Raw genomic sequence first — 72,089 nt, 5'->3', positions numbered from 1 at the left:
GATAATACCTCTAAGACTGATTCCAATGAATATGTATGGGGCAACTGTTCTAATGCTACTGAATATATTGGTGCAAATGACACTCATACACTCATCTCTCAAGAAGAATACGACACTAAATCTAGACCACTTGAATTTGGTCCACAAAATATCTATGATGCCAAGGAAAATGAGCAATGACATTACAAGAAAGTCTATACAGAAGATGATACCATCGAAGACCTCGACGAAATCCTTAACTTCTTTAACACCCAAGCCAACCACGATGATACCTCCATCCTGACACTTATAGTAGCTGAACTTGATCCACCTAATGACTCCTTACCACTTGTCTTTCTTGACCTCATAGACTGGGATGAACCTGAAACTCCTGATATACCAATTTTCCTGAATGACGAATCAATTATACATTACTTGTGTACTGTTAACTTGGAAACAAACTTTACCAGTAAACAAAGTAACAACATTTGCAATCAAGGGAGTGCCAAGTCTCTCAGTCGCAAAAATAAACAACAAAAAAGATCTATTGCTGAAAACTAGTCAATGGCAGCAATAGATCACAAAAAAGTAAAAATAAAGGACACATCTAAAGGTGAAAACCTTTTTAAGGCATCTAAAGATAGGAGACTTGACACTCTTCCTGAGCATTATCATGAGTGATCACCCATATTGATTGAGCCCACTCAATCAATCAACATTGGTACTACAGAAGCAGCCAAAAATATACACCTTGCAGAATCTTTGCCAGAGGAAGAAAGATCAGAGTTTATCAAATTTTTTAAACAAAATCAAAACAAATTTTCTTGGTTATATGTAGATATGCCCGGGATTGATCCACAATTAATCATGCATTATTTGTCCATTCCTCTTGGAGCTAAGCTAGTCAAGCAAAAATTGTGAAAGATGAATCCACATGTAGCACTCATGGTTAAAACTAAGCTGAAGAAACTAATAGACGTCGGATTTATTTGACTTGTCAACTATGCTGAATGGATTTCCAATATCATACCTGTATCAAAACTAGATGGCAGTATCAGAATATGCACTAATTTTAGGGATGTCAACAAAGCCTGTCCAAAGGATGACTTTCCTTTGCGTAGTATTGACATAATTTTAGACCTCACAGTAGGCCATGCGATGCTATTACTAATGGATGATTTTTCAGGCTATAATCAAATCAAGATAGCCCCGAAGGATCAAGATAGAACAACATTTACCTTTCCTTGGGGAATGTATTGTTGGAATGTCATGCCATTTGGCTTAAAGAATGCATGAGCAACTTATCAAAGAGCAATGACAACAATCTTTCATGACATGATGCATAACTTCATGGAGGACTATGTGGATGATTTACTAGCTAAATCATTCACCAGGGCAGAACATTTAAGCATCTTAGAAATTTTTTTTGATAGATTGGGAAACTTCCAAGTCAAGTTAAACCCTAAGAAGTGTGTCTTCGGGGTTACATCAGGCAAGTTACTAGGCTACATAGTTTCAGCTAAGGGTATTGAAGTGGATCCAACAAAGGTACAAGCCATTATGAAGATGCCACCACCAAAGAACATCAGCCAACTCAGATCTCTACAAGGACGACTCCAGTCAATCAGGCGATTCATCGCTCAACTAGCAGATAAAAGTCTACCATTCAATCATTTGCTACATAAAAATGTACCATTCAGATGGGAAGCTAAATGTGCAGAATCATTCTATCAAATCAAGCAATATCTAATGAACCCACCACTTCTAGTACCACCAATAGTAGGGAAGCTAGTCATTCTCTATATTTCAACAACATATATATCACTGGGGGCATTATTAGCACAAGAGGTTCAACAAGGCAAGGCGCGAGCTATATATTAAATCAACAGGACATTAAACAGATATGAACTCAACTATACATTCATTGAGAAGGCTTGTCTAATAGTGGTATTTGCCTCTCAAAAGTTCCGATACTACATGCTAGCTCACACAATTAAGCTAGTTGCAAAAATTGATCCTCTCAAATATTTACTCAGCAAAGTAGCTCTTACAGGCAGATTGGCTAAATGGGTCATGATTCTTAGTGAATTTGATAAACACTACACAGAGCGATGAGCTATCAAAGGACAAGCAATTGCAGATCAACTAGCTAAAGCACCACTACCTAGAAAACAACCTATGGAGATTGAATTTCTGGACAGGGATGTTCTTACTATTTCCACCAAACAATGGACCCTATATTTGATGGATCCTATACTCAACATGGCTCAGGTGCTAGCATTCTGTTCATCACTCTTGAAGGGCACACTATACCAAGATCATATTGGCTCATGTTTCCATGTACAAATAACATTGCTGAATATGAGGCATTGGTTATAGGCATCAAAATGGCCATGGAATGGAGAATCACAAAATTAAAAGTCTACGGAGATTCACAACTAGTCATCAATCAAATCAGCAATGACTACCAGACGAAGGATGACAAGCTACTACCATATAAGCAAATGGTGGATGATTTCAAACAATATTTTGTACACATCACCTTTGAGAAAATACAAAGGTTGGACAATAGAGAAACCGATGCAATGGCTACTATCGCTTCACTACTACAAATTCCAGAGCAACAGAATCGTTACGAGTTTTTGGTAGAGCAATTGTTCTCCTGAGCCTATAACCATTCTGATTCCCACGTTATCTATACCTTGACTGGTTTTGACTCTCCATTATATGGACCAATATACTACTATCTTAAGAGAAATATCCTACCCATTGACCTATCTCGAAACCAAAAATGCAACTTTATCCAGCAAGCCACCTGTTATACTCTCATTGCTGATACTTTGTACCGCCGAGGTCTAGATGGTACTCTTCTTCGTTGCCTTGATTATAATGAATCCGACTCCGCTTTACAAGAGTTTCATGAAGGTATCTGTGGCACACATTCAAGTTGTCCTACTCTTGCTAAAAAGCTTCTAAGAATGGGATATTACTGGCTGACAATGGAAAAAAATTCTTATCACTTTGCAAAGAAGTGTCCTAAATGCCAAATTCATGACAATCTTATACATGCACTAGCATAAGAACTGCAACCATTCACAACATCCTGGCCCTTTTGCCAGTGGGGACTAGACTTAGTCGACAAAATTCATCCTTGATCTTCAAATGGACACAAGTTCATTATAACTGCAATAGAATACTTTACCAAGTGGATTGAAGCGGTCCCCATGAACACAGTGACTGGGAAACAAATCACCTCTTTTATCCTCAATTATCTGATTTGTAGATATGGCATTCCAAGTTCCATCATCACAGATAATGGACGACATTTCAAAAACTAAGATGTGTGAGAACTATGTGAAAAATTAAAAATCCATCATCATTTCTCTACACCTTACTACCCATAGGGGAATGGTCAGGAAGAAGCATCCAACAAGACAATATTGAAAATCCTAAAGAAAACAGTGAATGATGTAGGCAGAGATCAGCATGTACAACTTAATCCAACACTTTGGGCATACAGAACTAGCATCCGCACACCTACAGGAGCTACACCATATTTATTGGTATACGGATCAAAAGCAATTTTACTCTTGGAGGTAGAAATTTCATCTCTCAGAGTCTCTTTGAAAGGCCTAATTCCAGATGAAGAGTATTGAGTCAACCGATTGCAAGAGCTAAAAATTCTAGATGAAAGACACCAACGTGCCTACACTCACCTCAAAGCATATCAGCAACACGTGCAAAAACTACAACCACAAGGTCATTCCCATAATTTTTAAAATTGATGACCTGGTACCCAAGGAAAATCCTAGAAATCAACAAGATCGGGAAAAGAAAGGGAAATTTGAACCTAACTGGTTAGGTCCCTATGTCATCATATCGGCTTATGGATCAGGCGCTTATCAACTAACAACTTCAGAAGGAGATGTGCTTGACGAACCAACTAACAACATCCATATTAAGAAATACTACACCTAAGTAGTCTAATGCATGGAAAAGTTGAAAATATCAAAAAGTCAAAAAAAAAAAATCAAAAATCAAGAAAAAGCAAATAAAAAGGTACAATAAAAGCAACTAGTGGAAACCTAGCAATAGGCGCTATTGTGAGAGGATAGATCCTCTATCTATCTTTTACTACCATGTCGTTATATCCACTGTTAAAGCACTATCGGCCATCGCCCGACATTTTTATCACAATATCCATCCAGGACATACTTAGTGTAGTCACAATCCTGGTAAATCCACATATTCTTTCACCGCATCTCACCATGGCTTGGTAATCACTGTACATATCCACATTAAGAGGAAAATTCAGCTAGGGGAAACATTGATTAGAACTTGCAACAAATTCAAGACATCAAAACTTGTAGCAAACTCAAAACATCATATCCAGCAAACAACTCAACAATCACAAAACCACACATTGATCACTTAACGGGATTCACAAAATATGATGGATGATTTTCTAAGGTATCAAATATTTGCATCTTGCATGAAGTTTTGACTATTTTTCACTTAAACTTTTTGACCTATTGGATCCTTTACATTTTCTCAACAATGCATCAAGTTAGAGAAAGTTGTGGAGACTCCAATATTTTTAAGTTTTCTTTCTATGAGGCGATCACTTGTATTGTGTAGATACTTGTCTCGAGACTTGATTCATAACATATCACTAAAGACATGATTCCACTTTGCGCATACAAATGGTTTAATCTTGTCTATTAATACACAATTCGCACTCAGGTCATCCTGGTTCAATTATACCTTGCTGATTGTGCTATCTTGCAAAATCAAAAATCATGTAAATTTTTCTCAAGTCATTATGGTTCAATTATACCATTATGCTTGTATAAATTTTCAACATAGCCCAAACAAATCAATGCTCAATGATGATACCTACAAAGAAAGAAAACACATGTGACTATACAGGGATGACCAATGTAGAATGAGGATGCTCAAATCAATTAGTTACATATCATTTTACATTTAGTTGCATATCATTTTACAATTAGTTGCATATCATTTTACAATTAGTTGCATATCATTTTAATCTTGTATCAATATCATTTCCTTTTCCATATCATATCATACATCTCATTTTCAAGATACATCTCATAGCATATCGTATCATACAGCTCATTTTCAAGATACATCTCACAACATATCATATCATACATCTCATTTTCAAGATACATCTCAAAAACATCATGCATTAGCACATTATATTCGTTACATATCAAATCACATGCATCTAAGAATTGCATCATCATCATAGAAAAATCAAAATCATATAGAAAGTATCATCCATAGCACATCACATGAGGATCAAGGAAAATAGTGTCATATATATATATCTCAAAAATGATCAATGTACAAAATATGTCATGTCTATGCCAAATACAACAAAATGATCAAAATACAATGGAGACAACGTCTCTCAAGTATGACTATCTCCTGAAGGGGACGGTCTCGCTGTAGATGTCCCAACACCTAGATCTCTAGGTGGATCCTGTCTAGGAGGCCTTGTCATGCCTCTGCTCTTTGTCCTCGACCCAGTCTCTCAAAATCGAATCGATCTCGACACTATGAAACTCGACACTCGACACTCCCTGGCCATTGCATCCTCATAATGCCTCCTATAGTACTTCACCTCCTTGGCTCTCAAAGCCACCTCTCTTAGGCTATCTCTCATCGAGCCACCCATCACCGCTCTCTCCAAAGCCTCTACTCGAGCCTTGGATTGACCCAACTGCTCCAGAACTGTATCTCACTTAGTGGTCAGTTGTGTAATCTATCGTTGATGCACCAATAGCTCTGTCCACAGGTGCTGCATTGATAACTATAGCAACCTAATCTGTGCATCTTCCGGATGCGTTAGAATTCACATCTGGATGCGTACCTATGAAGTGTTACCCCCTATGCCTCTCCCTATCCTCGGTGCTGGTGGGGGTAACACATCAGGTCTCCTCCTCTGCACCGGTCATCTAAACTCATCAGTCCCTCCCACTACTGCTATCACCTCTCCTACTCTCTCCTCACCCCCATCTCCAATAGCCAAACCTCCTCTCCCTCTATCCACCACAACTCGCTGCACAACCCTCTCCACTTGAATCCCTCTGGCACCACCATCTCCACCCTTATCTCCTCTCCTCCCCTGATCTCCTCTCTTAGCCTGATCTCCTCTCCTCCCTCTATCCCCTTGCCAACCTTGGCCACCTCCTCTACCATCACCACCATCATCCCCTCTGCCATCCCCACCTCCCACATCTAGCTCCTCTCCATCCTCTCTCTTTCTCCCTAGCCTCTCGAGCTGCTCATCATCCTCATCATCGTCAAAAGTGAGAATCATCTCCGCTGGATCTGATATCCTGGTAACAACATGTGCCGCAAATAATGTGGCGAACTCCTTTGTCATCCCTACATCCACTACCCCATAGGCGTAGTCCCATATTTGGCTGGCTAACTGAAAGAATTACTCAACTGCCACCATGCTATCAATAGTGGGTCCCCACTCTAGTATATCTTGTCTCCATCGAGCATACAAGCATGCTCCCTGTGGAACTCCTTGCTAATGACCATACTGTCACAACACCCGGCTATGCAAGAATCTCTCGATAACAAAAGGCGTCCGCCCTATCAAAAATCAAGTCATATAGAATAGGGCATCTCCATCCCATCCTCTGCCCATACCTCACACTCCATATACGATCTCTAGACAACTGTATTGATATCATCTAACACTCTCCTCCAGTGCTTTAGTTTGCCCATCTTACGTCGGACAACTATCCCTTGATATCCATATGCATACACACACCTAGCAAGCCTATCTTTGTCCGCTAGTGGGCTGGTTGTGAGAATATGCTCCCACACCCATACCTGTAGTAGTGTAACTTCAGTTGATAGACTGCTATAATCCAAGTACACCATCTGATGTAGATCCTAGTATAAGTTGGCCAGCATAGCCGACCCCCATGCAAAGTGGCGACCTTGTGTCACCATGTCCTCTAGAACCAATCCCCATCTTATCGCCAATCCCTTTGACCTATGATCAAGACATAAGAAACCACCTATGAACCCTGCCAACACTGATGGTAGGGGAGCATAATCCAAATCTGTGAACTCCTATTAGGGGATCTCATATCCACAAACTATATCATCCTAAAGAATCTAGCGAAGTGCCTTTGTCTTGCCCTCCTCTGTCTGCTCATAAGGTAACAATGCACCTACCACAGGAATCCACAGAATCTAGTAGCAATCCTTCAGTGTCACTGTGATCTCACCTGTCGCTAAATGGAAGGTATTGGTGTCGCTATGCCACCTCTCAGCCAACGCTGTCAACAAACCCCAGTTAATGATAAACCGAGGCATCTCTGACAAAGAGGATAGGCCACACCTCTCAATGATATCCCTGTCAGCTTGTGTCAACCGTGGTATCAATGACCACAGTCTCAAAAATTGCTCTTGTGACAGAACCACTCCAATGTGCTCCTGTCAAAAAGAAAAACGAGTCCAATATCAGTTTCCTCATCAAATTCATATCAAACTTGACACTTTGAAAATCTAATCAAGTTCCACATCATATCAATCCATTTTCATATCAAATCATATCAACTTGTAACACACCTCAAGTTCCACAATCCAATCAGCTTGTAACATAACTCAAGTTTCACATTCATATAAGCTTGTAAAACAACTCAAGTTTTACATTCATATCAGCTTGTAAAAAAACTCAAGTTCTGCAACCGTATCAGCTTGTAAAACAACTCAAGCTCCACATATATATTAACTTGAAACAATGCAAATCAAATCAAGTTCATATCAAAACATCCATATCATAATCCACATCATATCAAATCAACATCAAATCAATGTCAACTTGAAACATTGCAAATCAAATCAAGTTATCTCAGAACTCATATTGGACAGCTTATCAAAACAATGACAACAGGCACGTAGACTAACACTTCACACCCATCCCAGCAAAACTGACAAAAACTTACCTATCTTTCTGCATCCAAAATCCTACTTTACCCAAATTTTTCCCCTCATGCACTAAACAATCTTATGTACGTGCTAAACTGTTGGTTATGCACTACCCTATCCTCTCAATGTGCTAGAAACCTAACCCTATGTGCTAGGGTATACCCACGCACTACCCTCCACTACCCCTGCGAACCCCAGCTAACCCTATGTGCTAGGTCTCTCCTACGCACTACTCGTTTCCCCTTATGCGCTACCCTGTGCTCCCGATGCGCTAACCTAACCCTAAGAGCTACCCTAACCTACCGTTGCGCTATCCTAATCCACTTAGACACTACCCCATTTTATTAAACCCTATGTGCTACGAAACCTATCATATGCGCTACGGTTTGACCTTGACACGCTAAACCGTTCAATTCACGTTACAAAATTCAAAAACATGATTAAAAAAGAAAAAACAAAAGTAAAAAAGGGGTAAAAAAGGATGACTTACTAGTGGTCCATACGTGGCAGGCCTCCGATACCTCCGAATGCACTCAAATCAATGAGAAGCAAAGGGAACTGGCATTTTGTCTTTTTCTCCAAGTGTCACTTTCTCCAAAGTCAACAAGCACAAATGAAACAAAATAAATCACTTTTACCTTTTTATAGGGTAAAATGAAAATTAGGGTTGTGTGGACGAGCACGTAAATTTCTTGTGGGCTCATTCGTAGCCCTCGCAAACATCATTATCGGGAGATGAATCAATTTATCACATTCAACATAGACAAAAATTTACACTACAATCAAAATTATCAAAGCAAATCAAATTTTTAAATTTTTGATTCATCTCCCGAGGGGGCATTATCAACATCATTTATCAAATCTGGGGCATTGTTTATCAAACCTGGGGCATGACATGAACATCTCCACATGACATCACACTAATCATAACTAAATCATGATGACACATCATTTTCTTTGAATCGACATATGCACACACGTCACTTCAAAGAGGAGCAAAATATAGACGTATAAAAATGACCATATTCCTAAATGAATATTCAATGTTCATTTTATTCTCATTCCTCTATTTAGTTAAATCTAATTTAATGAAATCACCCACATTCTTCTATTTAATTAAATAAATTATTCAATTTATTTAGTTAAATTCACTTAAGCCCTCTATGTCATTTAATTGAATAAATCATTTTATTTAATTAAATGCCTTCTCCCTACTTTTTAATTGAATTTATATTTAATTAATATTTTACCTCAATTAAATAAATCTAATTTATTTAATTTCCCAACTTGCAACCAAATTGAAATAAAGCAATTTATTTTAATTAATCCTATTATTCCTCATCCACTTTCATTTTCCTACATCTCCCACTTGCATCCTAATCCCCTTCCTAAATTCTTCTAGAATCTATCTAATCCTAAGCAATTAACCCAAACCCATTCATTATCCCTTTTCCCTAAATTTGAGGAGGTCACTTCTCAAATTTGGAGTAAAGTCTTCAAAAGGCATTAAAGCCTTTGTGCCTTCAACAAGCTAACTTGTTGAATACCCCCAAATTTGGAAGGACTCTTACAAATTTGTCCCCAAAGTCTTCAAACCATTAATGGTTAACTAACCCTTAGTGGCATGGTTAGAGAATTTTTGAATAACTTAACCCTCATCTAACCCAGGGGTCTCATCAAGCATTCATTACTTTGACCATGGTTATCCCTTTAACATTTGCACAAGAGTTTACCCCTTGGGTAAAAGATTTATCCATTGGATAACCCTAACCTAACCTTAACCCCTACCTTCTAAGGTAACCATGAGGTCTTCTCAAGCATTTAATGCTTCTTACATCTCCTCTCAAGAAGTCTTATGTTGACAATTGTCACCATTTCATTGGTGAAAATTGTAAATATGGGTTGATAACTTTCAATCCTGACCCTTGATTAACTCCTCCAATCTTGACCATCCATTTCCCTATTTTCACTATAAATAGAGCTATCATTCCTCCATTTTAAAAATCCATCCAAGCTTTTAGTATCTCATTTATGTTCAAATTTATCAATACATCTAGCTTCTCTTTGTAATAGGAATCAATCTAATAAGCATTTTAGAGTATTTCCTTTATCATTAGCTTAAATCATTAACTAGTATATCATGTTAGGATAGTATTGCTACTAACCTTGTCATCTTATAATCTAGTTTACTTCATTTGTAAAATCATGCATAGATAGGATGCATTTCATGCTAAAATCAATCTAAAGCATCCCTCATTCTTGCATTTGTCATCCCTAAGTCACTTTGCTTAGTGATCTGAGAGCAAAGACATTGGCTTGAGGGACCTTGTGAGATAGAGAACCATGGAACCTACCTTGGGAAGTTGAGTCATTCCTCATGACTCTATAACTTGCACGAAGAAGTCCCGTGAGTGTATGAATAAGCTCTTTGAGACCGCATTTTCACATTTTAAGTTTCATAGGCCCGCTTTTCCCGCACACAAGTACTATTTGTGATTTTTAATAACCTATACAGGTTATGTAAAACTAAATACATTTTTTTTTGTTTCACAAAACCCGTACGGGTTATGAAGAACTAAAAACATTTTTTTTTGTTTCACAAAACCCGTACGGGTTATGAAGACATAATAATGTATGCTTGTAAACTTAGCATTTACTACACATGTTTTAGACATACCTAGATAATATGTGTTTATGTATGTATATATGCATATATATAGTTATATATACATATATTTATATAGATATATGTTTCTATACATGCATGTATCTCTTCTTTTGCTCTTTCTCTCATCTTCCTTCCCCCACGATTGTCTTTGTCGATTCTGGGCCCTAATTATATTCCTTGAGTTCTATCTCATCTCTCTCCCCCTCACACTTCTCTCTTTTTCAATTCTCTCACCCTTTTCTCCTTCTTGTTCTCTCTCTACCTCATGTCTCTCACCCTCTCCTCCTACTCTCTCTTCCTCTCTCTCTCTCTCTCTCTCACATTATCCTATCCTATTCTCACCCTCTCCTCATTCTCTCTCTTTCTCTCCCCCTCTCTCTCCCTCTCCCCCCTCTCCCTCCCCCCCCTCTCCCTCCCCCTCTCGTTATCTTATCCCTCTTTCTCTCCCTCTCTCTCTCTCTTATACTCTCTCTCCCCCTCTTCCTCTCTCCCAATTTCTCCTCTATCTCTCCCCCTCTCTCTCCCTCCTCCGCTCCTTACCCTATTATCTCTCTCTCTCTCTTCATATTCCCTATTCTCTCTCTTCCCCCCTCTCTCCCTCTCCCTCTCCCTCTCCCTCTCCTTTTCCCAATCTCCCTCTCCCTCTCCCTCTCCTTTTCCCAATCTCCCTCTCCCTCTCTCCCTCTCCTTTTCCCAATCTCCCTCTCTCCCTCTCACTCTCCTTCTCTCCCTCTCTCCCTCTCCTTTTCCCAACCACCTATCTTCCTATCCCCTTCTCTCTCTCTCTCTCTCTCTCTCTCTCTCTCTCTCTCTCTCTCTCTCTCTCTCTCTCTCTCTCTCTCTCTCTCTCTCCCCCTCTCCCTCTCCTTTTCCCAATATCCCTCTTCATATCCCCTATTCTCTCTCTTACCCCCCTCTCTCACTCCCTCTCCTTTCCCGAATCTCCCTCTCTCTCCCTCTCTCCCTCTCTGTCTCTCCCACTCCTTTTCCCAAATTTCCTCTCTTCCTATCCCATATTCTCTCTCTCTCTCTCCCCCCCCTCCCCCTCTCCTTCTCCCCCTCTCCTTTTCCCAAACTCCCTCTCTTCCTATCCCCTACTCTCTCTCTCTCTCTCTCTCTCTCTCTCTCTCTCTCTCTCCTTTTCCTAGTCTTCCTCTCTTCATATCCCATATTCTCTCTCTTACCACCCCCCTCTCCTTTTCCCAATGTCCCTCTCTCTCCCTCTCTCCAACTCCTTTTCAAAACTCCCTCTCTTCCTATCCCCTATTCTCTCTCTCTATCTCTCTCTCTTTCTCTGTCTCTCTGTCTTTGTCTCTATCTCTCTTTCCTTTTCCCAATCTCCCTCTCCCTCCCTCTCTCCATCTAATTTTCCCAATCTCCCTCCCTCTCTCCCTCCCTCTCTCTCCCTCTCTCTCTCCCTCTACTTTTCCCAACCTCCCTCCCTCTCTCCATCCCTCCCTCTCTCTCTCTCTCTCCCTCTCTCCCTCTCCCCCTCTCACTTTCACAATATCCCTCTCTCTCTCTCTCCCCCTCCCTCTACATTTCCCAATCTCCCTCCCTCTCTCCATCCCTCTCTCTGTATTTGTCTCTCTCCCTCTCCTTTTCCCAATCTCCCTCCATCTCTCTCTCTCCCTCTCTCACTCTCCCTCTCTCCCTCTTCCCCTCTCATTTTCACAATCTCCCTCTCTCTCTCTCTCTCTCTCTCTCTCTCTCTCTCTCTCTCCCTCTCTCCCTCTCATTTTCACAATATCCATCCCTCTCTCTCTCTCTCTCTCTCTCTCTCTCTCCCCCTCCCTCTACATTTCCCAATCTCCCTCCCTCTCTCCATCCCTCTCTCTGTATTTGTCTCTCTCCCTCTCCTTTTCCTAATCTCCCTCCATCTCCCTCCCTCTCTCCCTCTCCCCCTCTCCTTTTCCCAATCTCTCTCTCTCTCTCTCTCCCTCTCTCCTTTTTCCAATCTCCCTCTCCCTCCCTTTCTCCCTCTACTTTTCCCAATATCTCTCCCTCTCTCCATCCCTCTCTCTTTGTCTCTGTCTCTCTCCCTCTCCTTTTCCCAATCTCCCTCCCTCTCCCTCTCTCTCCCTCTCCCCCTCTGCTTTTCTGAATCTCTCTCTCCCTCTCTCTCTCTCTCTCTCCCTCTCCTTTTCCCAATCTCTATCTCTTCATATTCCATATTCTCTCTCTTACCACCCCCCTCTATCTCCATCTCTCTCTCTCTCCCTCTCTCTCTCCCTCCTTTTTCCCAATCTCCCTCTCTCTCCCTCTCCCCCTCTCCTTTTCCCAATCTCGCTCTCTCTCCCTCTCTCCCACTCCTTTTCCAATCTCCCTCTCTGCCTATCCCCTACTCTCTCTCTCTCTCTCTCTCTCTCTCTCTCCTTTTCCCAATCTACCTCCCTCTCCCTCCCTCTCCTTTTTCCAATCTCTCTCTCTCTCTCTCTCTCTCTCTCTCGCACGCGCGCACGTGCCCCCTCTCCTTTTCCTAATCTCCCTCTCTCCCCCTCTCCTCATCCTACTCTCTCTCTCTCTCTCTCTCTGTCCTTTTCCCAATCTCCCTCTCTATCCCTCTCTCCCTCTACTTTTCCCAATCTCCCTCCCTCTCTCCATCCCTCTCTCTCTCTGTCTATCTCACTCCATATCCTTTTCCCAATCTCCCTCCCTCTCTCCCTCTCAACATCCCCCACTCTCTCTCTCTCTCTCTCTCTCTCTCTCTCTCTCTCTCTCTCTCTCTCTCCTTTTCCCAATCTCGCTCTTCCTCCCTCTCTCCCTCTACTTTTCCCAATCTCCCTCCCTCTCTCCATCCCTCTCTCTCTCTCTCTTTGTCTCTCTCCCTATCCTTTTCCCAATCTTCCTCCCTCTCACTCCCTCTCTCCCTCTCCCCCTCTCCTTTTCCTAATCTCTCTCTCTCTCTCTCTCTCTCTCTCTCTCTCTCTCTCTCTTTCCTTTTCCCATTCTCCCTCCATCCCTCTCTCTCTCTCTCTCTCTCTCTCTCTCTCTCTCTCTCTCTCTCTCTCTCTCTCTCTCTCTCCTTTCCAAATCTCCCTCTTTCTCCCTCTCTCCATCCCCCCTCTCTCCTTCTCTCGCTCCCCCTCTCCTTTTCCTAATCTGCCTCTCTCTCCCTTTACATCCATATCTCTCTCTCTCTCTCTCTCTCTCTCCTTTTCTCAATCTCTATCCCTTTCTCCCTCTCCCCCTCTCCTTTTCCCAATCTCTCTCCCTCTATCCATTCACCCCCCCCCTCTCTCTCTCTCTCTCTCTCTCGTGTTGGCATTTTGATTATGTTTTGATTGTCATTGATGGACACACACTTTCTTGATGTATGAGTTATGCTCAACCGGTAATTGCTCCAACCGGTATTATGTATTATTGAATGTATAGTCTTTAGACTATCAGTATTTTGTAGAAGATGTTGACTGGTCACTTTTTGATTGAAGAGCTCAAGCGGTATGGAGATCCCAAGCGGTTCGAGGATAGCAAGCGGTAGTTAACTTTTGATCGGAGCACTACATTCTACCAGTCTTCATTTTTGACAACCGGTATTACTTTGTGATGAGTTACCAACTAGTATTTCTATAATGTGTGATGAGTTATCATCCACTGACACTTTGGTAGTGATTTTGTGTTGTGTTACCAAATGTGTCTAGATGCACTGAACCTAGGAACTTGTAGTCTAATTGGTGCAGGAGCACCCATGGTGTAAGGCAAATATATGGTCAAAGTCATCATTTGAAATATAATTGATATTTGAAGGTCATTTATAATTTATTTGAATCCATTTGGAATGATTTGTAAGGCTTGGAAGCCTAAAAATGTAAGCAAGTCCTGATTATGTCCTAGTTGTCCATATAGGTCCTTATAGGTCAAGATGGTCAAAATTGTATAAAAGGCCATGAGAAGGCTATAAAGTATGTAAAAGGTATTAAATAGATTATTTGGAAATATTTAGGGGGTTTTTTCAATTTGGATAGTCATTAGGAAAAAGTGTCAAAGTTGCAAAAAAATTGCAAAAGTGCAACATTTGCAAAAATGTAAAAGTGCAAAAATTGCACATAAAGTTGTAAAAGGGAAGATGAAGGGTCACAAAGGTAGTTGGATGGTTTATAACTACCAAAGAGTCTATAAATATGTTTTATTGGTCTAACCAAATCATTATTGGAAGAATAGAGAAGAAAGGAGAACATTTTGGATACATTTTGGTGCATTCTACTATTGTTATTTTGGTTGGCTTTCCAGTTTTTGTGTTGGTTCCAGGCCTTGTATGACCATGTATTGCCTAGAAACCTTTGTATATGTATAGTTGATAGTTATATATGTTAATTATCTTTCTTTTACTTTTTGTTTTGAGTTATTATGTTTAGAAATGAAGAAGATATGAAAGTTTTGGTGAAAGTTGTTAATTGCAGATTTGATACTTCCTAAGAACAGTCACATTGCAGCGTATGGTATGAACTCATATGATATTATTAATACCTATAAATAGAATTATTGGAAAGATATGTGAATCATCTTTATTTTCCCTTTGGTTTGAGGTGTTTTTGTTTATATTTGTGGAAGTTATGAAGATTTTGGTGAAAACTGGTTTTAAACTGTCTTAAATGGAGTTGTTGAAAAGGGTTTGTACTTATCTTGTGATTTCAACATTGGAAAAATTAATGACTTGCATATTAGGAAATCAGACTCAGAGGGATTTCATTTGAGTATGGTATTGTTTTATTTTGGTTAAGTATTTGTTGTGACATATGATGCCCTTGTAGGCAGCAAGCATACATTTTCCAGATTTATGACAGTCAAAATTGGTCTTGGTGCAGAGATGATAACTTTTTATTGCACCATTGGATATTTATGAATTTTGGATATGTTGTTTATAATATAGTTATTCAAGGTCTGACCAAAGGGATCGATATTTTTAGTTCTTGTTAAAAATTTATATACCTCTGTGTATAGGTCTATCCAAAGGGGCAGCAAGTTGGCAAGTTTGATACCTAGATTAAGTTTTCTTGATTGATTGATTGTTGAAGAATGATGAAATATGCCTCTAATGAATTGTTATCATGATTAAAATATGGATGGATCAACATGATCCTAGAGTTGTGAGTGGTTTTTCATGATGCTTTGCATCACTAATCCTATTGGACCGACGTGAAATCAGTTTCCTTTATAAGGACATCATGTCTAGGGTTTACATGTATGGTATGATATGAGAGAGATGTGTGATAGAAAAGGTTATGTGCGATCATTGTAGAGAAGATTAGGTTTGTATAGAGTGTGGAGATATTGAAGACTAAAGTAATGCTGAAATACATTAACAATGAGCTGTCAAGGATTTAACCAAACATACTGTGCTAGTATCTAGATCACTCACTTGTTGATTACTAATATCTTTGACAAGTCTAAAACCCTTAATCAGGTAGGCCCAACAAAGCCTTTGTAAATCCTCTAACAAGGTATTTCACAACTATGGATTTGAAATCCTTTAACAAGGTAGTCTTTAACGAGACTTATCTCCTAGCAGAATCTGTTCTGGTGACGAACATTGTATGACCTTAATCGGTCTAACCTTAACCGGTTTGGTTTCTATTATGCAGATAGTTACTTGTGAGTTTTTGCTCATCGTGGTTTTTTCCCATTTGGGTTTCCACGTCAAATATCTTGTGTTATGGTGATTGTGTTGTTGTGGGTGAATCCTTTGTTTTCTATTTGGTTTGCATTCATCTTAACCAGTTTATTAGTGAATCTTCTATACTGGTTATCTACTAAACTGTTTAGAAGTTTGTTTATAGTATTTTTTGGTATACTAATTCACCTCCCCTCTTAGTATTCATCAATTGGTATCAGAACCAACCTTTCTATAAGTCTAACCACTTGGAAGGAGATATAGGGGAATACAATGTGAGGGAACTTACTCATCATCTCACTTAGACTGAGAGAGCCTATGATGAACTCAAAGTCAAATATAAAGCCTCTTTGGCCAAAAGAAGAGAGCATGCTAAGAAACTGATGGAACTTACTGAAAATAGCTCTTCTGATGAAGCAGATATGGATGCCTTAGTTGAAGAAGTTGAAAACCTGAATGGATCTATAGCCAATCTGAGAAGAGAGTTGGAAGGACTGACTATCAGAATGAGTCAAGAGCTTGAGAATAGGAGGAAAGCTGAAGATCTGGTAAAACACAAAGATCATGAGATCTCCAAGCTGAAGCAAGAAATCAGTACCCTTACCACTCATCTCCAAGAGAGTAAAATGGAAAAAGAAGAAATGCAAGGTGAACTAAACATGGCTATTTCTGAGAATGCAACCATGATGGAATCCAATACTGCTATTTCCAAGGAACTTACTGAGTGAAAGCATATACTTGCCAAATTCAATTAGAGTATTGCTAAGCTAGAGAAAAAGATGGAATCAGAAAAACTAGTAAAGAATACCACTGGACTTGGTTTCTCTGTGTATGAGGAAGGTGAGACCTCTAGAACAAAAGCTGAAGCATCAAAGAAGCAACCGACATCCAAGGATAAAGCTAAGAAAAAGTTTAAACCTATTTGCTTTAAGTGTCTCAAAGAAGGACATACTGCCAATGTGTGTAGAAGCAAGGCCTACATCAATTTTTCTTATTTTATAAACAATAAGCCTAGATCCAATAGATTCAATGGAAATTGTTATGCATGCAACAAGTTTGGGCATAGAGCATTTGAATGCAGGTCTATTTTGCACAACACTATGAGATACCCTCCAAGGACTCAAAGAGTTATCTCGGAACCTTCTATGAACCGGAATCCCAACCAGTATAATACCTATGACCATCGGTCAGGTGGTTATCAAGTGATAACTTGTTTGATCTGTGGTGGTAGAGGTCACACTGCTGCAGCATGCAGAAGGAATAATGGAAGTATGAATAATGGACCATGGAGAACACCTGGAATGGTATGCTATAATTGCAACAAACTAGGACACACTACTAGAACTTGCAGACTAAGGAAGAACCTATCGTATGATATACTGATCACTCCAGAAGGGAAGATTGATGTTGAAACCATTCAAATGGAAATGAATAAAAATTGGAAAAAGAAATCTAATGAACCGGTTTCTGCATCTAGTGTAGAAGTCTTTGAACCGGAAAACTGAGCTTCAGAAAAGCTTAGGGGGAACATATCGGTGAAATATTTTGAACCCCCAGTTTATATCGGTAAAGACCTTAACCAGTATATGTTACTTGTCAATCAACAGAAGACTTGAAGCAGTAAAATGAAAAATTAGGGTTTGTGCCCTAGCGGTGATGCATTTATTATGGTAGGTGAGAATTTGATTAAAAGTGTTTTCATCACCATTTTTCACTTATCTATTTTTGAGAGAAAAATTTTTAAGAGCAGAGCGACAAAGAGCGATTCGTCTAGCGATTCAAAGTGAATTCAAAAATCTTGCAAATGAATCCAAAGATCTTTTTCAATCTATCAAGTGAAGAACACTAAGCGGTAATCTAGCAACCAAAGTGGTGTATTGTGGGCGACATTGGCAAACCCTAAATTTTAGATTGTGAAAGTATTTCTTGAATTTATTTCTTATCATGGCTTCTGCAGCACACTCTAGTTCTAGTGCACTTGTAGATTTAGCTGAATTCTTCAAAAGAAATGAAATACAATGCCCTATCCCAAATACCCACCAGAGTTATTGTTGAGGAAGATATTTCAGGGTATATTGATTGTAAATTGGAAGACCTAGGATCTCTGGTGAATCATTCCCATCTAAGCCTATTCTGTGGGGATGACAAGAAGATCAAACCAGAGTACAATTTCCTTGAGAAGATGAAACTACATAATGTGGTATATTTTCTGGAAGAGTTCACAAAAGAACATATCCACATCATCCTCAACAGAGTACATGGTGATAGGATGTATCTCGAGCGGATGCATGACATCACACCGGAAGTAATTCATGTCGTCACCGATTTCTGCAATATTGGAGAGGTACCAGCTCTAAGGAAGGTCACCAAAATGGAAATGACAAAGCTCACCAGTTCTATGAGTGACCAATGGGCGATGACTATCAATACCATCAAAGATGATCTGGTGAAATATGCTTGCATGGTGATTGGTTACCGGATATTCTATGCTAGCAGAATGAACTCTGTCCCTACTCTGCAGTGAATGCTACTTACAGAATGATCAAGGAAGACACTACATTTGACCTATGTACTTGTCTATAGAAGCAATTGTTGTTAAATTTGAAGTCCATCAAACAGGACAATTCTCTAAGGTTTAGGTTTGGAAAACTTCTGGTCGGTTTATTCTTCTACTTTCAAGGTTATTTCCCTGGAGTAGGTAATGTGCAATGGTCTGTTGACTTACCGGTCTCCAGACAAATCAAGGAAAGTCTACAAATAGTGGGAACTAGATATCTTGAGGTTCTAAACAAGTATTTTGATGAATTCAAGCGGAAAGTGAGCAGAGAATGAGGATATTTGATGATATTGTGAAGAAGTATGAAGATGACGTTTTCTTCAAAATAAGAATAGATGACTGCATAATGGAAGCGGTGGAACTGAGAAAGGAAGTAGTTGAACCAATGGGGTATGAAGTAATGAATGACATGTTGATCGGGTATGCCTCTACCCTACTTGCCTCACCATTGGATGCCAAGAAAAAGAGAACCGGTACCTATGTGGAAAGGGTCACATCGGTTGAAGAACCAAAATAGAAAAAGGACAAAGAAGTGTCATCGGTATCTGCACCGGTTACCTCTACCAGTCTGAAAGTGACCAAGCGGTCACCAACTAAGAAGAAACCTAAGGTTATTCCAGCAAAAGTCTTTGAGAGGAAGTAGAAAACCAAAACCAGCTCACGAAAATTAGAGGACACTAAACCAGAAATACAACCAAAGAAGACAAGGCAATCAAGAAAGAAGACAAAGTCTACCGGTAATGTTCCTGCAACTTCAGCACCAATAAATATAGACATTTCCTCTTATAAACCAATGACACATTGTCAGAGGACTATTAAGTATATTAGGAGAAAAGTGCTTGATGATCTAAAGGAGTATTTTGATGAATTTAATGTAATAAAAAAGAAGAAGTAGAATAGGAAGTCATTAAATACTTGTGTGTTACTGATTGGTCACCATCAGAGATTAGATTGGTTACAACAGATTCTTTGTATAATTATCTAGATAACAAATGGTGCATTGCCATTGCGAGAGAATAGGAGATCAGAGAGAAAATTCTTGCACAATACTTTCCTGATGCTTCTAATTCAGAACTATTTGAGATAATGGATAAGAAGAAAGGCATCTTCTTCATGAGAAGGAGAAAGCTTAGGATACTAGAAGGAAAAGCTTGTAAAGTGGAAAAGGATACTCACATACATGTGAAAGCTATTGTCAAAATACACTGAGTATTGAAAGCAAATAAGAAGGTTGAACAAGAACCTGACCTATCCTCGGGCAAACCAGATGAGGCATTTGACAGTGAAGGTGAAAGAGTGATAGAGCAAATTGACACTATTGATGTTGATGCCTTAGATAGTGAGGATGTCACTCTAGACAAAGAGAAAGAAAAACAGGATAAAGAAAAAGCAGAGAAAGAGAAATAGGACAAGGAAAAAGATGAAGAAGAGAAGAAGAAAGAAGAAGAGAAGAAGAAAGAGGAAGAGAAGAGGAAAGAAGAGGAGAAGAGAAAAGAAGAGGAAAGAAGAGAAAAGAAGAGGAGAAGAGGAAATAAGAGGAGAAGAGAAAAGAAGAGGAGAAGAGGAAAGAAGAGGAAAGAAGAGGAGAAGAAGAAAGAAGAAGACAAGAGGAAAGAAGAAGAAAGGAAGAAGGAGGAAGATAAGAAAAAAGAAGAAGAGGAGAAGGAAGTAGAGAAGAACAAATAAACTGAGACTCCTAAGGCAACTGGTGATCAAACCAAACCGGTTGATACCTCTAGTCCTATTGATCTTCAATTAGCAAATGAGTCTGAGCTGCTTCAAAGCATCAAACTTGCATAGGAGAGATTGGAAGCGTTGCAGAGGAAGAAGGAACAAGATGTCATACAAACTATAGTTGACACCCTTACTAGTCTGATTCCTGGTACCAACCTCCCTAGTACTGATTCCTCTCTATCCAAGCTTAAACTTCTTTGTACCGTAGTGGAGGACCAGGTACAATGCTTGGAAGATGTTGTTGAAGCGACTACAAAGAAGAATCATGAAAAGGCACTCAAAACTGCCTTAGTCAAGAAAATGAATGAGCTCTGGACATAATTGCTGAAACAATAGAAGGATATTAGTGTTGCTATGGATGAGAGAAAATTACTTTTGAGTAAAATCTGCTAACCCCATCTATTTTGTGATGATGTACTTAAATAGAAAGATAAACTCCAATCGGAGTTCCAGGCATATATCAGCACCTTCAAGATGCCCTATGATCTCTTCACTACATATGGACAAACAGTTCATCACTATTAGTGTCAAACAGCCAAGATGGAATTTGAAATCAACAAATGGACTAAAGATTTGTAGGAGCTTAAATTTCTCTTATTGCCAAGATTGCAGATTCTTTAGAAATTTTTTCTCAATCTAGAAGCTATCATGGTAACTCAAGAGATGAGTACCATTGATGCAATGAAAGAACATGTATTCCAGATGCAGACTAAAAGTGAGGTTTCTACCTCATTACTTGAGTCATGGACATTGGCCATGAAAACTTTTATGGAGGACTTTAAATCTATTTTTTATAAATTTCATTCCTTATTGTCATGAACATTTACATTTTTTTTATATAAGGAAACAAGGGTTATTCTGCATTAGTTTGTCATTGTTGGCAAAGGGGGAGTAGTATACATTAAAATTTTGGTGAATGTTACCATTTCCCGTACTTTCATATTACCACATATTACCACTTTGGGAAGTAGTGTCCATTGTAATTTTTGCAAAAGGGATAGTGTATATGCTTAGGGGGAGTAATTTTGATTATGGCATTTTTGTTGTAAAAACACTTAGATGTCAAAATTTTCTTAAGTGTTGCCATCAATGCCAAAGGGGGAGATTGTTGGCATTTTGATGATGTTTTGATTTTCATTGATGGACACACACTTTCTTGATGATGGTCACACACTTTCTTGATGTATGAGTTATGCTCAACCGGTAATTGCTCCAACCAGTATTGTGTATTATTGAATGTATAGTCTTTAGACTATCGGTATTTTGTAGAAGATGTTTACCGGTCACAAATTGACTAAAGAGCTCAAGCAGTATGGAGATCCCAAGTGGTTAGAGGATAGCAAGCGGTACGAAGGACCCAAGCGGTAGTTAACTTTTGATCAGAACACTATGCTCTACCAATCTTCATTTTTGACAACTGATAATCAATATATTGTATTAACCGGTATTACTCTGTGATGAGTTACCAACTGGTATTTCTGTAATGTGTGATGAGTTATCATCCACCGACACTTTGGCAGTGATTTTGTGTTGTGTTACCAAATGTGTCCAGATGCACTGAACCTAGGAACTTGTAGTCTAATCATATTGGAATGACATTAAATCAGTTTCCTTTATAAGAACATCATGTCTAGGGTTTACATGTATGGTATGATATGAGAGAGATGTGTGATAGAAAAGGTTATGTGCGATCATTGTAGAGTAGATTAGGTCTATCTAGAGTGTGGAGATATTGAATACTGAAGTAATGCTGAAATGCAATAACAATGAGTTGTCAAGGATCTAACCAAGCATATTGTGCTAGTATCTAGATCACTCACTTGTTGATTACTAATATCTTCAACAAGTCTGAAACCCTTAACTAGGTATGCCAAGCAAAGCCTTTGTAAATATTGTAACAAGGTGGTTCACAATTGTGGATCTCAAATCCTTTAACAAGGTAGTCTTTAATAGGACTTATCTCCTAATAGAGATCTAGATTCCTAACAGGATCTATTCTGGTGAAGAACATTGTATGACCTTAACCGGTCTGGTTTCTATTCTATAGATAGTTACTTGTGATCACCGTGATTTTTTCCCATTTGGGTTTCCACATCAAATATCTTGTGTTATGGTGATTGTGCTCTTGTGGGTGAATATTTTGTTTGCTATTTGGTTTGTATTTATCTTAATTGGTTTATTAGTGAATCTTTTGTACCGGTTATCTGCTAAATTGTTTAGAAGTTTGTTTACAGTATTTTTTGGTATACTAATTCATCCCCCCTCTTATTCATCTCTCTCTCTCTCTCTCTCTCTCTCTCTCTCTCTCTCTCTCTCTCTTCCCCCCTTTCCCAATCTCCCTCCCTCTCTCCATATCCCCCTCTCTCCTTCTCCCTCTCCCCCTCTCATTTTCCTAATCTCCCTCTCTATCCCTATCCATCCTTTCCCCAATCTCCCTCCCTCTCTCCCTCTCCCCCTCTCCTTTTCCTATTTCTACATAACCCATATGGGTTATGTAGAACTAAGGCCAAAACTTCTAGTTCTACATAACCCGTATGGGTTATAAGAAATTATGAACGTTGACATAAAAGGTTTCCATAACTCATATGGGTTATCAGAAAATATGAATATATTTTAGTCCCAACAGCCTAAAAACCAGCATTGCAAGTTGTTTGAAGGCCCCACTGCTTTTGCACACGATTTTCTGGGACAATAATAGTCAGGTTTTCATATTGTTTTGTCAATTTTTCTTTGGAATGATTGATTTGTCTTGTATATTGGATTGTTTTTGAAGTTATTTTATCATTTTTACTTTAGATTATAACAAAATCATGATCATTTATTTTTTTTTTGCTTTGATCATGATTGATTTGTCTTGTATTTTGGTTTTTTTAAAAGTTATTTTATTATTGTTACTTTATATTATAACAAAATGATGATCATTTGTTGTTTTTTTTCTATTTGATTGTGGATTGTCATCACAATGTTATGTGTAGGACAATGGGAAAGAACAAGAGAGGAACACATGAATAAAGAGAGACAACAAAGGAAAGACACGGGGAGTGTATGAAGAGATTACATGAAGGTTCGTCATCTAATGCACCTAATTAAAGTGATGAACATTCAACAATTGAAATTGATATGATGAATGCACCAAATCAAAATGATAAACATACACCAATTCAAATAGATATGATGAATGCACCTAATGATTGCAATGAACATACACCATTTGAAAATGATTCGGTGAATGCACATGTTAATGAAATTGAAGAAGATATACCATTTAAATTTGATGTGATCAATGCACATAATGCACCTAATGAAAACAAAGAGCATGGACTGATCTTAACACCTCTTAGAATAATTTGTAGAAAACCAAAGTTCCTAATAGATATTGATGAAAATATTGTGAAGCTAATGCATGATAGAATATCTGAAAGAACTTGTAGAAGAATGGTTAGAAGAATTTGGAATAACCATTTTGAAAACTTAAATTAAAGTGGAAGATGCCAATTAGTTTTTGAAATGATTAAAAATCTGAAATTTAGAGAGAATGAAAATTTTGGGGTTAAGAACATCCGAAAATAATAGTGAAAGAACCATTGTGAAAAAATCTTTTTGATGCATACCAAGCCATTGGTTCGAAATCACACACTAAAGATGCTAATGTTACTCATTGTTTTCTCACATCAACCATAATGGGAAAGGAAATGAAAAAATATTGTTTAATAAGCAAAACAAGCAAGTCATTAAGGATAAGTAGAACCACATTACACGATACCTTGGAGAGGTGAGAGAAAATCAAGGATCCTAACAATAATTCTCTTTGGGCATTCTCAGGTAGACTCCCACACAAGGACAAGGTTGTTGTTGATGCACTAAGAACGTTAATTGAGAAATATTGGCATGACCACCCAAGGGTTTCACCCAACCAAAGAGATGTTGTTAGAAGGTGAATTGGAATTAGTAATCGTGAGCCACATCCAAAACACTATTGAGATACCACTCAAACACAATTTTATGAAAGGTTTCTTCAAAGATTTCCTCAGATTAAAATTAGTCAAAGATTTTTTGAGATGAAAAAACCATTTTATGTTAAGATTAATCATGCACATACTACATGTTGTTGTAGGGTCCATGTTGAATTTTCCATGCATTATGATATTTATCGCTATATATGTTGTACTTTACACAGTAAGGATGTTTTGCAGGAATGTGGTCTACAAGCACATCCTAAGTCACCGAGAGAATTTATTTCAAGTGTACTATGTAGATGAGATGATGGGTGCATTTACTATAAGATAATGTGTTTGAGAGGTTTTTGTCTTACATGTGGTGGTTTGCAATAGTTGCATAGATGCCTACATCTGGATAGCACACATGAAATTGGTAAGGAACTAGTTTCTATTGGAAAATATAAATCAGTCACATATGGTGTTAAAGATGGAAAAGAATTAAAGAGGTGTGAGTTAGTGAAAAGTGATATATGCGTAGCTGATTTTATGAATGTTTCAAGAGAAACTAGTGTATGAGTATATAGGTCACACAAATAGAGCTAGGTGGTTAGATGAGCAATTCAAGTTGTGTAAGGACACTTTCCCCCTCAGCACTATTGTCTCTATTGTTGATTTTTTTGATAATTATGCACTAAAGCTGCAAAATGAAGTACAATCTATGCATTACTACTCTACACAAGTTACAATTTTTGTAGACATAGCATTCATGCATGCACATGATAGCACCGAGGAGGACAAAAAGGTTATAAGAGAATATCACTTCTATATCAATGATGATCATACTCATTCCTTAGAGTTTGTACAAGGATGCTTTATAGTCTTCTATGATAGTTTAAGGGAAAGAGGTATAAGATACAACCAACACTTAATATGGTCAGACAATTGCACCGCACAATTCAAGAATGCAAGGATGTTCTACTGGTTGACTAGGATGCATGTGACAAGTGGTGTGCAACATTTTTGGAATTTCATTGAGCTAGGGTATGGAAAGGGAGATCATGATGGTGTAGGAGCATGTGTGAAAAGAGCCCTTACCAGAGAGGAATTGAAGTATGAAGTGGTACAATGTTAATAGATGCAAAAACAATTGTGCAATGGTGTAACTCTACGATGGGACTAGGTAATGCAGGTAAGTCTATGGTTTCTAGATATTTCTGGTTAATAAGTGAATCTAACATTAAAAACTATCTAGATTATTGTACACTTATTGGATCAAGTCACATGCATTCATTTAGAAGTTCAAATGTAACATCACTAGTTATATATACTAGACATATTACATGCTTTTGCTCTTTGTGTATGCATTTTTTGTGGGATGAATGTGAATCAAAATAGTGGGTTGACCAATGGTCTTGTAGACCTTTGCAAACCCTAGATACATATCAACTTCCTAGAGCACTACAAATGAACCACATTGAAGCATCAGTGGATTTTGACCATGTATCCAACATAGTTGAACCAAGTAAAGAGTTGCAATTTGCTACAATTTTAAGCTTAATTTATTAGTATTAACTCATGCTAATTTTGGTATTAATTTATATCCTTCTATTAAATGCAAGTCATGTATAAATGTAGTTATTGCAGATGAGAACAATGAAGAAGGAACATATTACTTTTTGTGTCATTTTAATAAGGCCAAAAAAGAAAATGACTTCTACAGTGGTTGATAGAGAAGGTATTGAGTACCCAATAGGATCTATTGTCGTGACAGGGACATGGCTTAGAAGGTACCATTGTTGTGTTGAGTTGTATTGAGACCTCTTAAACTCATTTCTTTAGTAGTCATTGTATTGATTTTGGCATTAATTTATCCTTCTATAAAATGCAGGTACCCTATCAAAAATTCTAATGCTTGGTTGTTTGAGGACTTTGAGACAAAAACATATTCTTCATTACTCAAACCTTCTTGTTGCAACAAATATTTATTTGATTAAATATCATGGTAGACCTCTTAACAAGGATTTGTGAAAAGTTTGTGAATCACACCACGAGACAATACTTGAGACACTAAGGGTTAGAGTTGATCCAGAAGGTTCACTTGATTGGTTTTGGGCCATCTAAAAGAATAACTCTACAATATGGTAGAATAATTTTGACAATTTTGTATATATCTTTTGTGAAACGTTGTAACTTCACTTTTTTGGATGTGCTCTACATGCATATGAGCTGTAATATGCATGAGTTGTAATGTGCATATGTAGGTGCCAAATTTTTGTATATAAAAACATCAATGAGTTGTAATTTGCATATCTAGATGCTAAATTTTGTATAAAAAAACAACAATGAGTTGTAATGTGCATATCTAGATGCTAATTTTTGTATAAAAAATAACAATGAGTTGTAATTTGCATATTTCGATTAAAAATTTTGTAAATATAAATAGTAATGAGCTTGATCATTATATAAGATGTCAAATTTTATATATGAAAGTGTCCATGGGGCTGATTTGCAAATTTTGAGAGCCCAAATTTGTACAATTTGATTATAAATACATTTGTAATAAACTTGTACTATTTGATTATAAATTTTTATTATTTAATTATAAATAACTGAGTTTGATTCTGACATATGTTAAATAACTTGCAAATGGGTATCTGAATATGCAATTGTTTTTCCAAGTGTTTTGGGAAAGTTTTGAGTTATTGTTGAATTACCCAATTTGAAGGGCTAGTAGGAATAGTCCGAAAATGAGAGAGGCCTTTTTAGGAAGTGACAACATGATTCCATAGGTTCAAACAGATTGTTCATAAGTGCCACAGTCTCCAAGTTACGCTACGTCAAAGTTTGACCATTTTTTCCACTTTGAGGGCTCAAGGGAAAACGTCGCTAAGAGGTGGCTCGTAATGATCTGACATCTTGAGGAGTGAGATAAGGAAACACCTAGCACAAAAATGGCCACCCAGATGCGCTCACGCTGATGGTTCATTCCCATGACAAGCAGAATGAAAGATGCACTATTTTTCCACCTCTCACTGATGATTTTTGATGCGACAAAAAAAATCTCACCACAAGAAAATGGAATCATGTTGGCTAAAACTAAGAGAGGATGTTTTAGGAAGCGACAACATGACCCCATAGGTTCAAACAGATCATCCATAATTTCTATGGTCTCCAAGTTACTCTACGTCAAAGTTTTAGCATTTTTTCCACTTTGAGCGCTCAAGGAAAAACGTTGCTACAAGGTGGCTCATAATGATTAGACATCTTGGAGAGTAAGACAAGGGCACACCTAGTGTAAAAATCACCACCTAGACATGCTCGTGTTGACGGTTCATTCCCATGACAAGTAGAATGAAAGATGCACTATTTTGCCACCTCTCACTGACATTTTTTGACGGTTTTTGATGTGACAGAAAAAATCTCACCACAAGAAAATGGAATCGAGTTGGCTGAAATCTAGAGAGGATGTTTTAGGAAGTGACAATAGGACCCCATAGGTTCAAACAGATCATCCATAAGTGCCACGGTCTCCGAGTGACGTTATGTCAAAGTTTGACTATTTTTTCCACTTTGAGCGCTCAAGGGAAAACATCGCTACGAGGTGGCTTGTAATGATCAGATGTCTTGGGGAGAAAGACAAGGGAACACCTATCATAAAACCTGCCACTCAGACATGCTCACGCTGACGGTTTGTTCCCACAAAAAGCAGAACGAAAGATGCACTATTTTGCCACTTCTCACTGACGGTTTTTGATAGTTTTTGATGCGACAAAAAAAATATCACCACAAGAAAATGGAATTGAGTTGGCCAAAACCAAGAGAGGATATTTTAGGAAGTGACAAAATGACCCCATAGGTTCAAATGGATCTTCCATAAGTGCCATGGTCTCTGAGTTACGCGATGTCAATGTTTGACCATTTTTTCCACTTTGAGCGCTCAAGGGAAAACGTTGCTATGAGGTGGCTCATAACAATCAGACATCTTGGGGAGCTAGAAAAGGGAATACTTAGCATAAAATCGACCACCCAGATGTGCTCGCATTGACAGTTCGTGCCCATGACAAGCAGAATGAAAGATGCACTATTCTTCCACCTCTCACTGACGGTTTTTGATGTTGCAAAAAAAATCTCACCACAAGAAAAAGGAATCAGGTTGGCCAAAATCGAGAGAGGACTTTTTAGGAAAAAAAAAATGACCCCATTAGTTTACATGGATCATCCATAAGTGCCATGTTCTCCGAGTTATGCGATGTCAAAGTTTGAACATTTTTTCCACTTTGAGCGCTTAAGGGAAAACGTCGTTACGAGGTGGCTCATAATGATTGGACATCTTGGGGAGCCAGAAAAGGGAACACCTAGTGCAAACCCAACCACCCAGATGAACTTACACTGATGGTTCATTCCCATGACAAGCGGAACAAAAGATGCACTATTTTGCCACCTCTCATTGACGGTTTTTGATGCGATAGAAAAAATCTCACCACAAGAACATGGAATCGACTTTCCCAAAACTGAGATAGGATTTTTTAGCCAGTGACAACATGACCCCATTGGTTCACACAAATTGTCCATAAGTGCTTCAACTCTTCTTTTATAGACGATTTGGATGAATAGGTGTTTCTCTTATCCTAAGGCGGACTTGTTATGGAATAGAATTTAAATGAAAACCTTACCTAGCCGACTCATCCTTAGATAAATTCTCTCCAATCTCTTCATGCATGAAGGAATCAAAGAAAATTCACTCAATCAATATACACAATATTAGCATTACCTGTATCAGTACTTGGGTATACACAATATGAGCAATAGATAGTTTAAAAGTATACGTCATATGAGTTACAAGTAATGAACAAATTTTGATCACATTTCAAGACATATACACAATGAACAAATTTGATCACATTTCAATAGAAAATAACTAAGTTTCAGGAATATCATGTTTCATATATATCAATGAAGAAATAGGATCGAATATCAAGTTTCATATATATCAAAATGAACAATAATCGTGTACATGTCAAAAAATGGCATAGATCCCAAATCAATAATAGTTACAAAAATGTGGCATGTGCCATATCTGTCAAAGTCGATATATACATATACAAATGTTGAATATATAAAAAAGTTGGTCCTTCAATGACCACAAATATAACTATATGTCTTTATCGGTATCTATGACTATGGCGGATCAACAAAATTGAGCCTCTTCAAAGCAATAAGCGACTCTGTAGGTGGCTGCACAAGGACAATTCAAATGTCAAATCGGATATATTTTCTCAATATAACATCAAAATAACTAAATACTGAACTCTAAATTGTTTGAAATTGACATGTTGATTACCTCATCTCTGTCTTCTACAATTGGGTAAGGCTGAGGATCCGTGGGATGTCTTGAAGGAGGCTGTAACTAGTAAAACAACATTAATACATGTTAATAACATATATGTCAAATAAAACATAATAACTAAAAATGAATAGACTAAAAAACTAAAGCATACTAAAGCCTCAGATGGATGTGTTGTGGTCGTAGGAGGCAAATTCATAGATGAATCAGTTACGACCATTTCCTATATCCATGGTAAGTGATCCAAAAGGAGTTAACTAGACGGTTTCAACTCCATTGTGCACTCAGTGAAAAGGAGTTGATATAAGACAGACATACCTTTTCCCTTCATCGCGTTGGATCCCACAATATATGTGTAGGACTTTTACTTAAATGGAATGGTAGAATAACAGTAGGAAGTTTGGAAGGGGCCTGTAATAGTTTAAAGACAATCATACAAGTTAATAACCCAAAGTTGTTGACAAACTAGATAAAACAAATATTTTTAACATATGTAGAAAAAATGGACACCGAAGCCTCGTATACTTCTCCTGTAACCTTGGGAGGCCTAGTCGAATCTGATGCAGCTATTACCATTTCCTATATGAAAAATGATAACATATGTAGACATAAAAGGATTTAGTTATTTCAAACAAGCGAGAATGCAATCCAAATTGAATATGAAGATATCACCTCTTCCCTCTGCTGAACCTCATTGACATCAGGTGCATTAATTAATTCCATAAACCCCATATGTTTCTGTATATAGAACAAATAAATTAAGTGCATTTATCAATATCTACATATACATGTTTAATCATAATACATTTCAACAATTGAATTTAAATTGTAGTGAATTACCTTTTGTCATTTGCGTGTCCGAGAGGATATATTTTTCTGCCTCAGAGTGCTAGAAGATGGCTTTCTCACATGAGATGTCCTCGAGGAAGGTGGGGTAAAGTAAAAGAAAAAAATTAATATAAGGGAAAAGAGCATGTATTTAATATATCACTTAAGTCAAAAATATATAAATCTAAATGGTACCACATAGCTATCTTGGCCAAAGTCAATAGCTGAAAGCATGATATCATCAAGTTGGGACATCTCAGCCACTGATAAGCCCTACCAAATGCCAAGTAATGATACATATAATTAACAAAATATATTTTGAAACCAATGTATTATTATATTTTTAACAAATTTACAAATCTTTACCTCTAGTGGCGAAACTACTCGTGATCGTGGAGTCAACTGAACAGTATGTTGTGTACTCCCACCACCTGCCGCACCTTGCAATGCATTTTATTTATATGTCACTTTAAATTGTTCTAAAAATAAAAATTCATTTTTTTTATAAGATTTAGTCACTTAATTGATAACATCTCATAAACAGAATTAAAATCACCTATGTCTGATATAGAGGGTACAACATATTGAGCAATTCATCAGTGAGGGTCACATAATCTGCACTGGAAGCATGGAATCTACTCCGACAACATGTACATGAATGATATGTCAAACCATCCTTGTTCGTGTTAGTGTCTACACTAGAACATACACCCTGGTAGGTGGGGCACATATGTTGAATGGGCTGGCTCATGCCAAATGATGCATGAGGTGCTACTCATGAAGGAGGTGCCACTAAGGAAGGAGGTGTTGTTGATGAAGGAGGCTCCACTGATGAAGGAGGTGCTGTAGGTGCTAGTACATCCTCTGCTCTGACTAGTTGTGTGCCATGCTGAACAATGACATCAGTCAATGATGCATCTACCTGAAGAGTGTAATTCCATAAACTCCTTCAAGGATACAGGGACAGTGACATGAACCATTGGTTTAGGAGCTGTATGACTCCTATGTTGTGGGTCTACCAGCCTATGGGCCCCAGGTCTATCCTACACAGAGCCTCTCCCTCTACCCTAAAATTGTCGGGTGTCAAATTAATTTAGCTTCTCACCAAGGATAAACTCACAATACAACTTTCTCAAAAAATATAGAGGCACCTCCCAATTATTACAAGGTGGTTGCTCAAAGACCATATACCACCTATCCCAAAAATCTTCTTTAAACCTTAGCATGAACACACCAATGTATAGGAAATCGAGTTGAATTTAGTTCTAGGTTGTTACTGGTAACAGGATTGATGAAAAGAGCACATATGTTAGCTTTACCTATGCCTTTTTTATTCACTTGATCATATGACAACCCATCCACATAAAATGTTCGAAATCCATCCCTCAATGAACTCCACTTCATAACCTCCCTAGATACCTCATTTGCACTATTAGCCATTATTTCTAGTGCACTGGCAAGGGTTGAGTGGTGCTCAAGCCTAGAGGTCCTCAACCTATTCACCAATATAGAAATTTGGGCACTATTTTGTGTAAGGCGATTGATGAGATCCTCTTGTATGGCATCTACATGATCTAATGGAGGACATGGAGGGTTTCGGGGTGGTGGTTGTTGAGGAGCAGCATTTTCAGGACTTTGAGAGTTTTCTTGTTGCTCTTGTGCAATGTTAATAGGGTTTTCTTGTGTTACTTGTGTAGAAGGAGGTCTTTGTTGTCTATTTCCTTTTTGGGGATTTCTTGAAGAATCTGACATCAAATTAATTAAAAAAAAACTTAAATCAATTAAAAAAACCCTATTTTAATTAAAATGCAAACAAAAAAAATCAAACAAATCAAATCTTACCTGTTTGACGGGGTGTCATTGCTGAAAATTGCTCTCGATGTTGGGAAAACCCAAAATAGTCGCAAACCTGTCCAGGTTCTATGTCTTTTTTGCTTCTCCTTGCTACTCTTCCATGAGTTTTGGTGTTGAAAATGGCCAAAACCTGTGGCCTACACAAAATAAATATGATTCTCAAAACCTGTATGGGTTTTGAGAAACTTTTAGTTTTTTATTAATTTTTTTTTCCCTTAAAACCTGTACAACTTTTGGTTTTTTAAATTTTTTTTCTCTAGGCTTGGTGTTACCAAGCCTGGCACATTTTTGAATTTTTAGAACCCACACGGGTTATGAAATTTTTGTTTTTTTTGGGCATGTGGCCACTTTTCTGTTCACCATCTTGGTGCACTTACCCGTGAGTAAAGTCGGTAGCACTCACGATGCTGCTAATCATGAGGTGAGTGATGTGGATACAACTTCTTATAATAGTGCAGAATATTTAAGAGAGATTGCATGGGAGTCATGAGTTTCAGATACCTCATTATTTGGCTTGGCAACTAAAGGTGAATGACAATATGATTGCCACAACCATTGAGCATTTGTCAGATGTTGGAAACTTATGGTTGGAGTACTCCCATGACGAATGAGCATTGTGATAGTAGTATTTCCCTTGCAGAGTTTCATGCACTTCGAGAAGCCATTGAAATAATGAAACGTAACTATTTACAATTATTGGTTGACAAAGATTATCTTCTCAAGTGGGATGGTATCTATTATGATTCCTTGAAGGGAAAGGAAGAGGAGGTTGATGAGCTCACTCATGATCTTTAGGCAACTATGGGCTCATTGAAGAGCATTCAGTTATCCTTTCACAAGTCATAGTTATGGATAGAGGAGGTTAACGTGGAGTTGAGTTTGGCATAGTCTTTACCAACTACAAATACAATATAGTTTCCTATAGTGGCAGTTGGTGATGATCTTATTTTTATGGGTTGTGGTGATGGATTTGTTGAGGATGTGGCTACATCTATCACATATATAGGTGCAATAGTCTTAGATGGGATGAGTATTTTGGTTGAGAGTAGCAGAGAACCACTTGTTGCATCAGGGTCTTGCAAGGTTAGTGTTATGATAGATGGTGTTGGTCAGATTGTTGATAGCTCTTGTGTGGCAGTGGTGGATTCTCTAGAGAGTTGTGTGTTAGTTCGCGATGTTACTCTATCATCTTCACAGGGGAATCACCAAGTGTCATCTGGTTGGGAGTATGGTTTTAATGTGGATTTTTCCCTCTCTTGGAAGCGAATCTATTCCTTCATCCCATACAGTTGATTTTGAATGCTAGCTTGTTTTGTCACAGAGTCAGTGTGATCTACTTAAGGTTGTAGAAAAAAGGGTTGATTATGCCTCATATTGTTTTTACTACATGGATTCATTTATTGAGTACCTTCTTCAGAGTCTAGAGTTTTAGGAGGGACCATTTGGAGTCACTAAGGATACTCTCATCCGAGATTCATGTGGCATTCAACATTTAGTGGGAGCGATTGTAGATACTCTAACTATAATGCTTCCTCATAGAGATTTTATGGTTGGTTTTATAGAGAGGGTTGTCAGAGCCCCTACCCAATCAGTTGTTTGGGGTCAGGAATTGGAGCCATTTCCTTATTATTGAGTTATCAGTGATGAGCCATCAACAAAGGTTGGAACTTTCTACCCTAACTACACAATGATGAGCGCTTATCATTTTTCTTTTAATCCACATGTGGGGGAATTGATGATGCACATTGGTGTGGATTGGCTCTGGGATTATACCCTGCTTCGTGGGATGGGTATTCATCATCTTTAGTAGATGAAATTAGTAGCTATAAGTTGGTCGGGGAATGATGTAGAGGGTCAGGGGCTTTAGGTGACTTCAAGAAAATAGGTTTTCAAGTGCTTCACACTCCTTGCATTTGCCTAGTGTTTCCAAGGCACCTTAAGGCTTCAAAGGGGCAAATCAATACCCAACTCTCCACTATGACTCCTAGTGTCTTCAACCACTTATTCCAACCCAATTCAATAAGTTTCAATTATTTTAAAGGTTTCAAGACTTCTCCATGCTCTTAAACCCCACTATGCCTGCTACTAGACCTAGAGCCCCAATTAGGCCACTTGAGGCTGAATTAATTTAGTTTCTCCAATTTTTCCCAAATAACTTCTAAAAAAAAATAGCTTTTTGGATACCCTTTTCAGCTTACTACAACATATATGAAAATTAGGTATGGTTGTTTTGGACCATGCCTTTTCTGTCCTAAGACTGAGACTATTTTTAATGCAAAAACCCACACTTTTACAAAGCAAGTATATAAAATACTTATCCCCCAACCTTTAAACTCTCAAAAGTAGTTTTTTATGACTCCAAACCAAGGAAAATTCAATTTTTTAGGTTCTATGATCTTGTTTAATGTGCAAACTCCAAAACCCTCACCAATAGGCTCCAAAACCAAGGGTTTCTTGATTAACCACTCTCTCAGCACTTCTGCAACTTTATCAAGGTTCATACACCTTCTCCTCGACCATATTAGACATATACAATTATTAAACTACCCCTTTGTTAAGGTAGATCTTATGCTGCTATAGGCTTGCTCCGCTTCCTACTCACTTCTCCTTCATCCAACTCATGGCGATCACCTGGAAACCCACTCTTCCTGCAATTTATATTGTTAGAATAATAATTTAAAAGTTATAGGGAGCCCATTCCATGAGTATCAGATCCCTACATTCAAGGAATGGCTCCAAGTTGTATTTTGTGTCTTCAATGCCAATGGCAAAACCCAAAAATTTAAGTACAATCAGCAATAAATGGAAAAATCTGATCAAAAACCTATACAAAAGCATTCAAAAACACTTATTAGAATTCTCAATAATTTCCCAAAGCTTATACCATGAAAGATCAATCACTTTCAAGCAACAAAACACAAGAAATTGCAAGAAAATGAAGGTTTTATTCACTTTTTCTGTTAAATCCGTACAACATCCATACTATATCACCCAACCCCACCAAAATGGAATTCCAAGGTTTTATAATACCTTCCCCTAACTTCCCAAACCAAAATCCATTAGTTATTCATGATTAAAATGCTTAACAAACAAGTTTTTAGCTTTTCCCTCCAAAATGACACTAGCCACTATTTTCAAATTTTTGAATTTAAAACTCTTATGAAATGGACTTCTACCCCAATCTAATTACTTCTAAAGGATAAAAATGATTTATCAAATAGTTATAAACACCTTTGAGACCCTAACCAATTCTATACCCATGAAATCCTATATTTGGTCCTATGGCCTTATTAGGTCCATTAGGACAATTAATCATTACATTAGGATCATTACAATAAAATGCCATAATTAGCTTCAAGACATCATAATTGAGTCTATTAGACCCATACACCTCCTTTTCATGCTTCCATGGTGTCCTCCAAGTTGTCTTCATGCCTAGTGCCCCTGCACCATACTCCCCACTAAACAAAGAACTCTTGTCCCAAGAGTGACCAGTCTTGTGCCAACCACCTAATGATGATGTCTTCTAATTTTCAATAGGGAAAAGGTACTCTCCAAAGGTAATCTTCCTCCTTCTACGACCTGCATTCACTTTACCAAAAGCATTAGTATCAAAAAGCTGATTTTGAGTCCTTTGTCTAGGACCTTGTGTCTTCACCTCTTCTTGCCTTCTCATATCACTATTCTAATCTGATATCATCTGCAAACTCAAAGGTTTAACCACATCTCTCTACTCAATCATAGGACAATCAATGTCCCCAACTTTTATGCTCTTAAAGTCCCAATCTTGCTGCTCCTTAGGATTGTTGTTCTGCTGCAACTTAGTTTGATTCATCCAACCAGTATCCTTGACCTCACTACCCTGCACACACATCCTAATTTTGTCTCCAAAATAGATTACATTATGTTCATTCTTCTCCTTACAAGGTAAAGGTGTTAAACTATATCTTTTGCTGTCCTTATGAACCAAATATGTATTTGTATACCCATCATGTATTGTCCTCCTTAAATATTGCCATGGTCTACCCAATATGATATGCCCACAAGTCATAGGTATAACATCACATAAAACATGATCATGATATGGACCAATTGAGAAATCAACATAAGCCCTCTGACTAATCATTACATGCTGCTCTTGACTAACCCAAGTGGCATTATAAGGATTAGGATGATCAAATGTTTGCAATCCCAACTTAGAAACCATATCAAATGAAACAAGATTATCATGTGAGCTAGAATCAATGATCAACTTACATATCTTACCCTTACTCAAGCATTGTGTCCTGAAGATGGATACCCGATCTGATGTTTGTTGCTGCAATTTACCTCTTCTGATCATAAGAAAGTCTCCCTCGGTTATAGGATAGACTTTCAATGGTTCTTTGTCTTCATTCTTGTCTTCTTCTTCATATGCTAAGTGTATTCTTCTATCTTTGCCTCTGTCTCCTTCATCCCATTTAGGACATTTGAAAGATTGGTGTCCAACTTCATTACAATGGAAACATCTGCCTGTGAATACATGTGATCCTCTTCCACTACCAAATCTACCTCCTCCTCTATAACTATAACCACCTCTTTGTTCTGATGTACACTCTTTGTCCTTATTGTCTTGTCCTTGTGATTCATTTTTAGACCTTCCTCCTCTTCCTCTCATGGATCCTCTACCTCTTGTGCCTCCTTGTCTCTCTTGTTTTCTCTTCAACTTCTCCTCAGCCCTTATTGCAAGTTGGAAACAATCTCCCAATGTCCGTGGAACATTCAACCCAATCTCATCCTGCAAATTGTATCTCAGCCCATTAAAATACCTTGCCACCTTTTCATCTTCATCCTCTAATCCTCGTCTAATGCAAAATTTGTGAAACTACTCTATGTATGTCATCACATCCATGTCTCTTTGTTTTAAGTTTTGCCTCATCCTCTTTGTTTGTATAGCAAAATCAGATGGTAGAAATTGTGCCTTCATCATTGCTTTCATCCTTTCCCAACTTGTAATCTTATTCAATCCTCTTGCTATCCTCTCAGCCTACACACCACTCCACCATGTTAAGGCAGTACCTCTCAACTTAGCCTTTGCAAATCTCACCTTCTTATCATCATCAGTATCTTCCAACTCAAAGTAGTTTTCTAAGGCCTCTATCCACCCTAGCACTTCCTCACTGTCCATTCTTCCTTGGTATATAGGTAAATCAACATGACCTTTTATTTCACCACCTTGGACTACCTTTAGTAGTCTCACTAACCTCCTCTCTTCAGGATCTTCTTCATCCCTCTTAGTCTCTTCATGTTCACCACCTTCATTGTGTGCTTCAAGATTCTCATTATTTTCTTCCATCCTAGGTTGTTCCCTTTCCTTCTCTAAGGCTTCAATCCTTGCTAGTAGTTGCAATCTCTCCCTTCTCTATTGTCTATCCTCTCTCTCCCTTGCTGCTTCAAGTTCCCTCTTTTCCCTCTTCTCTCTTTCAAGGGCTTCCTTCAACTCTTCAATTTCCCTAGCCATTTGATTCTTCGATGCCATCTTGTCGAAACCTTCCCAAAATATCTACTCACTACTCTGATACCAATCTGATGCAGAGGATTAGGGGTTTTAGGTGACTTCAAGAAAATATGTTTTCAAGTGCTTCACACTCCTTGCATTTGCCTAGTGTTTCCAAGGCACCTTAAGGCTTCAAAGGGGCAAATCAATACCCAACTCTCCACTATGACTCCTAGTGTCTTCAACCACTTATTCCAACCCAATTCAACAAGTTTCAATTAGTTTTAAGGTTTCAAGACTTCTCTATGCTCTTAAACCCCACTATGCCTGCTACTAGCCCTAGAGCCCTAATTAGGACACCTAAGGCTGAATTAATTCAGTTTCTCCAATTTTTCCTAAATAACTTAAAAAAAAAATAGCTTTTTCAATACCCTTTTTGGCTTACTACAACATATATCAAAATTAGGTATGGTTGTTTAGGACCATGCCTTTGCTGTCCTAAGACTGAGACTATTTTTAATGCAAAAACCCACACTTTTACAAAGAAAGTATATAAAATACTTATCCCCCAACCTTTAAACTCTCAAAAGTAGTTTTTTATGACTCCAAACCAAGGAAAATCCAATTTTTTAGGTTCTATGATATTGTTTAATGTGCAAACCCCAAAACCCTCACCAATAGGCTCCAAAACCAAGGGTTTCTTGATTAGCCACTCTCTCAACACTTCTGCAACTTTATCAAGGTTCATACACCTTCTCCTAGACCATATTAGACATATACAATCATTAAACTACCCCTTTGTTAAGGTAGATCTTCTGCTGCTATAGGCTTGCTATGCTTCCTACTCACTTCTCCTTCATCCAACTCATGGTGATCACCTGCAAACCCACTCTTCCTACAAGTTATATTGTTATAATAATAATTTAAAAGTTATAGGGAGCCCATTCCATGAGTATTAGATCCCTACATTCAAGGAATGGCTCCAAGTTGCATTTTGTGTCTTCAATGCCAATGGCAAAACCCAAAAATTTAAGTACAGTCAGCAATAAATCAAAAAATATGATCAAAAACCTATACAAAAGCATTAAAAAACACTTATTACAATTCTCAATGATTTCCCAAGGCTTATACCATGAAAGATCAATCACTTTCAAGCAACAAAACACAAGAAATTGCAAGAAAATGAAGGTTTTATTCACTTTTTCTGTTAAATCCGTACAACATCCGTACTCTATCACCCAACCCCACCAAAATGGAATTCCAAGGTTTTATAATAACTTCCCCTAACTTCTCAAATAGAAATCCATCAGTTATTCATGATTAAAATGCTTAACAAACAAGTTTTTAGCTTTTCCCTCCAAAATGACACTAGCCACTATTTTCAAATTTTTGAATTTAAAACTCTTATGAAATGGACTTCTACCCTAGCCTAATGAATTCTAAAGGATCAAAATTTTTTATCAAATAGTTCTAAAAACCTTTGAGACCCTTACCAATTCTATACCCATGAAATCCTATATTTGGTCCTATGGCCTTATTAGGTCCATTAGGACAATTAATCATTACATTAGGATCATTACAATAAAATGCCACAATTGGCTTCAAGACATCATAATTGAGTCTATTAGACCCATACACCTCCTTGTCATGCTTCCATGGTGTCCTCCAAGTTGTCTTCATGCCTAGTGCCCCTGCACCAGGGACTACTTGTAGAGTCAGCATATCCATGACAGTTTAGCAGAGGATGGAGATAGCAGTTGTGACACAAACACTTTTAGGAGTTCTTATCTTTGTAGTACATATGGATGTAAATCTCGGTTGCATTAAGACCCAGGTTGTGACAGGGTTAGCGTTGCAGTTTGGGTGGGTCCCATTGGATTTCTTCACCACTATTGGGACGGTGCAGTTGAGATCAACATTGAGCAACGAAAGATAGTTGGTGGCATGAGGGACATTACACAACATTTCTTTTGGAATCCTGGTGGATTGGTGTGTTCTTTGTTGTTGAGATTGCTTGGGGACAAGCAATTTTAGGGAGGGCAGATTGTAATGTCCCCTTTTTAGCCGCTCTCATTTTATGATTGGTTATCCTATCATTGGCCCTCATAGGCTAAGTTAGATGTTTAGGGGGTTCCCAATTGGTAGAGATCAGCTTGTTATTTCTTTGAGAACTCAGTATGGGTGCAGGTTTGGCCTTTGTTGGAATCAATTTGGTAGGCTTATTATATATATAGTAAGTCATCATTTTGGGAAAGTCATCATTTCTATTTATAGCATGGCACTTGGACAAGATATGTTTGTAGTGTTGATCCCTTGCACAACTAGTTTGATTAGATAATGAGGCATTTAGTATTTATAGTAAATAAGTGGTCGATAAAGATGGATGCTTACTATTTTTTGTAAGGCAATTGGATGCACAGTGGACATAATGGTTAACTCCTAGGTTTATAAGGAATGAGGAAATAATGATTATTTGTGGAGATATGTTATATTAATTATGAATAAATTGATTACTTTATTAATAATTATTTACTAAGTGCAATTATAATGTTATAATGTCACTTTATACACAATGGGGCCATGAACCTCAATTTAAGTGATTGAAAAGTGAACTAAATGATTATGATTTATGGGGCAAAATATTAAAGTAATTTATAAAGTCAATGAGAGGACATAATATATTATTAAAAATGATATTAAAGTGCATTTATTATTTATGGGTATGAGGGCCCGAGTTTGAAAAGTTATTATAAACTTTGATTAAAACCCTAAAAGTAGATTTTAAAAGGTAATTAAAGGAATTTAAGAGTTGAGAGGATATAAAGGGTTTCAAGAAGCTGTGTGTAGAAATACACAAGGGTTTCAGTCATTTTAAGCATTGGAGAACGAAGACTCTTCAGTGTTTGTGCAATTTTGAGGTTGTGAGATACTAACTGAGACTATTACCTAATTGTGGGCTTCATCCAGGAGTCCAATTTATGCTAATAGATGGAATATTTCATTTAGGGTTTGAAGGATTGGAAGGTACAACTATAGCATGGATGTGTTTAATTGGCATATTATATATATTGTAGAGTTGATACCATCATTTGCAGCAGGCATTTTACATACCAAGTTCTCTAATTTTGTTGTCATAAGTTCTGGTACTTACATGCTATATCTTTGTGTCATTCTTGTGAAGCGTGATACCCACAGATGCAATACAAACACTCAATAGATTATTACAAGCATGGTTAGTAAATAATAAGAAAATGAAAGATGAACCATGACAAAGTGACCTATCACCTCCCAAGGGATGCGAGTATGAATTTTCTCTCAGATCTGGATAAGCAATCCTAGTGACTTGTCTACACCTAGATGGAGGATTTAAAATGATAATGATATGCAAAGATGAGATTGATTAAGCTAGATTGATCCAATAATTATGCTAGAAAGTGATCAAATTAAGCTAAATCTAAGATGCAATTGCCTATAATAACAATGCTCAAATGATATGCCTATAGTAACAATGCCTAAATTGATAATGAGATGGGATCCTTTGTGATCCAAAATGAGGGATAGTTATAGGATTTCCAAGGCCAAGGGTGAGGTGGCAGGAATCAATGGTCAAGATTTAGTCTAAAGATATCAAGGGTGAAATTGGAGGAGGTTGGAGAAGAGGTTGGAGGAAGGGACACTTGTCATGTCTGTGGTGACAAGTATCAAGAAGCCTTGCTAATAAAATGGCAAGTGTCCAAGGGAGGAGACATGTGGCCAAAGTGCCATGTGTCTCAAGGGAAGAATATCCACACCATAAGAGGTCAAGATAAGGAGGTTAGGATGTGCAAGATAGGATAGGGTTAGGCAAACCTAAGGTTAGGTGGAATGGGTTAGGTTAGAGGGATGATTAGGTTAGGTGGTTAGAAGTTAGGAGGCATGTGGGTAATTTGAATTTAAAAATTCAAATAATAGGAAAAGACTAATTAATTTTCAATAACTCATAAATTGATTTGTTTTAATCAATTAGGGGATTAGAAGAACTGATTAAAATGGGGGAAGATTAATTAATTTAAATTAATTAATCAAAGGGGACTATGGAATGAACTTAATGAATAAATCCTTAGATTTATTAATAAGTAGATGAAAGGGAGAATTTAATCAAATTGCTAATGAATTCAATTAAATTAGGAAAGGGGATTAATTAAATAATTGCTTATTTAATTGATTATCTTTAGGCCATTTTTAGGTGTATACATTTTTCCCCTCTTTGAAGTGACATGTGATGATATTGATTGATAGATTATGGTATGATGATGCTCCCTCAGGAGATCAATTGAGATAATTAATTTTTTGGAGTGTGTGAATTTTTGCGAAATTGATATCGCAGTTAGAAATGATTTGATTTCTGCAACTGTGGTTGATGAAAATGTGAGTTCTATGATCACGGTGATGTTGTTCTTGATTATTGATAAAGCTTAATTGATTAGATTGATAAGATCAAGATTCAGTTTGGTTTCAAGAATGACATCTCCTGTATAAGACAAAGATGATCAAAGCGTTTGGTTTCAAGAATGATATGTCCTGTATAAGACATGATCAGAACGTCTAGTTCTAGGAAAGATACATCCTCTATAAGACATGATAGAATTGATTTAGATGCGATCAATTGATAAGGTTGATTAGATAAAGAACTGACAAATTTGTTGATATCAAGTTTTAGGAAGATTCATATATGCTGATGTTGGTTCGGTTGAGAGGGTAGCATAAGATTTTTCGTTGGGTCGACAATAACTGGAGAGAGATGAATCATCAGTCTAATTGTGTACACACTTATGATGATACCTTGATGAATCCTTCGATAGATTTAACCTTGGATAAAATTAGCATGCAGGATCCCATGCAAGAATGAAATACAAGCTAAATGCAAAGCTACGATTAGACTAGTCACTGGGTTGTTGCATTTTGTCATCATTGAGATTTTTAAAATGTGAAAAGTGAGTGCAAACATCGATGGTATAATTAAACCATGATGACCTGAGTAGTACTTTCTTGGATTTTGATATTGTAAGTTAGCACAAGCATCGAGGTATAATTGAACCAAGATGACCTGAGTGTTGCTTGTGTAAAATAGGCAATATTAACAATTTCTATATGCCAATCCAAAATGTCTTCGATGATACTCCGATGATCATGTCCTGAGAAAAAAATGCACATATTAATGATTAATTTATAGACGATAAACAAGAAAAAATATCACGTTCCTTCCTCGTTCCTCTAGTCAAAGACATCCTGGAGTCACTTAGAAATCATGATAGCAAAAATCAAGATAAAATAGTTGAACCATTATTATCAAAGTGTTAAAATCATGAGTCAAGATATATCATCCATTGATATGTGTTTGTCATGTTTAGACCGATATGTGATAGTTGATGGTTGACAATGTGATCTTATGTTCAACGTTGGATGTGTCTTAGTTTTTTGCTTGACAAGTGTTTCCAAACTGTTGTTCTACCTGTTTGATTAAGCTCCAAATGATGAAATTTTTTGCCCCTGGCTAGGTTCAAGATTTTGCCCCCAGTCTAGAAACAAACCTTATTATGATATATACAATGATCCAAACCATGACGAGAAATCACTTGGGATGTTTGTGTATGTACAAAGGCTTTATTATGAATATGAATAGTGCTGATGGAAAATGAATGCAAGTGGAAGGATGCATGAACCAATAGATGGAAGAGCTAGTGGACATATAGCGCCTGTTTGCCAGGTTTTCACTATCTGTTTTTATTGCACTTTTTCTCATATTTGATTTATTTTATTTTATTTTATTTTATTTTTATTTTTTCTTTTTGGGATTTTTCTGCTTTTTCAGACATAAAACTTCTTTAGATGCATGCTATTGATGGGTTCCTTGAGCTGATCCCCATCCTGTGTTGATAGTCGATATGCTCCTGACCCAAATAATGTTGTGACCACAAACGGACCTAACCAGTTTGGTTCAAACTTTCTTTTCTTTTCTCAATCTGAGTGGTTGCGTTGATTTTCTTTGACTACTAGTTCCCCAACTTGAAATGTTCTCGGTTTGACCTTATGATTATAACTGCAGCACATTATTTGCTGATATACCTTTAAATGATCAAAGACAATTCGTCTTGATTCATGGATTAATTCTAACTCCTGCAATCGAGACACTCGTTGTTATTCATCTGGGATAAGACCTTTTAATGATACTCGTAGAGAAGGTATCTCTACTTCTATTGGTAGTATTTCTTCTAGCCATAGACAAGAGAGAAAGGTGTGGTACCTGTTGGTGTGCAGATACTGGTACGGTAGGCCCATAGAGTAGGGTTCAATTGAATATGCCAATCTCTACCAACATCATTCACTATCTTTTTGAGGATTTTCAAGATAGTTTTGTTTGATGCTTCTACTTGGCCATTTCCTTGGGGATAGTAGGGTGTGGAAAATCTATGTTGGATCTTGAATTTCTCACATAGTTCTTGGACATATTGATTCTTGAATGGCCGCTCATTATTAGTGATAATGGTCATGGGTATTCCATAGTGACAGATGATGTAGTTCAAGATAAATGCAACAATTTTTTTCCTATGATAGTTTTGAGAGGTACTGCCTCAATCCATTTTGTGAAATATTATTATCTACAAGGATGAATTTGTGACCATTAGATGAAAAAGGATTTATCTTTCCTACTAGATCAAGACCCTGTTGGCATAAAGGCCAAGATGTTGCCAAAGCATGAAGTTCTTGTGCTAGTGTATGAATCAAATTCCCATGGATCTGACATTGTTTGCATGTTTTAGATATTTGAAAAGAATCTCATTCCATAGTTGGCCAATAATAGCCCAAGCGTATGAGTTTTTTCGAAAGGGTAAGACCACTTGAATGAGTTCCACAAATACTGTTATGGACTTCATTTAAGGTTTTCTTAGATTCTTCTTGTTCAAGACATCTTAAAAGAGTATCATCTAGACCTCATTTAAATAGGGTATCCACGACGAGAGTATAATGGGAGGATTGACGAATAAAGTTTCTCTTTTGATTTTTTGATAAGTCAGGAGGGAGGATATTATCTTTCAGGTATGTGTAAGTTTGGCCATAGCGAGAGGAATCATTCGCAACAAGATGACAAATAGTTTGGGAATCGGGAAAATTATGAGTAGGGTAAAACAACTCTTCCACCAGGAATTCATAATGCTATTGATTTTCTTGTGTTTGAAGTAGAGAAGCAAGTGTATCCATGGCATTTTTTTCTTTGTTGTCATTCCTTGGAATCTATTGAAAAGTTATTTCTACAAAGTATTTCTTGATATCATTGACCATATTTTTATAAGGCATTAAATTTTCATCCTTTGTTTGATAATTATCATTGATGACGAGTTGAGAGTATCCAAAAACTTGAAGTTGTGTAATGTTCCATTCTATAGCCATTTTGATACCTGTAACCATAGCTTCATATTCTGTTATATTGTTGGTACATGGAAAGCTTAATTTGTATGCTTTTGGAATTGTATGACCTTGTGGTGTGATAAATAGAATACCTACTCCTTATTCATGCTGTGTATATGAACCATCAAAGTATAATTGTCATGTTTTTGTGGTGATTGTTAGGATATCAACATCAGGAAACTCAATCTGTAAAGGATGATCATCTTGAAGTGATGTCTTTGGTAGTTGTTCTGCAATGACTCGCCCCTTGATAGCTTTTCTATCTGCATACTCAATACCAAACTTGCTTACAATCATGATCCATTTTGCTAATCTTCCTGTTAATGTTGCCTTCCTGAGCAAATACTTCAATGGATCAATTTTAGCTATCAACTTGATGGAATGAGATAGTAGATAGTGTCTTAATTTTTGAGAAGCAAAAACTACTGCTAAGTTTGTTTTTTCTATTGGTGAATAGTTGATCTCATATCCCACTAATGTTTTGCTGATGTAGTAGATGGCTTGTTCTTTTTCTTCATTATCCTGTTGTTCAAGCAGAACTCCTAATGATAATTCGGTAGTTGATACATAGAGTAATAATGGCATTCCTGGAATTGGCGATATTAGGAGAGGTGGTTGCATGAGATATGCCTTGATCTTGTTAAATGTGTCCTCACATTGATGGTCCCACTTGAAATGAACAATTTTGTGCAATAGATGAGTAAATGGTTGACATTTATCTTCCAGTTGAGCAACAAATCTGTTGATTGACTGGAGTCTTCCTTGGAGTGATCTGAGTTGACTGATATCTTGGGAGATGCCATCTCCATGATTTCTTTGACCTTAGCTGGATCTACTTCGATACCTCTAGCTGAAACAATGTATCCCAATAGCTTGCCTGAAGTGACACCAAAGGTACATTTCTTGGGATTGAGCAATAGTTTATATTGTTCTAACCTATCAAAGATCTTTTCTAGTATTCCTATATGGCCTTCTTTGTTGTATGATTTGGCCAAGATGTCATCCACATAATCTTCCATGAATGTATGCATCATGTCATGGGATATCGTTGTCATAGCTATCTGATATGTAGCACCTGCATTCTTAAGTCCAGAAGGCATGACGTTCCAGTAGAAAGTACCCCATGGGAATGTGAAAGCTATCTTTTCTTGATCTTTAGGTGCTATTTTAATTTGATTGTATCCAGAGAAACCATCCATTAGAGAAAACATGAAGTGTCCAGCAGTTAAATCTACAATGATGTCAATGTTAGGAAAAGGAAAGTCATCCTTTGGACATGCATTATTAAGATCTCTGAAGTCTGTGCATATTCTGATACTTTTATCTAGTTTGGAAACAAGAATGATGTTGGATACCCATTAAGGATATGCTATAGGTCTAATGAATCCAACATCCAATAATTTCTTTAGTTCTTCTTTGTCTAGAAGAGCAATATGTGGATGAATTTTTCTTAATTTCTGTTTAACTAGTTTGGCTCTGGCATTGACATTTAAGAGATGCATAATAAGCTCTGGATCCAATCTTGGCATGTCTGTATATGACCAAGCAAAATTGATTTGTTGTCGTTTGAAGAATTCCATATATTGTTGCATTTCTTCTTCTGACAGAGAAGTTGCTAGATATAGGATCTTTGGTTGCTCTGTTGTCCCAATATTAACTACCTTTGTTGGTTCAATCAAAATGAATGATCTTTCTTGATAGTACTCAGGTAAAGTGTCAAATCTCCCATCTCTCGGGGCTTAGAGGAGGTTTTTACCGTTAGATGCATCCTTTATTTTTACTTTTTCATGATCTAATGTTGCCAAGAAATGGTTTTCAACATTAGACCTGATATTGTTTTCCTTATTTTCCTTTTTGCGACTAGGAGATTTGGCACCCACCTAACTAGAAGATGCGTTGTTGAAATTCCTGGTGAGAGTTGTTGTGGGTTTGATTGCATTAAGATATACGAATATGGGATGGTCATTCGAAAATGTATCAATGGCAGTATGTCCTTGATTTTCCTAGTCAATAAGTTCAGGGTGGATTAGAGGTAAGGGATCCCCTGGTTGAGATGCTTTGAGAGTATCAAGGGTCATGATGGATGTATCAAAGTTTTCGATATGTATGTGATTCTAATTCAAGTGAGCTAGTTCCTAACATTTTCCCTACATACATGTGAACTACATCGACTCCTACATCTTCTTCAAAGCAATTTTCTTCAGATGTTTCTTCAGAGTGATAGGAATCCCATTCCCATTCATTAGAATCTGTCTCACTTGCAGCTTGTAATCTATAGATTTGTTCATATAGTATTTGATTTGTTTCTTCAACTTTTCTTGCTATATCTTTTCTTCTTTTATATTAAACCTCTTCTGGATTGAGATTGAGTTCTGTTAACCTTTCTATCAGCTCTTCTTGACTTGTCTTAGCTTCTTTCTTATTTTGATTGAGACTTAATGCTTCTTGGGAGGTGTTTTTAGTTTGTTTTTCCTGTTGATTTTAAGCTTGCTTCTTTTCCCATTTCATGTTTTCTTGTGCTTGTTGCTTAGCTGATGTTTCTTCTCTTTCAATTGCCAGTTGTTCTTGTCTGTTTTCATATTCCTCTTGTTGTTGGCTAAAATATGTGTCTTCTGGTAGAGTAACTTGTCCATACCCTAAGTCTGCTTTGTTTGTAGCCTGCTGAGTATGAGGTTGGATAGGTTCTGATATACCTTCTTTTATTTTCCCCATAGAACCTGTAGACACCTAAAATTGTCCAGTCTAATTAAATAAATATTTTATTTATTTAATTATCTAAGCCTAATTCTTCTATTAATTAAATAAATCTTTATTTATTTAATTAATTCATTTATCCTCTTCTAGCCTTATTTCTCATTTAAATAAATATATTTATTTATTTAAATTATCCTTTTCCTAAATTAAATAAATACTTTATTTATTTAATTGATCCCACTTCTTCTATAAATTAAATAAATCTTTATTTATTTAATTAATTCATTAACCTTTTCCACCTATGACACATGTCATTCATGTCTTAATTCCTACACTACCTACCTCTTTCATTCTTTTATTATTTCTTCTACCTACCCTCTAATCCTAGCCGACCTCCTTTTTACACCTCTCAATCTTATCCCTCCATTTCATATTGTGTCTTCTATTTAAGGAGATGCTTCCTTCATTATCAAACCCTAACAACTTGATCAATTGACTACACTATGATCCTACTTGCAACCACATTCCGTTCTTTGTTGAGCTCTTGTGCACATAAAATCTGAGAGCAAATATATCAAGCAAGATCAATGGAGATAAGAAGAATGGAGATCAAAACCTTATTGGACATGTGATGGTATAAACTTTGTGATTTCATTTGATTTGCATTGTCTTAGGTAATCTTCATATGTTATGGTGGATCTTTGTTGATTGTTAGGCTAGGGTTTGGTGGTTGAATTCATTTAGCCTTTCAATTTTGTTAATATTTTTATCCATTTTCACCATATACATTTTGGCACGCCCGGTGGGACCCTTGTCCCTTTGCATTTAACCTCCTTGCTGCAGATTTTGCATTTTTGAAGTTGCAGATCGGACATTTTCGACAGCGTTTTAGGTTTTTCCGCGTTTGCGCACTTTCGGATCGCGTTTTTGATTTTCTGGCGTGTCTATAGAATCTGGAATCGTGTCTGTGTTCTCGACAAATTTTATTTTGCAGGTTTCAGAAAAGAGCGTCTGTGTTGCAGAAACACATCTATGCCATTTCTATCCGCGTCTATGGCTGGAAGGAGCGTCTGTGATTTGTAATCGCGTCTGTGAATCAAAGAACCATGTCTGTGTTACCCAGATGCGTCTGTGTTAAGGGTAATAGCATCTATGTATCTCCTATTTCAAAATTTTGAAGTTTTCATTGATTCAGTTTTTCGGATTTTGCACTTAGGGTTTCAGATCTGGTTTATTTTGCACTAACACTTTCAGATCTAGCTAACTAAATTGGTGCAGCTTGTCTTGGAAGCAAAACATTTTGTTGAAGGCCCCTATTTCACAAAGTCTTTTGGGTTTTTAAAATTTACCTAACTTGTGTGTTTGTAGGAAGGGGTGATTATGTCAAACAACCCAAACTACTAACAACTCTTTATTACAGGTCCTTGGCAAGAGTTTTTGATTTTTATTGTGTTCCTTGTTTTCATAGACTAGCAAACACTTCCATTGGTGCACTAAAATTGAATCATTATCTTTTGTGTCTTGAGAAATAGGCTCTTTTTGTTTAATCTTTAGAGGGGCTGTCTTCTCGTGTGGTCATTAGGACTACTAGTGAGAAGAGAACAACCCAAGTGGTAGTGAGGAAAACCCACCTCTTTCGAACCACTATAAACAAATGTATTCATGGTGAAAACTATGAATAACGTGTGCTGATTAGTTCATACTGACACTATGTCTCCCCATAAACCCGTTTGATCAAATTTATTTGATCGGTTGTAGGGCGTAACCCCTACCGGCTGGGAGCCTTTTGTATTTACAGAGCTGAAAGTGCCGCATGTATGGTCACACGAGCGGATTCCCTTACTAGCATCTTTTTGTTTTTAGAAGCCTAAATCCTTCTAGTTGTTAGGGCAGGAGGTCGAACCTCTGGTAGCGGCCCACACACATACAGTTCTTAGTAGAGATACAAAGTTCGCCATGGGGAGTTTTCATGGGGACTGATGCTTGGCTGACCCGAGAAGTGAGTCCCAAGGGTGGAGCCAGTGAGGTCAAGCATCTAAGTATCTGCTCTGAATAGCGTAGCCTCGGGGGTAAAACCCCATGTGGGATCAACAACTATTTTCTTGGCCAGCCATAAGAATTGTGCTTGACTTCTTTTAAACATTCAAACAATCAAGACCAAACAACAAAACATTGTGTCTTTTGTGTCTTCAAGTGTATGCAAAACAATTTTACATCAAACAACACACTTTTCTTGGAGTCATTTTGGAGTCTAAACACTTGCAAACATTGAGTCCTCATCAACATTGGGTCCTCTTGTCACGAAAAATAGTCAAACAGTCAGATTTGGTCACAACAAAATGACTTCACAGATTGAAAAAAAAAAATTGCACAAAGTTTACAGAAACGCGTTTGTGTCTGTTTTAACCACGTCTGAGTCATCTAAATGTGTCTGTGGAGGGCAAAATAGCGTCTATGTTTATAACAACATCTGTGTTGAATAGAAACACGTCTGAGTCGGATAACCGCCTTTGTGAAGTATACAGGCACGTCTGTGTCCAGAATTGCAAAAATTTTTCATAGTCCAGCAAACAAAAGAAATCAGTTTTGGAATTGTTGAGCTTCCTAGGTTGTTTCTTCAGGTTTCATCTAGCATTCAACCTGTCTTTGGGTCTCACATAGTCCATCATTGCTTCACATCTCATCTTACATTAATACTTGTCTAAACTTGAGTCAAAAGGTCACTTGCTTGTCCTCATCATACTTTGTCAACACACTACATACAACAACACTTTGCTAAGTGGTCCCTCATCAAGGTTTCTTACCTTTGGGTCTCATTTGGTCTTACTTAGAGTCAAGGTCAGCTTACCTCATCAAGAGAAACTATCCTCTCTTTGGAAGTCACACCTACTCTACTACATACATACTTGGTCTTACACTTTGGACATTGCAAGTACACCTCAGGTTCATTTACATTCCATCCAACTCTTGGTCTTCCATACTTTTTCCATTTTCATCTAGTCTTACACATCTTGGTCAATACCTAGTTCATGGTTGAAACCCATCTTCAAAAATCTAGGAGAGAAACTAAAGAGGCTCAAGAGTCTGCAAACATGAGTTCTTATGAGTATGACAATGATTTATTTTTCAATACTGATCACACTACATTGCCTGACATGGATGTCTATAGAAACATTCCACATGTGGAAAACGTAGACACTATAAACAACAATGCTACACACAATGACAATGTGGACAATTTTTCAATACATTCAGTAGATGTGGAAGAATCCATTATGAATCCCCATTTCAATCGATTGGTTGAGGATATAATGAGGAGGGATAGACAATATTTCTTACACATGATGGCACAAAGTGGAGCCAAGATACCTCATGATTTTGACATGTCTCAAATAATGGAAAATTGACCTTTGCAACAAACTCACTCCAATGTGGATCAAAGGAGACCTAATAGTGGAGGAAATAGAGAACCACATATGGTACCTGAATCACCATCAGCTTTGCTTCAAAAACCAGAAGTCCCTCATACACATGGTCAAACATATGATACTCACCTTCACAGACCATTATGGAAGTCTTATGCAGATAGATATGCTCAAGCTATGGATCTACCAAAACAATTGGATATTCAAAGGCATGCTCAAAATTTGGACACAAGGAAACCTCGTGTCAAATTTGGGGGCAACACAATAGAACATGACATGTCTGTAGAATATGGTATACATGCACAAAATAGATATGGGGTTCCTCAACATGAATCTATACCAAGTGCTCCATATATGCCACATCAATATAGACCTCCTCCATATGAACATGTGTATGATCAATATCATCCATCTATGCAATATGCTCCTCCTCCAATTGGTGCCTCAAACATGGGATATGCTTCAAGAAGTCGATCTCCACCTAAGAGCAATTTGGAGCAACAAATCAGGGACTTACAAAAGAAAATGGAGGACATAAATACACCGAAGCCAACATACACAATGAGAGACATATGTCCTTATCCATTTGACAAGAGCATTCCAATGCCTCCTTTTCCTACACACTTTGTGACACCTAAATTTGATAAGTACAGAGGAAAAGGGGATCCTAAGGCACACATAAGACAGTTTTTCACAGCTTGCATTGAAGTAGCTTCAGAAGAGACATATTTGATGAGATTATTCCCACAAAGCTTAGGTGATCAAGCTATGGAATGGTTCTCCCAATTCCCACCTGGTATTAAGTCATGGGGTGACTTAGCAGAGGCATTTATTCAACATTTCTCCTACAACATAGAGACAGACATATCAGTCACTACTTTATGCAACACCAAGCAAAAAGAGGGAGAGTCCTTTGTCCTTTGCATCATTTTTACAAAGATGGAGGAATCTAGCTAGCAGATGCTCTTGTGAAATTCCACAAAAACAAATGGTAGAAATGTTCACCCAGAGCGTTAACAAAGACATTGGCTATGACTTAAGGAAAGCTTATTTGTCTACCTTCAAGGATGTCATTGAAAAAGGCTTAGCAACAGAAAAGGTCCTAATTGAACAAGGAGTCATTAAGATATTCAAGGAAAACAAGGATGACTTTAGAGGAAAAGACAAGCCAAGATTTTGGAATAAAAACAAGAACACAATCAATGATGGTGTTGTTGATGCCAACACGGTGCGACCCAAATTCATCTTTTTGGGATCAAGTTCTGCAAACAATCAAGTGAATACTCAAACAACTTCTAGATCATGAAGGAAGTATACTCCATTGGGAGAACCACTTGAATCAATCTTCAAAAAGCTAGTGGCAAACAAAGTGATCACAGTTCCAGATTTTCCTCCATATGAACCAAAGGTTAAACCAAATTGGTGGAATGATGATGAGTATTGTGAATTTCATAAGAGCAAGGGTCATAAGACAAGAAATTGTCATCGACTGAAGAATATTGTGCAAGATCTCATTGATAGAGGTGACATTGAGATTGAGGGACACTCATCTAACCAAGAACATGAGATGTTTAAGGAACCATTCCCAAAGCATGACAAGGGAAAAGCTAAAGTCACAGATGATCAAGCCAACTATACTAGAGCACCTTATAACTATGATTCAACTATCAATCACATCTCGATGGACAATCATATCTCTACTATTACCATCAAGAACAAAAACCCTGAGAATCTTCATCAGAGACCCAGGATTGTCCTAAGAGGTGTTGGATCTTCTTCCAAACCTACCTCTAAATGTCATGTTATAACTCGTCGACGTAAAATTACGTTGCCAGGTGCCTCCACTAAAAATACCGCTTCTTCATCAACCAAACCTGAATATGACCTTGTAGAACAGTTAGGGAAGACACCCGTGCTCATCTCCATACTTGAGCTCTTACGCATATCCCCCGCTCATAAAGCTATTCTGGACAAAATCTTGAGAGACACTACCATTCCTACTGATCTGAACGTGGACCAGTTTCAAGCCATGGTGGGATACCTTTCCATTCTACATTCCCTTACATTCACAGAAGCCGATGACACCTCCGTAAGTCAGCCACATAATGCAGCACTACATGTTGAAGCCTTCATACACAAACATCGAATAAAGTGAGTCCTGATAGATGGAGGGGCTGGTCTAAACATTTGTACATTGAGCACCATTAAACAATTGGGATATTTTGATAAAGTTGTGAATTCAAAAAATCAAATCACCATCAAGGCATATGACAATGAAGAGCGCTCATCCAAGGGCACAGTTACCTTACCTCTAAGAATTGGGCCAGTCACAAAGGATGTGGTGTGTCAAGTCCTGGATCTGGATCTCACTTATAATATATTGCTAGGACGTCCTTGGATTCATGAAATGAGGGCAGTCCCATCGACATATCACCAATGCATTAAGTTTCCTCACAACGGAGTCGAGGTAATAGTTAACGGTGATCCTAATCCGTTCATATATTGCAATAACTTGAGATCACATACTGAGACCATCATTCCCAGTAATCGTGAAGCTGTTCCTTCTTCAACATACATTGACCCTGAGTCATTGAAACCTTCGACATCAAAACAAGGTGAACTTAAAGGCAAATTTCAGGACAAAGGCATGGGAGAATACACTTTAAATCAGACCATGTGTTTACGACAAGTCATGAGCTCTCCAAAAGAATATGGAAGGCCACATCCTAACAAGAAAATATCCATCATGGTATTCAAATGGGATCCTACTACCTTTCAAAGATGGGGCAGACTGGAAGAGGAAGGTTTATTCAAAATGCTCTATAAAGACATTGAAGATGACACACAAGATCAGATCAATATACCCTATGAGAAATATGGTAAAGGCTTCAAGATTCTACAAAAATTCGGGTATGATGGAAAAAGCCCTCTTGGGTTACGAAAAGAAGGCGTTATGGAGCCCTTACAACTTGAATTGACTGTAAAAAGGGAATGCTCGAAGGGACTTGGTTCTCTGACTTCCAAGATCCACACTAAAAGGACAGAAAAGGCATCACAAATCAAAGTTACCAAAGTTCAACAAGAGGATCGCTATTCCACAGATTCCAATGAATGGGAATGGGGTTCAGACAAATCCTCCAGTGATTATGAGCTCACCGAGACATTTAGAGAGCCAGATGAACCCACAGAAGAAGATGAATTTTATAAAAAGTTCAGAATTGGTCAAGAAACAACCCATGAGGATTCCGCACAGTCTTTGTCTCAAGGTTATAGGTCGAAATCACATAGGATGAGAACACCTATCCCAGAATGCGCTACTAGTGATGACAATTTGGATTCGTTTGCAATCGAGACTGATGAGGAGAGTGCCATCGATGACCTCGACGATTGCCTTGATATACCCGAATATAACCACATCTTCACTCTTAACCTCACAAACTCTGAAAACATTAAAGACCTTCCCCTTGTTCACCACCAACTCATTGACTGGGATTATGAAGGACCAACACAGTTTGACACATTCCAAAATGATGAAGCTATTATTGACTATCTTGGCATACGAGATGATCTTCCCCCTGGGGACCATAAAGTAGGATACACTATAGAACTCAACAACATGACATATTTTGGTGAGGGTGTCGGACCTTTCAGTCGCAAAAATGTGAAAATAAGAACAAATCAAGGGTCTTATGGTGAAAACCACACTGTGGCGCTATCTGATCCCAAAAAAGTAAAAAGAAAGGACATATCTAAGGGCGAAAACCTCTCTAAGGCACCTGAAGATGGAAGGCTCGACATTCTCCCAGCATCGTATGAGGAAAAGTCATCCATGTTGGTAGAGGAGACTATCAAAACAAACATTAGTACGGAAGAGGTTCCACACAACATATTCCTGGCTAAGTCATTGATAGAGTTCGAAAGGTCATAGTTCATAAGTTTCTTCAAGGAACGACAAATCAACTTTGCATGGTCATACGCTGATATACCTAGACTAGATCCGGATTTGGTAATGTATCATTTGATAGTCAAACCGGGGACAAAGCCAATGAAATAGAAATTAAGAAAAATGCATCCACAAGTGGCATTACTAGTCAAAGCAGAGCTGGAGAAGTTATTGGATGTCGGATTCATACGCCCAATTGATTATCCTGAATGGATCTCCAATTTAGTACCTATCAGTAAACTGGATTGTAGCATCAGAATATGTACAGATTTCAGAGACATCAACAAAGCTTGTCCAAAAGATGACTTCCCATTACCAAATATTGACTTGATCGTTGATCTCACAGCAGGTCACGAAATGTTATCATTAATGGATGGATTTTCTGGCTATAATCAAATTAGGATTGCACCTGAGGATCAACACAAAACATCATTCACTTGTCTATGGGGAACTTTCTATTGGAATGTCATACCCTTTGGGATAAAAAATGCAGGTGCTACATATCAAAGAGCAATGACCACTATCTTTCATGATCTCATGCACATAACTATGGAAGATTATGTTGATGATCTCTTGGGTAAATCAGTAGACAGAAATACACATTTGGACATACTTTCAGTTGTCTTTGATCGGTTGGAAAAATACAAAGTAAGATTAAACCCCAAGAAATGTGTCTTTGGAGTAACCTCTGGGAAACTCCTAGGATTCATCATGTCCAAAAGAGGAATCGAAGCTGATCCAGCAAAAGTCAAGGCTATCTTGGACATGCCACCACCCAGAAATATCAGTCAACTTCAATCCTTACAAGGGAGACTCCAGTCTATACGAAGATTCATAGCACAACTTGTAGATAAGTGTAATCCTTTTCAACACCTGCTACATAAAAATATCAAGTTCAAATGGGATGATAACTGTCAACAAGCTTTTCAGACGCTCAAAGATTATCTTTTGAATCTGCCAGTTTTGATGCCACTAGTTCCAGATCAGCCTTTGCTATTATACATATCAGCTACTCCAACAGTACTGGGGGCACTCTTAGCACAACAAATTGCTGGGGGCAAGGAAAAGGCCGTGTACTATATCAGTCGCACATTGGTGGGATATGAGCTAAACTACACACCAATCGAGCGTGCATGTCTCGCTATGGTCTTTGCTTCACAAAAATTACGACATTACATGCTTACTCATAAGACTAAGTTAGTTGCAAGAATCGATCCATTAAAATACCTTCTCAATAAAGCAACACTTACTGGGCGGCTAGCCAAATGGGTAATGATCCTTAGTGAATTTGACATCGAGTATGTGGACAGAAAAGCAATAAAAGGACAAGCCATCGTGGATCAATTAGCAGATGCCCCATGATTGATGATGTTCCTCTAAATTCAGAATTTCTAGACGAATCCATTTTAACAATATCACATGCAAAGCCATGGCAACTATACTTTGACGGTTCATACACACAGCATGGGGCAGGAGCTGGTATTCTCTTTATAACTCCTCAAGGCGATTCTATACCAAAATCATACCACTTATCATTTCCTTGCACTAACAATATAGCAGAATATGAGCCATTAAAAACTGGATTACGAATTGCAGTTCAGTGGAAGATCCAGGAACTTCATGTTTTTGGGGATTCCTAACTTGTCATCCGTCAAGCAACTGATGATTACCAAACAAAAGATGAAAAATTACTGCCTTACAAGTAAATGGTGGATGATTTGAAACAACATTTCACAAAGATAGATTTTGAGCAGATACCAAGAGAGCAGAATCGCGCTGCAGATGCCATGGCTACAATTGCTTCATTGATTGATCTACCTCAAAATGAGACCTGCTATGAGTTCTTGGTGGACAACCTGTTGGTTCCTTCATATGAGATCACTCCTACTGAAATGATATGCGTTGTTGGTCTCGAATCCCAGTTATATGGTTCCATCTTCACATACCTTCGCGACAATACCCTACCTCCTGATCTATCAAATAACCAACATCGCACCTTCATTCGCCAATCCTCTCGATATGTCATTTTAGCTGATATCCTATACCGGCGAGGTCTAGATGGCACTCTTCTTAGATGTTTAGAAAGTGACGAAGTTCAGATTGCGTTACGTGAAGTGCATGAAGGGATATGTGGTCCGCATGCTAGTGGTCCTACCTTGGCCAAGAAACTCATTAGGACTAGATATTACTAGCCCAATATGGAAAAAGACTCATATCAGTTTGTCAAGAAATGTAAGCAATGTCAAATTCATGGAGACCTCATACATGCGCCAGCACAAGAACTACAACCACTTGCGTCTCCTTGGCCCTTTTGTCAGTGGGGACTCGATCTCATAGGCAAGATTCACCCTCCTTCCTCTAATGGTCATAAATTCATTATTATAGCCACAAAGTATTTCACAAAATGGATTGAAGCCGTGCCTCTCACACAAGTCACCAGAAAATAGATTGCTACCTTCATCCTTAACTATATCATTTGCCGATATGGTGTCCCTGTTTCCATTATTACTGATAACGGGCGTCCCTTCAAAAATCAAGATGTTCGTGAACTCTGTGACCGCTTCCATATTTCCCATCATTTCTCCACACCATATTACCCCCAAGGTAATGGCCAAGCTGAGGCGTCTAATAAAACAATCCTTAAAATCCTCAAGAAGATAGTCGACGATGCTGGCCGTAATTGGCATATCCAACTCAATCCTGCACTTTGGGCCTACCGCACAAGTGTTCGCACACCTACAGGAGCTACACCATATTCACTTGTCTATGGCACTGAAGCCATCTTGCCTATTGAGGTCGAGTTACCCTCTTTACGGGTCTCTTTGCAAAACATCATCACTGATGAAGATTACAGGGTCTCTCGCTTACAAGAACTAGAACTACTAGATGAACGGAGACAAACTGCTTTTAATCATCTCAAGGCTTACCAACAACGAATGAGTTGTAGCTACAATCACAAAGTCAAGCCTCGCACATTTGAGGTAGGTGACCTGGTTCTCAGAGAAAACCCCAAGAATCAGCAAGACAAAGAGAAGAAGGGCAAGTTCGAACCAAATTGGCTTGGTCCTTACATCGTTACAGCAGTATATGGATCTGGTGCATATCAGCTCTCAACTACAGAAGGTGAACCTTTGGAGGATCCTATCAATAGCATGCACCTTCACAGGTTCTACACATAGCTCTTTGGAATATCCTAATTTCAAAAATACAAAAAAATAAAAAATACAGAAAAATACAGAAAAATCAAAAAATTCAAAAATACAAAAAAATTATAAAAACAAAAAAAATCGTTACTTGGTGAAAACCTGGCAAACAGGTGCTTTGTGACAACAAAAAAAAAAAAATTGAAAAAATCAAAAAAAGTAAAGAGAAATAATTTCGTCCAACGGTGAAAACCACTTCGATGGTGCCCTGGGCAAGTACCATGGTGAAAACTGGGTCACTAGCGCCATGCATAGAGACATTGCTCCTCCCTCCTTCAGGATTCACTTTTATCCTTTCACTTTGCATGCACTCATGGCCAATTCATCCATAATAAACTTACCCATTCCCATCATGGCTTGTTATTGATCTACCCAAGATTGGCTAGCCATTCATAATAATCCTTCCTTTTCACCTCTCTTTCCATCCATAATAAATCAGATCCTATCTGTGGCTAAGGCAAATCCTACGTCTAGTGATGGGTGTGGAACTGAGAACATCACATGTTTCGAGGAGTACAGTTTCTTCCAGCTTCCTTCAGTCTATCCACGCACAATCCACAATAAAGCAACATCTGCATCGCTAGTCCACAATAAAGTTTCATCTTCTTCGCAATAAAGTATCAGTTTCATGGATTCAGTCAGTTTCAGATGAGACACAGCAGCAACAATGGGCTTCAACAAAATCAAATCTTTCAACAAACTCAGACAACATATGGTTCAGTGCGATCTATCCTTTTTGTGAAAGTAAACATTGTGACCACAATCAAATAAGACTTATACAAGTGACAAGAGACACTAAACTTGAGGACTACAGTGGATGTTGGTGTTGAGTCTTGTTTTTCTTTTGATTTTATCTTTTTGGTGACATGTCTTTTAGCTTTTTCGGGATGTCTCTGACTAGAGATTATATCTCCAAGATGTCTTTGACTAGAAAGGCAAGGATGGGGTATCGTCACCTATTTGTATTTGCTGTCTGTGGATTGTCTCTTAGTAATGCTATGACTTGTCCAAGGATATGAGGACACTGTGAGTCTAGTATGAACTAGTGCATTCCTTGTTTGTGACTGTCTTATCTCCATGCAAATAGGTACAATGACTTTCTGGGTCAAACATATGCCCCGATTGTCATAACCTACTTGCCATAATAAAGCTCAATGATGATAACGCACAAGAAGCTCTTTCATGTTCATATCTTCTATCTTTCATCCCCCTTTCTTGATTGACTTCCATCGTCCTTCTTGAGTCCGCGTAGCCTACTATCACATGACTGAGTATAATGACACACCAAACACATTTGCATTTCATGAAGTTTGCACTTGCATTTCCACATATAAGCATTTCATACATACATATAGATATCACAACTGCATCACATCCTGCACACAACATCTGTTAGCACAATTTACATTTACATTATTATATTCATCTGCATTACATACATTCACATTTGCATCATGCATCACATATACAACATAAAAGAACAAAAAATATTGCATTGCATCATGTACATATTGGTATCCATATCATAAGCATCACATAAAACATAAATCATAAAACATCTCATCACATAGGTACACATGCATATAGCTACCGCAAAAATTAATCATCTCATATATATAATCAAAAGTGTCATGATACAATGATGTCAAAAAATATCATATGGCTACAAAATCACCCGCAGGTGTCTACATCATCATACAAAAATGGTACAATACTGATACATAGGGAGCCCTCTGAGGCTATGATGAACTCCCTCCCTCGGAGCTGCCTGGCCTCGACGGAATCTGAGCCCCCGAAGGACCTGCCCCAGGATCATCCCTCCTGTCCCCTCTATCTAGTGGTGGTGGAGGACCCATAACCCTACCACTCGATGCCTGTCTCCTCTGATTCCCTCCCATAGCTGTCACTGTCCGCGATGGTCTATGGAAGCTCCTCGCCCGCTGATCTACTGGTACTGCACCATAATAGAGGTCCCGCCAGTAGGCAATCTCCTCTCCTGCTCGCAGGACATATGCATAGCCTGCCCCTGTGTCCTCCGCCGCCTATCTCCCTACCCTCAGCGCTGTCTTAGCCTCTGTGTAGTGCTGAATTGCCTGATCTCTCTCCCACTCAGTATCCCTGAGCCTCATCCTAAGCTGGTCTCTCTCCCTTTCTAGATCCTGTATCTCATCTACCTTGCCCTGGCAGATCTCCCTGAGCTCAATCAGCTCATCCTCCTCTAGATCCCCCCCCTCTGCCTCTGCCTGTGGCTCTCCCTCTACGGGTGCCTGCCCTTGTACCTATACCTATACTAGTGCCTGTACGGGTACCTATCTCTGTACATGCCTCGGTCCCTATACCTGTCTCTGTCCCTACTCCTGTGCCTGTACTGGCACCTGTCCCTGTCTCTTTACCTGTGCTCTGGGACCCTGTGCTACTGGTACCTGTAGGGGCAATCCACCGCGACCCCTCACCACCTGAGCTTGTCCCTCCTGTCCACCCTCTCTCCGAGGTGCAACCCTCCTCTCCCCAAATACTCCCCTCCGCCTCCATCGGCCTCTACCCCCATCACCTCCACCATCATCATCATCGTCCCCACCTCCATCTCCCTCCAGTAGCTCTCCCGGATCTGTCAATCAGGGGAATGGATGCTCTGCCCAATATGCTGTATACTCAGCATCCATCCCGGCATCCTCGCTCTCTGGCCACATATCTCAGGATAGGGGCACCATCTCTGCCAGCTGTGTGACTGCCTGATCATATGACAGCAAGGGCCCAAACTGTGCCTGATACCTAACTGTGCGGGCATACATGCCCGAGCCCCGTGGCATCCTCTGGATCCTGCCATATTGCCTGCACATCCTGTCCACCAGCTATCTCTCTAACACATAGGGCGTCTGCCCAAACAGGTACCTGCTCTGGAAGGTTTAGGGCAGCTCCACTGCGTCATCCTCCCAATCCTCACAGCCTAGATATGGTCTCCATATGACCACATCAATGTTATCGATCACCCGCCGCCAATGCTCCAACCTACCAATCCGCGACTATGATGTGATCATGTCATACAAGTGTACAAAGCTACGTCCATGACCTCTACCCCTGAAGTGTATCGGTCTGGTAATCAGCAGATGCTCATAGGCCCAAACCTGCAATAGTGTCACCCCGCAGCCCAATCTCACTGACCCGTGATAAACAAACTGGTGAAGCTCGTAATATAAATGGGCCAGCACACATGGTCCCTAGGCATATCTGGTGTGCTGCATCACCAGTGTCTCCAGTGCTCCCCCACAACCCACAACCAACCCCCGTGTCGCCCTATCCGGACACAGGAACCCACTGATAGCTCCTCCGATCACTGCCGGCAATGCTAACCCTGTGGCTGTCATGGTGTCCCATGCCACGTGTCCTACCCTCATCTCTAATCTGGGATCCTGAAACACCCGTCTCAATGCCTCTTGATCTCCATCACGATCATATGGAATCAAATCTCCATCAATCGGTATCCGCAGAATCCTGTAGACATCGTCCAGGGTGATGGTCATCTCACCCATTGGCAAATGGAAAGTGCACGTCTCAGAATGCCATCTCTCCGCAAGCGCAGTTAGCAAACCCATGTTCGCTCAAAACTCAGGCACGTATAATACATGTCTCAAGCCCATCACCTCGATGACAGCTCTGTCTCCAACTGACAGCTTAGGTCGCAACCTCTGCGTTGACGGGAATCTCTCCCATGACTCCACCATCGGCAAGTACTCCTGTAGTCAAGCAAATCAAATCATGTCAGTTATAGTGGCATTCACTATTTATCACAAAATGCTACTTGCTATCTAAATGCATATGCCTATCTCTCCTAGTGACACTCACTGTTCATCACAAAGTGTTGCTATTTTATCTTAGTGGTACTCCCTGTTCATCACAAAGTACTACGTGTTTGGCACTCCCTGTTCATCACAAAGTGTTATTCACATTTGCACTCCCTGTTCATCACAAAGTGCTGCTCATACGTGGGTACTCCCTGTTCATCACAAAGTACTCTATCCTGGTACTCATTGTTCATCACAAAGTGCCTTGATCTATCCTAGTCTTCCTAGAGGACCTGCTTGAGTGTATCCTCTCAGCAGCTTATCCAATCGATAGCGTATGTTCATCACAGAACTGCCGATTTGACCTAGACGACAAAACCTTGCATTTTTGGACATAGACGCGCTTTCATTACATAAACGCGCTTAAAGACTGCACAAGCGCGCTTATACAACACAGACGCACCTGTATGACACAAACACACTCATGCTGCTCATAAACGCGACTAGACTACGCAGACGCCCCTGCACATCGCAGACGCACCCGCATTCGACTCAAACGCGGTTCCAGACACAGACGTGCCTAAAACTGACACAGACGCGCCTGACACCGATGCAGACGCGGTTAAACAGTTTTGGACATTTTTTAACTCTACTTCTAAGCACATTTATTGCTCTAACTAGCATGCATTAATGACAAAAGTAAATGCATCAAAGTACAAGGAGGTTTGGTGGTACTTACCGGCTCTCCTGCCTCTGCTGGCCTTGAAATCAGCGAACACGGTCGAATCTATGCACGAAAGCCATCGCTGCTAACTGCTGCTGCTCTTTTTTCGCTATGCACTTTGATCTCGTGAAGGTGTAGATGACAATGAGGATGTCTTTTGTCCGTGGTCTATCTTATAGACTGCCCTAGCCCTCGTTTCCTGAGTCAGTCTTCATTATCCCGTGACTTTGTCACTTTATCCGGTCAGTCCATTCTATCCCATCTTTCTTATCGAGAGATTGTCTGCAATCTTTTCAGACATTTTCATCCAATCTCTTGAGGGGGCATATCATTCCCATCTTGGGGCAACTCTGTATCAGTTCATCTTATCTTCTTTGAAACAACGTGACAAGCCGCATTGTCTCAAAGAGGGGCAAAATGTAGACACCTAAAATTGTCCAGTCTAATTAAATAAATATTTTATTTATTTAATTATCTAAGCCTAATTCTTCTATTAATTAAATAAATCTTTATTTATTTAATTAATTCATTTATCCTCTTCTAACCTTATTTCTCATTTAAATAAATACATTTATTTATTTAAATTATCCTTTTCCTAAATTAAATAAATACTTTATTTATTTAATTGATCCCACTTCTTCTATAAATTAAATAAATCTTTATTTATTTAATTAATTCATTAACCTTTTCCACCTATGACACATGTCATTCATGTCTTAATTCCTACACTACCTACCTCTTTCATTATTTTATTATTTCTTCTACCTACCCTCTAATCCTAGCCGACCTCCTTTTTACACCTCTCAATTTTATCCCTCCATTTCATATTGTGTCTTCTATTTAAAGAGATGCTTCCTTCATTATCAAACCCTAACAACTTGATCAATTGACTACACTATGATCCTACTTGTAACCACATTCCGTTCTTTGTTGAGCTCTTGTGCACATAAAATCTGAGAGCAAATATATCAAGCAAGATCAATGGAGATAGGAAGAATGGAGATCAAAACCCTATTGGACATGTGATGGTATAATCTTTGTGATTTCATTTGATTTGCATTGTCTTAGGTAATCTTCATATGTTATGGTGGATCTTTGTTGATTGTTAGGCTAGGGTTTGGTGGTTGAATTCATTTAGCCTTTCAATTTTGTTATTATTGTTATCCATTTTCACCATATACAGAACCTATTCTAGTGTATCCCATTTTTTTGAGAATGTTAAATCTTTTTCCATATTTTTCTATAGGTATGCTGACATTGTTGATCTTTTGTTGGACTTCTTCATCCTTGTATAGACATTGTAGTACATCTTTGTCTTCTGTTTCCTCTTATAAGGTTCCAACACTAACAAATGCTCCATCAAATATCAGAAGATGTTTCACAATTGGTTATTGTTTAGAGTTTGATGGTTTTCCAAAGGATTTAGGAGAAAGTGGTAATTGTGATATTGAATATTTTCCATTCCCTTGATCTCTTAGCTGCATTTGTTTTTCCATACTTGACAAAATTGAGGCAAATAATTTTTTTTTAGATTGTGTTTGAAGATGATGCCTCCCTATTATGAGGAACAATGACCTCTTGAGCTGGTTTGAGATTACTACAATACTGAAATGGATTTGAATCTACTGAGATCATGATTTCCTGCTCATTGTAGGGAAACTTTAGGAACTAATGATATGTGGATGGAACAACTTGTATGTCATGTATCCAGGGTCTTCCAAAGAGTATGTTGTATGATAAGTCCAAGTCTAGAACCTAGCATGTTGTGTCTTTCTGTAAAGGTCCCACTCTGATGGGTAACATCACAATTCCTTTAGAGGAATGCTCTTCTTCATCATAGGATTTAATGGTGATCTTTTTCCGGGGATCAACTACATCTTCTGAATAAGCTAGAGTAAAAACTAGAATCAAAGAGCAAATATTTAAGCCAACTCCTCCATCTATTAGGACACGTTTAACTCGCGTCTTATAAATGATGACTTCAATATGAAAGGGACCATTATGGGGATGTTGCAAGGACATGTCATCTTCTTCGGTGAATGATAAACAGTGAGAGGTTGTGAGGTGTCCCACCATGGTTTGGAATTGATCTATATCCAGATCTTTAGACACTGTTGTATCTACTAATACTCTTTCAAGAATTTCTTTGTGTGCAAGTGAAAGCTTTAAAAGTTCTAAGATGGATATTTGCGTGGGAATTTTCTGCAATTGTTCCACTAAATTATATTGTTTTGCAGTGGATGACATGTTAGTGGTAGGACCTAGAAAAATAAATTTAGCTTTGCTTCTTGTGATAGCATGAGAAGGTTCTTGATTTTGCTTTTCTTTAACTACAATCATATTTACCACATTATCATATGTATGAGTGCAGTTTACCTTTGCTTTACCCTTACCGTTATTTGTTGATGATGATTCACCCTTCTCATGGTTTGGAAGTAGAGTTTTAAAAGTTGTATGAGATTCATTTGTCGTATGTCCATCCACAGTTATTACTCCATTATCAATCAAATCTTGGATGACATGTTTCAACTGCTGACAATTATCTATGTGATGTCCCTTGTTTCGATGGAAATCACAATAATGGTCCTCATTCCACCAAGGGGGTTTTACTTGAGGTTCATAGTTCCTTCCTTCTGGAAAAGTAATCAATTTTTTTTCGAGAAGTGTCTTTAGTGCTGACCCAAGGGGTTCACCAATGTTTGTAAATTGCCTTTGAAAGAAATTTTTGATAGTAGCTTTTTGGTGATTGTTGTTTTGCTGAGCTGCTACTGAGTGATTGGATAAATTAAAAACCAGTTGTTTTGGTTTCATATTGTTATTATCCACTATCCCATCATTGATGACATTACGATTTCTATTCCAAAACTTTGGCTTATCATTTTTGTTGTTGTTAGTGTTGTTAGGAGAGTGAATGCCTTTGTATATTTTCAACTCACTCTTCTTTATCATGGCTTCCTCCATTATGATTCCATTATCAATAATCTTTCCCAAATTTTGATGTCCTTACAGTTTTAGATGATAACTCATTTGATCATTTAGGTTGTTGATGAATATGTCCATTTTTTCATACTCTGGCACTGTACGAGGACATCATGAAGCTAACCGTCTCCATCTCGGTAAAAATGTCATGAAAGGTTCTCCACTTTTTTGTTTTGCATTACATAGGTCTAGCATTGTTACTTCATGTTGTATGTTGTAAGAGTATTGTGAAACAAACTTATCCACTAATTCTGAGAATGATCTGATTCCAAGTGGAAGTTTGGAGAACCATTCCATAGCTAGTCCAGTTAAGCTTTTCAGAAATAATCTTATCAAGTATGTATCATCATTTTTAAACACCATACTCATTGTGCAAAATAATTGTATATGATCTTGGGGGTCAGTGCTTCCATCATATTTTTTGTACCTAGGAGTTTCACAACCTATAGGAAATGGTATCATGTTTAGATTTATGTCGAATGGATAAGGACAAATTTCTTGAAGTGAGTATCGTATAACATTTCCTCTCTACATATCTTGAATTTGCATTTGCAGTGTTTGCATTTGTTGTGTGAGAGTTGTGATAGGATCATCAATATGATTTATTCTTATATAACCATGATTTTGCATTCTAGGAGGATCTTGATCTCTTCTTGTATCATCTCTACCCCTTCTTGTATCCTCATTGGATTGAACATTATTTACAATCTCTATGTCATCCATTTTGGGAATGTAAGTTTCCTCATTGGTTCTGGTGTTACAAGGAATTGACGTGTCATTAATTTTTAGACCAAAAATATCCTCATGTTGTTCATTATTAAGGGGGAGGTCACTTCTCTTTTGTGTCAATTTGTTCACATCAAAATCTTGGGGGAGTGTAGCACCAAATTTTGCTAACATTGGAAATATTTTTCTTTGTCTCCCTCCAATATTTTCTCCATAAATTTATCGAATTGCAGAATGTCTATAACATGTTGTTTAGTTATTTCCTCTTCAACTTGTATTTCACCTTTGTGTTATATGTTTCTATAATCTTTAGTTATTTCAAATGTTTCTATTTTTGTTTCTGCAATCTTTTGTCTTTGAGCTTTGGTTAAAACGGGCATACACATGTGTTAGATATTGTGCTAGGATTCAATTTTTCAAAATTTGTTTTGATAATTGATCAACTATGAATGTAAATATGATAGAGTGATATGACATGAGAAGATGATTCAAGTGTTTGAAAGTTTGCGAGTTTTTTCAATCTTCGGTTTTGGAGTGCAATGATGATGGTTTTGATAAAAACCAATTCTAATAGGAATGATATATCCTATGATGTGGGACAAGGTTATCCTGACCAAACATAATAGTTTCGTGATAGAGGATGATAGATCCTAATGAGAAACTATGTTATGAGTGATCAGTTTATCAAAGAGGGTAATGATGCACTTTGAGATGTTAGATCTTGAACTTGTTGAAGGTGAATACTTGAAAATATTTAGGTGTCTATTTCTAGAATCCGATTTGACAAATGATAACTTGACCAAGTGAACCAAGGGGACAATCTAAGCACGAAATCACATATAATAGGTGTTTATGCTCACTATAAACTGACCAAGCAAATATGACGGATCAGAAAAAGACATGCAAGAAGACAATTTTGGATAGATAGAGACATAAATTCGTATGACAGATTATATAGCCCCGAACAATAATTTAGACTGGCTCATACAACAAACTAAAAATTTCGCACGACAAAAGACATAAAATCGTACAAGCTTTCTCATAGAACCAGACGACAAATGATGACACAAAATTCTTTGCTAAGATGATTCGTGCGACAATTCTCATTGGACTGGATGATAAACTAGATGCCTCATATGAAAAACTAACAAACTCATACGACATAGGACAAAACAGAGACAAAAACTTTGTTTGGACAGATTTTTTATCAATGAAGTTTGATGTTTTGCTTCTGTTTTCCAGTTTTTTAGATGTCTGATTTTCTATTTTAGGGATGAAGAAACAATAAACATGCGATATGATAAGTGACCTCAAGCGCAGTATGCTTCCTAAGGCAGTTGGCTGAGAGAGAAAACCTTTGTTTGCAAACTTAGGTACACACCTAATAGTTAATTAGAATACGATCGCTGAGTCTCACACAATGGATTCTCAACGTCGTATTATCTGACTCCAAATGCTAATGGGAGCACGATATGGAAAGTGTCTTCGAAGAGTTACTATCTCTCTTACACAAATATTATCCCCTTTCAAAGGTGAATCAGGTAGCTTCTAATTTTGATCGGAACTAGTAAGGGATCCGTTCGACATGCCAGGGTATAAACTCAATTAAGAGGTCTCCCAGCCTTGAAAACAAAGGTTTGATATACTTGAAGGTACATAGGAGAGCTATTCCTAAGCACTGCCATTGACTTAATTTTCATCAAATCACATTTATTTTATAGTGGGTTGGAGTGCTGGGCATTAACCGTTCCCACTTGGGTCGTTCCCCTCTCACTGACCTTAATGGCTTTGGCCTTATAGGCTCCTCAAGAGGGCAGTCCCACTAAAGATATGCACTATTGAAAGAAAAGGATGAGTCTAGCTTTTTGATAACCTAAGAAAGGTGAGAGCATGCTCGCCTATCATCAAAACACATAAGACATGTTTGTTCATTTTCATTTACCAAAACAAGTGTGCTTAGAAAATTTAAAGAAGACATAAAGTTTGGTTGAGTCCTCCTAGGCAACCTGCAAAATAGACACGTTAGTAGTCATGATGTTTGGATGAAATGAAGCTTTGACATGCGTAATCTTCGACAATCATCCTACAAAAACTAGTTAGGCTGCCGAAAAACTCACAAACACACCAGGGTTAGCATTAGTAATAATCAAATTGAAGCATGAAAACCCTAAAATGCAATTTGTTTTAAAATCATAGAAACAAAATTTCGTATGACAATTCTCACTTGATCGTATGACAATTCTCAAATGCTCGTACGAGGACACAAAGGAACTCGTATGAGATAGAAAAGGAACTCATACAAAATTCTGAATCAGACCTGACCAAAAACCTGCTAGATTGAAAATTTGATGATGTTAAAAGGCCAAAGATGAGATTTCTAGCCCCACGGTGGGCACCAAAATGTCATGCCTATGAAGTGTGATACCTGCAGCTGCAACAAAAACACTCAATAGATCATTATAAGCATGGTTAGCAAATAATAAGCAAATGAAAGATGAACCATGACAAAGCGACCTATCGCCTCCTAAGAGATGCGAGTATGGATTTTCTCTCAGATCTAGATAAGCAATCTCACTGACTTGACTACACGTAGATGGATGATTTAAAATGATAATGGTAAGAAAAGATGAGATTGATTAAGCTATATTGATCCAACAATTATGCTAGAAAGTGATCAAATTAAACTAAATCTAAGATACAATTGCGTATAACAACAATGCTCAAATGCTATGCCTATAGTAATGATGCCTAAATTGATAATGATATGGGATCCTTTGTGCTCCAAAATGGGGGATATTTATAGGATTTCCAAGGCCAGGGGTGAGGTGGCAGGAATCAACGGTCAAGATTGAGTCTAAAGATATCAAGGGTGAAATTGGAGGAGGTTGGAGAAGAGGTTGGAGGAAGGGACACTTGTCATCTCTGTGGTGACAAGTGTCAAGAATCCTTGCTCATAAAAGGGCAAGTGTCCAAGGGAGGAGACATGTGGCCAAAGTGCCATGTGTCTCAAGGGAAGAATATCCACACCATAAGAGGTTAGGATGTGCAAGACATGATAGGATTAGGCAAACCCAATGTTAGGTGGAATGGATTAGGTTAGGTGGTTAGAAGTTAGGATGCATGCGGGTAATTTGAATTTAAAACTTCAAATAATAGGAAAAGTCTAATTAATTTTCAACAACTCATAAATTGATTTGTTTTAATTAATTAGGAGATTAGAAAAATTGATTGAAATGGGGGGAAGATTAAATAATTTGAATTAATTAATCAAAGGAGACTATGGAATGAACTTAATGAATAAATCCTTAGATTTATTAATAAGTAGATGAAAGGGAGAATTTAATCAAATTGCTAATGAATTTAATTAAATTAGGAAGGGGGATTAATTAAATAATTTCTTATTTAAATTATTATCTTCAGACCATTTTTAGGTGTATACACTTTCTAAATATTTGGCATGAGAATAATCAGTAAAAGACTTCATTATGATGTTGCCATATAATTTCTAGTTTGCATGAAAAGTGTTTGTTAAAATGCCTATTTTCATTGCTTTTAGATTAGTTGTATATAAACATTATATTTGGTTTGCATCTTAAGAAGGAGATACAAGGTTGTATGCCACATGTTTGTCTAAATGTCTATTAACTGTAAGTGTCTTTTCTTGTACCTCATATTGGGTTGAATAGATGCATGCCAAGTGTTTGATGATTTGTCAAGCGACTATAGTAATTATTTTTTAGTCACTCATTTGCATGTAAAAAGTCAAAATCAGTTGGCATACCATTTCTATGACATTGTTAATCAATCATTCATGGTTAGAGGCATTCAAAAACATCAATTGCAACATACAAGATCAAAATAATACAAATATAACCTCATAATAGCAAGTTCAGATATTGTATGCAAAGTGTTTGAGAATATTCCTTGAGGGTTTAATCAGCAACTTGAGGTTAGATTAGTCAAGGGATACTACAATGTCACTTCTTAAATATATGTCTTGGTTTGTCCACAATGTCTATAATCCTATGAGTATCCATTTTTTATTCTTGGGTTTAGGATTTGTAGAAAATATTAAAAATACCTAGAAATTCAATGGCTAGGGTTTGCATAGTAGCACTCTTTGGAAATCTCCTTCACTCTTCAACTCTCCAATACACTTGAATGCTTCAAATAAGGTCAAAAAGACCAAGTGTTTCATAAATGTATTCTTCATCTACCCTAATAGTTCTACATCAACTATACATAGTTTTGTCTTCTTCTAGCTACTATGTGATATCAACAACCCATAAAATATTCAAAAATCCTATGAAAAGAAATTATTTTCTCCAATAATATGAACAAATGACTCAATATCACTAGACCATCATGCCCATATCGTCTTTAACCAATATTCTAAATATTTCAGCATCTATGCACTACAAGGGGTCTAAAAAGTTTATAAATATAACTCGTAAACTAATACTTTATTTATTTTCTAGAAGAACTGTCTACACCATTCTAAGGTATAGACTATCCTTCAATTCATTGTATTTCTTCTTTTGAATTCTTGACCTATGTCTTTTCCATATTCTTCTTCACTTGAACTAGATTGACCCTCTTTTGAGGTATAGAGGCTTTTACATTCTTCCCCTTTCAAAAAATAGTAAATTTGTCTTTGTTTATTAGTTATAACATGTCACACCATATCGTGAAGCATTTCCACTCCTCACATTCAATCTATAGTCAACAACCTCATGACAAAACTTGTTGCATTTGTAATAATAACTAGTTAAATATTGAAAATTCCTATCATTATTCATACTCGTGAAACCATTCCATATCATTCTACTTTTGAATTCATTAGATTTATGACCAAATTCATTGCAAGAAAAAAAATCCCTTAAAAATTTGAGAATACCTATTTTGAACAGTTTGGTTAGGAATTGACCTTTTGAAGTTTAAATCATTTTTTTTGGACTTGAGAAAATTTTCTCATATCTCTTTCTATCTTCTTGGATTCATCTTGAGCCTTTTATTTACCTTTCCCATTCATGTAATTAGTCTTAGAGTTTTCTAGCTTTTTAAAATCAAGGCCGCCCTTGTTCTTTTGTGGTTTCTAATAATTGAGCATCTCATCAATAAGATCACTCTTTCCATTGAGTTTCAAACCTTTATCTATCTATACTTTTCATCCTCTAATTCCCTTCTTAGAGAAA

The sequence above is a fragment of the Cryptomeria japonica genome, chromosome 5, assembly GCF_030272615.1.
Source record: "Cryptomeria japonica chromosome 5, Sugi_1.0, whole genome shotgun sequence".
NCBI lineage: Eukaryota > Viridiplantae > Streptophyta > Pinopsida > Cupressales > Cupressaceae > Cryptomeria > Cryptomeria japonica.
Note: the sequence above shows the minus strand (reverse complement) of the source record.